This window comes from Sorex araneus, chromosome 6 (assembly GCF_027595985.1).
Source record: "Sorex araneus isolate mSorAra2 chromosome 6, mSorAra2.pri, whole genome shotgun sequence".
Lineage (NCBI taxonomy): Eukaryota > Metazoa > Chordata > Mammalia > Eulipotyphla > Soricidae > Sorex > Sorex araneus.
In genome coordinates, this window is record NC_073307.1 from 120,923,062 (window position 1) to 120,995,150 (window position 72,089).

General features: G+C 39.4%; 2 protein-coding genes across 2 annotated transcripts; both read right to left on the bottom strand.

Moving 5' to 3' along the window:
* Positions 1-17,985: 17,985 nt before the first annotated feature.
* LOC129405945 (mas-related G-protein coupled receptor member X1-like) lies at positions 17,986-28,427 on the bottom strand. The gene is made up of 5 exons (XM_055143665.1): positions 28,388-28,427; positions 26,841-26,910; positions 21,459-21,789; positions 18,236-18,890; positions 17,986-18,194 (listed from the first exon to the last, which is right to left on the bottom strand). Exons 1-5 carry the CDS (start codon positions 28,425-28,427, stop codon positions 17,986-17,988), a joined length of 1,305 nt encoding a protein of 434 aa, XP_054999640.1.
* Positions 28,428-28,920: 493 nt separating this feature from the next.
* LOC129405946 (mas-related G-protein coupled receptor member X1-like) lies at positions 28,921-29,922 on the bottom strand. The gene has a single exon (XM_055143666.1). It carries the CDS (start codon positions 29,920-29,922, stop codon positions 28,921-28,923), a length of 1,002 nt encoding a protein of 333 aa, XP_054999641.1.
* Between the last annotated feature and the right edge of the window lie 42,167 nt (positions 29,923-72,089).

Sequence of the window (72,089 nt, forward strand, 5' to 3'; positions counted from 1 at the left end):
ATAGGAAACCCTTATCTGATGTTGAATGCTCATATTGTCTCCCTCTTCATATAGCTTCTTTCAGTTTTAGCCCATGTTTCCTTAGTTGTACAGGAATGTTTGAGAATGGTGAGGTCTAATTTTTTTTGTTTGTTTATATTGTCGTGAGTACTAATTTATAAGCATTTATATTTGGTACAAGAGAGCAAATCACGGAGAAATAGTAAGTCTAGATCACTGACAACACATAGTATATTTATAAAACAGATGTAGAACCACCCCTCAAGGAAATGGATTGGAAATCATTTCTAGGGCTTCACATGCAACTTCTTTCATGTCATCTAGAATTGCCTTCTGATTATTATACATGAGAAATACAAACATGTCCTGAAAACACTCAAAGATTAATGTTAGTAGCAAATTTATTCTGTGTGAACACTATACAAAAACAGCCTTTTTACCTATATCTCTATCTATATAAACCATGAAAATAAATGGTGGTTAAGTTATAATATTCAGCTTTAAAAAGTAAGAATGTGGTATATGAAAGGCAATGATAAAATTCCTGAAAACTATGTCTACATTTTGATTGAGTTAGGCCACATGAGTATTTCCTGACATCTCCAGGGTCTCCTGAGGAGGGCTGCCTTGGCTTCCATCCTCCTCAAGAACATCCTGCAAAGCTCTCTGCAGAATTACTTTGAGGCTCCTTCTTTGCTACCTTCTTTGCTGCCTATAAGAGCCAACAAAGAAGTAAATGATGGGATTGGCACAGCTGTTGACACAGGTTAATACATCAGGCACTAGAATTAGTGTCAAGTGGTGTGTCAAATAAACAATTAGCACTTTGTTTAAGATAAAATAACTGATCCGCCAGGGCATGACATAGAGGAGGAAAACCAGCACTGTGAGCCCAATGGTCACATACAGCCTGGTCAGCTTCAATTTCCAGGAGCCATGCAGCAATCTGGTCAGCAGTACCAGCTTGGACCCAGACAGAAGCACAAAGCAGAAAACAGCAGCACCAGCTTGGACCCAGACAGAAGCACAAAGCAGAAAACCAGCCACATGGCAAGGCTTAAATAAATTAGTCCACTCAAATGCTTAAAAGAATCTCTGGACAAAAATTCATAGAACGTCATTTCCAGGATAGTTTGAAGCAGGGACAGTGCCCAGAGCAGGGCACACACGACAGGTGACATATGCCCTGGGCGGTGACAATGATACCAGATGGGCTTTAGGACAGACAAGCAGCTCTCAGTGCTAATAGCAGTGAGAATGTTCCGGCTTGCAATATATTGAAAGGTAAACGTGACAAAGAGAATTTGGAACAGGAAGGTGAAATCTTGTTTGGTATCTTTGACCAAAGTCATTATGGAGGATACCATGTGGGTGCATAGAGAGACAAAATCAGCTCCTGCCAAGTTGAGAATGTAGTCGGAGAAAGCATTCCTCTGCATGTGGAAAGCCAGGAGCCAGAGCACTACAGCATTTCCTGCCAGCCTCACCAGGGAAATGATGAATTCCAGAATGCCTGAGATCAGCAAAGCCATGTCAGGTGGTCTGTTAAAGTCCTCCCAGTCACTTGCATTCTGCAGTATGCTTTTAGTCACCCAAGATGCGGCAGTTACATCCATGCTCAGACGCTGCTGCTGGATTTCCTGGTAACACAAACAACGAAGAATTTTCAGTATGATCATGGATTCTCATGGCCATACAGGTACCTGAGACCAGAGAGAAGCAACTTAGATAGTTTAAGCAGTCCACACAACTTTGACAGGCTGTATTTGGACTCTCCCTAATCTTTCTGAGAAGCCTGGTAATTCTCTACTGAATCACAACTTTTCAAAAGTATGAAATGTTCTCAGGTCCTAATTTCCCCATTAGTTTCCTAGGCCATGTCCCATTGCACAGTGTCTGTGGATTAATATTCTGGGCAGGATGTCAAGGCAGCAGAGGGATCCTGAAGCCACCTTCTGCTCTGGGCCTTGTATTCTTCAGAGGCATAAAGTATGTGATGTGTCAGTGACTGAAAATGACCCAGTCACAGAAAACAGGATTCCAGCATATGAAGGAATATGACCCTGAAGCATGACCCTGTTAATCCCATATGTCAGCTCTCTGAAAACAGCGAGCTCTTACTCATTAGTTTGTCCCAATGCCTCCATTTGTCAAGGTCACAATGGGTCATTAGGATCACTTGTATCACTTGTAGTCCCATTGATCTTCGATTTGCTCGAGTGGGCACCAGTAACATCTCCATTTGTCCCTGTCAAGAGCCAGAGTAGCCCAATGATACCTGCTTGCTCCAGGAACAGAAAGAGCCTCAAATCATTCACTAAGAGATTTGACGAAAAAATCTGACCATCTAGTTGGTAGGCAGCCACAAGGTCTTCCTACATCCTGTGGAATCCAGCCCTAGTCCAATGGTAGTCTCTGAATCACATTACATGACTGGCCCATCTGATTTTTGATGCCTTGGCAAACGAGAGAGCATCCCTGATTTTTGACCGTCGACGGAGATCAGAACTCTGGATTCCTTCTCTCACTTGAGTGAGACATGATATTCCCAGCATAGCTCTTTCGATTCCTCTTTGGGATACCCTAATAGCATTCTGATCCTTCTTGCGTAGGGCCCAGGTCTCTGAGGCATATGTTAGTGCAGGAAGAACGGTGGAATCGAAAAGATGTGCCCAGAGTCGAAGGTTATTCTTTCTCTAACCACCTCTTTGACGCTCTTGAAGGCATTCCATGCCGCTCTCTTCCTCCTATGCAGTTCTGGCACCAAGTCATTCCTCATGTTGATTTCTCGACCCAGGTACACATAGATGCTGCATTCGGAGACAGGGATGAATGGAGTTGTTACTGGTGTTTGCTTGAGCAAGTAGATGAGCAACGGAAGAAAAGTGAAGTGAAGCTTTTATTAAGTCTATTTGTTCTCTGTCCATCTCCTTCAGAGGAGTGCCTATTTATTTTCTATTCAGATTTTTAGGTAGGGCTTTTGATTATATTCTGTTGTAATCTATATGCTTTATATATCTCATAGGAAAACTTTATCTGATGTTGTTGATTGTATATACTTTCTCCCTTTTCATTTAGTTTCTATTAGTTTTCGCCCATGTTTCCTAAGATTTACAGTAATATCTGAGTTTTATGAGCTCCATTTTTTATTTTTTTATTCTATTGCATTAAAAACTAATTTTCAATAATTAGTATTTGATTGAAGAGAAAAATCTCATAGAGAAATAGTGAGTCCAGATTACTGACAGTACACAGAGATGTATAAGACAAATATAGAACCATATATCTAGAAAATGAATTGAAAATTATTCCTAGAGTTTCATGTGTAACTTCTTTCCTATTACCCAGAGTTACTTTCTGATTATTCTATGTGAGAAATACAAACATGTCATGAAAACACTCAAAGATTAATGGCAACGGCAAATTTATTCAGTGTGAACACTGTACAGAAATACAAAAGTAACCTTTTTTCCTATATTAGAGGGCATGAAGATAAATGGTGGATCAGTTATAATATTCAGCTTTAAAGGATGAGTATCTGAAATTCAGTAAAAAATTTCTGAAAAATATATGTAAATTTTGATTGAGTTAGGTCACATGAGTATTTTCTGACATCTCCAGAGTCTCCTGAGGAGGGCTGCCTTGGCTTCCATCCTCCTCAGGATCATCCTGCAAAGCTCTCTGCAGAATTACTTTGAGGCTCCTTCTTTGCTGTCTTCTCTGATGTTTAAAAGAGCCAACATAGAAGTAGATGATGGGATTGGCACAGCTGTTGACACAGGTTAATAAATATATCACTTCACGTACTATAAAGTTGTTCCTGTCAGAAAGAGTTGGCATCCAGTGTAAGAGAACACGACCGATTACCCAGGGCATGCCACAGAGGAGGAAGACCAGCACTGTGCGCCCGATGGTCACTTACAGCCTGGTCAGCTTTATCTTCCAAGTGCCACACAACAATCTAATCAGCAGCACTAGGCTGTACCCAAACTGAAGCCCAAAGGAGAAAACCGGCCATGTGACAATGGTGAATTGATTTAAAGCACACAAATATCTACTAGGATATCTAAACCATAAGCCACAGAACACCAAATCCAGGTTGATCAGGAGCAGGGCCAGGGCCCAGAGCAAGCTACACATGACAGATGACATGTGTTTTGGACGGTGGCAATGATACCAGATGGGCTTTAGGACAGACAGACAACGCTCAGTACTAATGGCAGTGAGAATGCTCAGGCCTGCAACATACGATAAGAGAAATATTATAAAATTAACTTGGGACACCATGTTGGAGTTTAGTCCGGTATATCCCATATGACATAGTATGGAGGATACCATGTGGGTGGATAGACAGGCAAAATCAGCTACTGCCAAGTTGAGGATGTAGACTGAGAAAGCATTCCTCTGCATGCGGAAAGCCAGGAGCCAGAGCACCACAGCATTTCTTGCCAGCCCCACCAGGGAAATGTTGAGTTTCATAATGCCTGAGATCAGCCAAGTTATTTTACGTGTTCTCAAAAAGTCCTCCCTGTAATTCTCATACTTCAGTGTATTTTCAGTCACACAAGGTGTGACAGTTACATCCATGCTCAGATACTCTCTGCTGGTGTTCCTGGAAACACAAATGAGAAAGAATTTTCAGAATTATCACAGATCCTCATGCCCACACTGGTACCTGAGACCAGAGAGAAGCAACTTAGACAGTTTAATCAGCCCACACGGCTTTCACATGCTTTATTTAGACTCTTCCTGATCTTTCTAAAATGCCTGGGATTTTTCTACTGAATCACAACTTTTCACAAACATGAAAGGTTTTCAGGTCCTAATTTTCCCACTAGTTTCCTAGGCCGTGTCCCATTGCACATTCAAAATGAATGTGAAATGAATAAAAATGTTAAGTAAATACTATCATTTCTGTACAGAGAAAAAAAATAGAAGCACAAAGGTGATTGTTCGGTACCTGATTGCATGCACATAATTGTTGTGTGCTGTTCTGAATATCCAGGTCCAAGTCAGTTGCTTTTCCTTATCCAACTGTACAGATTCACTTTTAGAAAGAAATGGCTCCTACTTAAAGAGAAAGGAGTGAAAGATACCAGTAACTCTTCTACAGATTGGGGGAATCTATTAATTTTGGTTTTTATCTACAGCTTGGATTATGCAATTTCAAATGTTAAAGATATTTTGTTAATAATACTGAGAAAGTGCTTACAATTTAAAATTTGTCCAATTTTTCATTGATTTGCTTGAGAATGCACCAGTAACGTCTCCATTTTGAGACTTGTGGTTAATGTTTTTGGCATATAGAATAGAGCAGGGTAGCTTGCCAGGCTCTGTCATGCGGGATACTACTGAGAGTATATAATAATATAATATAATACTCTCAGTAGTATCCCGCATGGCAGAACGGATGGAGGAATTAAGCCCTGGTCGGCCTCCTTCAAGTCAAATGCCCTACCTGCTTTGCTACAATTTAAAATGAATTAAATTTTTTTCTTCTTTGATAATAATGTTACTGTCAGCTTTGATGTATAAAACTTTCAAGCACCCCACATACACTGTGGTCTCATTTCTCTCCATGATTTTTCCATTGACTGAACTTTCCCACTTTTCACTCCCTTTTCTCCTTAGCATCATAGACTTTCTACTGAAGTCTAGTTCTCATTTCCTGTTAGTCCGGGACATTTGTTATTCCCTGACAGTATTTCTTTATATGAGACAGATTACTCTATACATATCTTTCTCCTAACTTCACTTACAATAAGATCCATCCACATAGCAAGCAATTAATTGACTTTTTTTTTGTAGCCTCCCAAGAGCAATGTTCAAAAGCACAAGACCCTTGCTGGTAGGAAAAGACTACCATTGTTACCAAGCAGAAGACTCAATAGAGGATAACCTCCCCTGAGCAACTCCCAGGATGAAAGGAGGACTTCTTTTCTTTTCTTTTTTTATTGAATCACCATGAGATACAGCTACAAAGCTTTCATGTTTAAGTCTAAGTCATTCACTGATCAAACACCCATCCCTCCACCAGTGCACATTTTCAACCACCAATGAGGAGGACTTATTTTACTAAAAATATAAAGAAGCCATCAAATCTCTCTTGGATTTTGCACTCTTGGTGGCCTGAATGAGAAGAAAAGTACAGACATATTTCCATCCATCAGGTCACATGTCCTATTCACTCATGGCACTAAACACAAATGTCAGCTGTAACAAGTGCTTGTCTTTCGTGTCTCAAGAAAAAAATCTTAGACATATAAACCTTCCTCATGTGTGTTGTTGTTTATAATAATGCTCATTATTAGATTCTCCTTGTGTAACACTATTCACTTGACTACTTATTGAGATAGCCTTATTAACACACAGGAAGAAAAGTTAAGAATAAATGACTTGGGATGTGCATAGGTCAACATAGAAGCTGATTCAGGAGCCATGCTGAAGGAATTCCAGGTTTTCTGCCACATTATTTAAAACGAGAGGAGTTTCCATCAAATGTCTCCAAAAGGAGAAGTTCCTGAGGAAGAATCAATGTCGCTAGACTGCAGTTACCCACTATTTCCATTCTTCTTAGAAATATTATTGAGGTTGTGGGAACAGGGTTGCTGGATTCTGACTGGTACCAAGCAACTGTGCCCTGTCATCTTTGGGCACATGCTTTGAGGGGTGCATAAATAAGGCACTGACTCTTTGCATTCTGCCTTTCTTTTCTTTCCCTGGCTGGTTGCTACCTATGACAGAACAGTAAACAGTGTCAGCACATTAAAACAATTTTTTTAAAGGGAAATCACAAAAATGGGAGAGTCATAGTTCCTCAAACTCAGGTCAGTTTTAGATATTGTAGTTCATTTAAACCACAGTTGCTATTCTTTTTTCCAAAAAAAATCATGAGCATGAAATAATTCAAAATATCTTATCACCATATTTTCTACTAAATATCAGATTATACTGAAAGTGATTTATTATAGTAGTGAGAAATCATTCCAAAGAAGTTATACCGGTAAAGATATGACAACCTACATGTAAAGCAAGCAAGTCAATGGAATATGGTTATGCATTCAGGAGAAATATCTCTGTGCCTCACAGATGGGTTCTCATTTCCTCTGACTCTGGTGCATCCAGAAAATGAAACATGAAAAGTGGTAGGACAGTAATTTGAAATTCTTTCTCCCAGCCAGATTGTGAGTTTACAGTGACACAGGTAGACAGTGCTACCAGTTGGACTATCTCACTGCCTCCTGACTTTCTGTCTATTCTTGGTGCACTCACGTGGCTCCCAGTTTTAGGTTCATGGATGTACCTTAACACAAAAAGACAGTAGTGTCTCTGGAAATAAGTGATAAACTTACCTGCTTTGCATTCTTCCTTTTGATGGCAAGCTGACTCCTGTTGACAGCAAGAGTCTGTAGAGATTCACCTTTGTTTTGAATTCTTCTCTGCCCCACAAAAGACCCCTTTGAGGAGTGGAAGTTGGTGAGAAGGAGGCTTAGCAGATTTCCCAGGTTCTTCTGTGAGTTGCTGTTCAGAGACCCGCTGTCAAATGTGAGCACAATGTCTTTGGTGTCATGACCACTCTGGGGATGTGTCATTAGATCTAACCCCTATCTCAGCTGTATTTCTCCACTGAAGTAAATACCCTGCTAGTGGTTCTTGTGGATTGTCTCACTGATAGCTCTGTGCCTGAACAGCACATAGAGCAATGTCAGTTGAGTCTGTGAAGATTTTTAATTAGGTATAAATTGAAAATTCCTTATCTTTGATTCAAACTCTACCTGGCTCATTTAAATTTTGTGTTATTATGGCAATAAATAGGTAACTTATACTTTGCGTACAATTGGCCACAGAAGTCTATGAACTTATATAAAGTCTACTGACCTCATGTCCAGCAGAATCAGTTTGGTTCATCTTTGCATGTAAATTTTTTGGTTATGATTGTTAATTTGAATAACATTTATATTTCTTTTTCCTTGTCTGTTTGAACAAGAATGATTTTTATTCACATATAGGATTTTAAGGCAAGGCATAGATTTTTAGATTTGTAATTAAACTTAGTGGTTAGTAATGTACTCTCTAGAAAATTTCAATAATATGCAAAATAAACCAAGTATGTACAATTAGAAACAGTGAAAAGTCACCATTTTTAATTATTTATGTGAAGTGTTAAATTACTCACAATTATATTTTTCCCCTGAAGAACAAAAATGCAAAACTTTTATTTTTCAGCTGTTATGACAGTGAAGGTTGAAACATCCTCTCACCTTTGTGACAGAAGGAAAATTTGACAAATAGGCAAGGAGGGCCATTTAATATTTGTGCAATGACATATAAATATCATACATTTTCTTCCCTTACCTTCTTAAACAGTAATTAATTTACAGTGATGTTTGTGCATGTACCGAATACATAATACAGAGTTTACACATATTGAATTATTTGTCCTATTATCACCAAAAGTCAAGCTGTCCAATTCACTGAATCAATGGCAATGTATATGAACAACTAGCACCTATGTAGCTGTATAAAAATTGTAATATATTGATTTGGAATGGTTTCTGAGTTAATACTCTACTTTGTTAAAAAGTGTGTGAATCAGGCAAATAAGAAGTTGATAACCTCAACATAAAATAAATCTCATAAAACTCAGTACCAAAAAGACATCCTGCCCAAATCCAAAGTAGAAGAGCAGAATAGACTTCTTCAAAGAGTACCTACCCATTACTAGGAGGCATCTTCATCATCATCATCATCATCATCATCATCATCATCATCATCATCATCATCCTGTTGATCTTCAAATTTCTCGAGAGGTCTCAGTAATGTCTCCATTCATCCTAGCCCTGAGATTTTAGAAGCCTCTCTCTACTTGCCCTTTTCAATGGTGCTGCATTGGAGGCTCTTTCATGGTTGGGGGAATGAGACCCATCATTGTTACTGGTTTTGGCATATGAATACACCACGGGGAGCTTGCCAAGCTCTCTCTCCTGCGGTCAGGAAACTCTTGGTAGCTTGCCAGGTTCTCTGAGAGGGAGAACTAGGCTATAAATAGGAGCTCAGTTTAAATTCGTGTTCCACATCTATAAATACATAATATAATAACCTCACCATCACCTCACACTGAGAAGATAGTATATATCACAAAGATTAGAAATATCAAGGCTTCATAAATGTGTCATATAAAGGGAATTATTGCACAGTGTTCATGGACTTAAAATTGGACATCTATCTTTATAGATAATGTAATCATTTTTATAATATAGAAATAATCTATGTGTCAAAATACAGAAGTGAGGATAATGATCTTTTGGTGATTCTGAACCATGTATTTGTATGTGAAGTGCTGCGTATTTGTACCTGCTTTTCTATTTCCCCTATAGCCTTTTTATATTTTACTATAGAGCAATATTCTTTGTTTAAACGCAGAAACACCAATAATGCTATGCTCCTAATATTTGGGAGTTGATTGACTCTGAAATATATCTACTACTTGGAATTGGCCATAATTACTTGACTCAGGCTTCAGCTACTGTAGTTCCTTAACACCCCAAAAGGATGTACCGCTGTAGGACTGGGATGTGCCCAGGGTGAGTGGTAAAGCTCTCCAAGCATCCACATGGGACAGTCTAGAAAACAAAAATGCATGGTCTTGATGCAAGCTGTTTTGAGTTAAGAGACAGGGGAAGGTCAAGCTGAGTTGGCCTGAGGAGACTGAGTCTAGGATTTATGGTGATAGTATTTTTGCTCTCAGATCCCAGAGAACTGAGTGTTAGGATTTTTGTCTCTTACTGTGTTTTTTTCCAAATAACTGCAAGTATTGATAACATATACAACTAGAAGGAAAGGTAAAAGCAATGTACATGTCCCTGGGAGACAGAGTATCTCCTTGCATGTTAGTCTCTCCCAAAGAAAATTTTCTATTTTTTATTTATATAAATGAACTATGTAAATTTCCCGATGTCTTACTTATGTAAATGATCAATCACACCTAAGTCCTTCACCTCAACTTCCCTCAGATTTTCTATTAGTATGCTAGAAGCTCTGATTAAATGGGCCATTTTCACCACTAGGATGTGGTCCCCTGTCTCTCTGACTCTCTACTGTGGAGGCCTGGAGAGGACGGGAGGCGGCTCTGGGCGCTGAATGCAGGTGTCGTCCCAGCAGCACCTGCACGTTATTCTGTGAACTCACATGCACCCAACATCTGAAGGGGCTTGAGGTAGGCTGTCCACACTTTCACTCATCATCTCAGGGAATTCTTGCAAGGCCCTCAGGTTGTTGCTACGGTGAGGTCAAACAAAGTAGCACCAACTATCACAGACAAGACAGACATAAATGGAAAACGTTAACAGGGCAAACATCAATATCTTTCAGAATACAAAATATTTCAGAATCCTGTGGATTTCTTTGGAAGTCCACAGGGTGGTTAGACCAGCACACTGTGAGCCTGATGGTCAGATAGAGTCTGGTCAGCTCTTTGTTTTATGTTTATCTTTATTTTTTTAAATTTTATTCTTTTATTGAATCACCATGTGGAAAGTAACAAAGCTTTCAGGTTTGAGTCTCAGTTATACAATGCTCAAATCTTTTTTTTCTAACAAGACAAAATCTTTAGTTTAGTTAGAAATGTACTTAAGTGAAAACTTTATGTGAATAGCTAAGTAAATTCATTTTTGTTTTCCTGCATTGTTGTGTTCAGGTTTTCTAAGCAAATCCTTACCTAGTGCTTTATTTTATTTTTTATTTTTATTTTTTAATTAGTGAATCACCCTGAGGGTACAGTTACATATTTATACGTTTTTGTGCTTTTGTTTCCTTTATACAATTTTCGAGAACCCATCCCTCCACCAGTGACCATTCTCCACCACCAATGAAACCAGTATCCCTACCACCCCCTAATCCCACCCCCCACCCCACACTTTCTCTGTGGCAGGGCATTCCCTTTTGTTCTCTCTCTCCTTTTGGTTGTTGAGGCTTGCAAGAGGGGTATTGGGCAGCCTACGTGTTCAATCTATAGTCTACTTTCAGCACGCATCTCCCATCCTGAGCGGGTTCTCCAACCACATTTTACTTGGTGTTCCCTTCTCTATCTGAGCTACCTTATTCCCCCAGCATGTGAGGCCATCTTCCGAGCTATGGAGCCAACCTCCTGGTGCATATTTTTACTATTCTTGGATGTTAGTCTCCTATTCTGTTATTTTATATTGCACAGATGAACACAGTCTTTCTATGTCTGTCTCTCTCCTTCTGACTCATTTCACTTAACAAGATACTTTCCATGTTGATCCACTTATATGCAAAGGTCATGACTTCATCTTTTCTAACAGCTGCATAGAATTCCATTGTATAGATGTACCAAAGTTTCTTTAACCAGTCATCTGTTCTCGGGCACTCAGGTTTTTCCCAGATCATGGCTATTGTAAACAGTGTTGCGATGTACAGAGAAAACCCCAGAAACTACCTTCTGTGAGCATGCTAAAGACTTCTCTGCCTTTGTCACTATATCTCATTTGCATATTCTCCATTGATCATGCATCTAGGAGGAAATATCTCTGGGATCAATGATGAATTCCCATTTCCTCTGACTCTGGTGCTTTCAGGAAAATGAGACGTGAAAAAACTGTGAGGACAGCCATTTGAAGTACTGTCTCCCTGCCAGGCTATGAGTTTGTAGGGACACAGGTAGGCACAGAGCCTGGCAAAAACCCTACACACTGTACTTTCTCCCTTGCCCCTGAACATCTGTCTTGTGCACACATGTAACTCCCAGTTTGAGGTTCATGTATGTGCCTTAGGACAAAAACACGGCAGTGGCTTTGGAAGTAAACTTGATAAAACTTACTCTGTGTTCTTCTTTTAAACTGCAAGCTGACTTCTGTAGACTGGAAGAGTGTATAGAGATTCTGCTTTGTTTTGAACCCTTCTCTATGCCCTGCAAAAGAACTCTTGGAAGTAGTGGAAGTTGGTGGGGAAGGTTGGCTTCTGAAGTTTCCCACAATTTCCTGTGAGTTATTGTTCAGAGACCTGCTGTCAAAGGAGACCACATGACTTTGGTGTCATGAGCACTCTTTGGAAGGCTTAAAGTTAGATCTGAGGAAACCTCCATCTCAGTCTGTGCATCTCCACCTCTCATGTTATGCTTCCCTGCCAGTGGTTCTTGTGGATTCTCTCACTGACAATCATGTGCCAAGGCAGCAACAAAGTAATGGGAGTTGGCTGTGAAGATTTACAATTAGCAAAAAGTGCACATTATTTATCTGAGATTCCGTCTCTCTCTGAGTTGTTAAATTTTGCATTATCATGACAAGTCATGTATTTTCTATATAATTTTCCTTTTAATGCAACAGTAACATGTGTCATCTCATATGTAATGGACTGGTCCTTATTACATAATTTGCAGTTTGGTTCACTTTTGCTTCTAAGTTCTTTTGCTATGATTTCTTATGATTTAAATAACATATTCTTGTTTTTGTTTGCTACTAGAACCAGGGAGTCATTTTCATTCATGTATAGGATCTTAATGTATGGCAGGAGATTTTGAATATTTCAGATATTTCATTACATTTAATTTTAAATATTGTACGAATATTCTCAAGAAAAGTCGAATAATATGCAAAACAAACCAAGTGTGGGCAGCAGAAATGGTGCAAAAATCCCAATTTTTAATGATTTAAATTTACATTAAAATCACTCACGTATACATATTCACTGAGATAAAAGTGCAGAACATATCTTCATGAGCTATGGTAACAACGTGGGTGAAGGTATTCCCAGACTTTTTGATGGAAGTGAAATTTCACAGAATCAGCAAGCAGGGCCATTTCAAATATTTATTATGATATGTCAATGTCATATATTTTTCTTCATTTTTTGATGTAGTATTTCTTTACGGAGATGCTCGCACGTGTGCCAAATAAATAATACAAAGTTCAACATCTAGAAATATTTGTAGTATTATCAAGAAAGGAAAATGTGTCCAACACACTGAATAAATTGCAATCCATAATAACTCCAGTCCAACTATGTGAAAAATTATAATACATTGATTTGGAATGGTTTCTAATAAATTCTCTACTTAGTTAAAAGTGTGTCAACCATACAAATAAGTTGATAAACAAAAGGTGTACAAATCTTATAAAACTCAATATAAAAAGCACATTGAGTCCAATCCCAAATTTGAAGAGTTGAATAGAGTCTTTCAAAGAGTAATAACAATTTTCGAAAAAAACAGAAAATAGTTCTTTTTGTTTATTCTTTATTCATATACTTTTTAATTTTTCAAATTGTATTTTCATAATACTGCTCATGAAAATTTTTTACATTTGACCTTCCAATAACAGTCCCACCACTATTTGTACTTCCCAACACCATTATTTCGAATTTTCTCACCAACATTCAGCCTGCCCCAAAGGCAGATCTTAAATAATGTATTTTGTAGTGCTTGCTATGAATAATCCTCAGAACATGATCCAAAAATGTTTCCTTATACAAAAGAGTGTGAAAATTGTTTTATTTCAATTTGGAGTCATTTAACAAACTCTAGTATAAGAAATTACTAACAATGTTTTAGAGGTTAAGCCTCTGTGCAATATATATGTATATATGTATGTATATATACATTGTATATATTATGTATTATATAAAATATATGTATATGTATGCATATATATCCATGCTTGATCAAGATTGGTTGCCTTCAACTTTGCAAACCGTCAAATGTGGTGTGCTACTCTTGGCATATCAGTGGCTTAGAAAATTAGATGTTGCTTCAGAAGTTCTAAAATTTTAAGTAGAGTGATGTAGCTGGAATAAAGTTTTTAATTGGATGACTACTTTGGCATCCAGGAGCATCTCTGCAGCTTGTTGTTGTCTTCTGATATTTATTTGTGAGTCTCTGGGTCAAGGCCATTAATGACCTTATATGGCACCAGAGGCAGTTCCTGGGAATGAATGCCAGCCTCTGGGAAGAATCAGGAGATAGGGAAAAGTTGCCCATTCTCAACTCCATGAGAGTCTGTGAATTTCAGTCACAAAACCCTCATACCTGGGTTTCTCAGCAGATTCATTCTTATGTGTGAGGAGCTTGTCCTGAGCCTGTGTAGATTGGCTGTGAGCATGGAGGTAATAGGGTTCTAGAGGTTTATGGCTGTTGGGGATCTCTTGGGGAAGATATTGGACTCATCTACCCTTCTCTGATTTGTCCTGGATGAACTCAGCCTGGTGTGGGTCATTGAGGCAACTCTGCAGCTTGTTGCTCTCTTCCAAATTTATTTGTGAGATTCTGGATCATGATTCTTAATGAGCTTATTTGATGCCAGAGGTAATTAGGGGGTGTTGTTCCTTTTTTACCTGGGAAGCTCAAGTTACTGTGTGACTCATATAGTTCTAAGAGCAAGAAGAATAAAGAAGATGTATCTTTGACTTTAAGAGATCGCACAAAAGTTGTAATCAAAAAGTGGTTAAGACGATGAAGAACTTCTGGTCTGGGCACATCTTTACAAGTCCACCGTTCTTCCTGCACTAACAGACGCCTCAGAGACCTGGACCCTTTGAAAATAGGATGAGAATGCTATTTGGGTGTCCGAAAGAGGTATCAAAGAACAAAGCTTGGAGTATGACATTTCAGTCAAGTGAGAGAAGGAATCCAGAGTTCCGACCTCTGTCAACCATCAAGAATCAGGGATGATGCCTTGTTTGCCACGGCATCAAAATATCAGATGGGCCGTACTCATAATGCAATTTAGATATGACCGCTGGACTAGAATTGTTACTGACTGAATTCCATGGGATGTCAAAAGAATCCTTGGCCACCCACCTAAGAGATGTTCAGACTTTTTTGTCAAGACCCTGAATGAATGGTTTGAGGCTCTTCATGTTCCTGGAGCAAGCAAAAGCCATTGGGCTACACTAGCATGTGACGGGGATGAATGGAGATGTTACTGGTGTTTGCTTGAGCAAGTCAATGAGCAACGGAAGACAAGTAAAGTGAAGCTTGTATTAAGTCGATTTCTCCTCTGTCCATCTCTTTCAGAAGAGTGCTGATTTATTTTCTATTTAGATTTTTAGATAGGGCTTTTTATTATGTTCTGTTGTAATCTATATGCTTTACATATCTCATTGGAAACCTTTATCTGATGTTGTTGAATTCAAATACTTTCTCCTTTTCATTTAAGTTCTATTAGTTTTTGCCCATGTTTCCTATGATTTACAGTAATGTTTGAATTTTATGAGCTCCATTTTGTATTTTTTTATTCTGTTATCTTAGATACTAATTTTCAAGAATTAGTGTTTGATTGAAGACAAAAAATTCATGGAGAAATAATAAGTCCAGATCTCTGACAGCACACAGAGATATATAAGATATATATAGTAAAGTTGCAACCTATAAAATCAATACCAAAAAGTCCATGGCTTTCCTTTATACAAATAATGAGAGAAAAGAAAGCGACATGATAAAAGCAATTCCGTTCACAATTGTGCCTCAAAAAATCAAGTACCTTGGAATGAGTTTAACTAAGGAGATAAAGGACTTGTATAATGAAAACTACAAAACGCTACATCAGGAAATAAAAGAGGACACGAGGAAATGGAAAGATATCCCCTGCTCATGGATTGGAAAAATTAATATTGTCAAAATGGCAATTCTCCCCAAAGCATTGTACAAATTCAATGAGATCCCTATAGGGATACCATTGTCATTCTTCAAAGAAATGGAGCAAGTCCTCCTGAAATTCATATGGAACAATAAGCCCCCACGAATAGCTACAGCAATTCTTGGGAAAAAGAAAATGGGAGGAATCAAACTCCTCAACTTCCAACTTTACTACAAAGCGGTAGTCATTAAAACAGCATGGTACTGGAACAAAGGCAGAGCTGCAGACCAATGTAACAGGGTTGAATATTCTGACACATCCCCCCAAATATATGATCATCTAATCTTTGATAAGGGAACAAGAAATGTGAAGTGGAGCAAGAAAATCATGTTTAACAAATTGTGCTGGCAAAACTGGACAGCTACATGCAAAAAAAAATGGGCTTAGACCTCCACCTATCACCATGTACAAAAGTCAGATCAAAATGAATTAAAGACCTCAACATCAAACCAGAATCCCTAAGGTACATTGAAGACAAGGTCGGCAAAACCCTCCACGACATTGAAGCCAATGGTATCTTCCAAGCTGACATGCCACTGGCCAAGCAAATGAAAACAGAGATAAATAAATGGGACTATCTCAAACTAAAAAGCTTCTGCACCTCAAGAGAAACAGTGACCAAAGTACAAAGACTATATACAGAATGGGAAAGGATATTTACGCAGTACCCATCCGATAAAGGGTTGATATCAAGGATATACAATGCACTGGTTGAACTCCACAAGAAGAAAACTGTCAAACCGATCAAAAAATGGGGTGATTAAATGAACAGAAAATTTTCCTAAGAAGAAATCTGAATGGCTGAGAGGCACATGAGAAAATATTCAACATCGCTAATCACCAGGGAGATGCTGATCAAAACAACAATGAGATATTATCTCACACCACAGAGACTGGCCCACATCCCAAAAAACAAAAGCAACCCATGTTGGCGTGGATATGGGGAGAAAGGGACTCTCCTTCACTGCTGGTGGGAATGCCGACTCGTTCAGCTCTTTTGGAAAACAATATGGTCGATACTTAAAAAATTAGAAATTGAGCTTCCATTTGACCCAGCAATGCCACTGCTGGGAATATATCCCTGAGAAGCAAAAAGGTATAGTAGATATGACATCTGCATTTCTATGTTCATTGTACCACTGTTTACAATAGCCACAATCTGGAAAAAACTCGAGTGCCCAAAAACAGGTGACTGACTGGAAAACTCTGGTACATCTACACAATGAAATACTATGTAGCTATCAGAAAACATGAATTCATGAAATTTTCATATAAGTGGATCAACATGGAAAGTTGAGTGAAATGAGTCAGAAAGAAAGAGACAGACATAGAAAGATTGCACTCATCTGTGGAATATAGAGTAGGAGACTAACACCCAAGAATAGTAGAAATAAGTACCAGGAGGTTGACTCCATGGCTTGGAAGCTGACCTCACATTCTGGGGAGAGGACAACTCAGATAGAGAAGGGAATACCAAGTAAAATGTGGTTGGGGGCCATGTGGGGGAAGGGTGATGCTTGCTGGACATAGACTAGAGACTGAACACAATGGCCACTCAACACCTTTATTGCAAACCACAGCACCTAATTAGAGAGAGAACAAAAGGGAATACCCTGCCACAGTGGCAGGGTGGGGTGGGGAGAGATGGGATTGGGGAGGGTGGGAGCTATGCTGGGTTTATTTGTGGTGGAGAATGGGCACTGGTGAAAGAATGGGTTCTCGAACTTTGTATTAGGGAAACATGAGCACAAAAATGTATAAATCTGTAATTGTACCCTCACGGTGATTCACTAATTAAAAGTAATTTAATTTAAAAAAGAAAGCCAGTATGGAGGTTTTTCTGAGAAATAAATACAGAGAGTAGGAGAAATAGAACAGTGAGTAGAGTTATTTCCTTTATATGAGGGAAACATGAGCACAAAAATGTATAAATCTGTAATTGTACCATCATGGTGATTCATTAATTAAAAAATGAATAAATTTTAAAAATTTTAAAAAGATATATATATATATATAGAACCACCCATCTAGAAAATGAATTGAAAATTATTCCTAGTTTCATGTTTAACTTCTTTCCTATTATCCAGAGTTACTTTCTAATTATTCTATGTGAGAAATACAAACATGTCATGAAAACACTAGAAGATTAATGGTAACAGCAAATTTATTCTGTGTGAACACTGTATAGACATACAAAAGTAGCCTTTTTACCTATATAGAGAGAGCATGAAGATAAATGGTGGATCAGTTATAATATTCAGCTTTTAAGGGTGAGAATAGAGTATCTGAAATGCAATAAAAAATTTCTGAAAACTATATCTACATTTTGATTGAGTTAGACCACATGAGTATTTCCTGACATCTCCAGGGTCTCCTGAGGAGGGCTGCCTTGGCTTCCATCCTCCTCAGGAACATCCTGCAAAACTCTCTGCAAAACTACTTTGAAGCTCCTTCTTTGCTGTCTTCTCTGCTGTCTAAAAGAGCCAACAAAGAAGTAAATGATGGGATTGGCAGAGCTGTTGACACAGGTTAATAAACGTAGCACTTTATATGCTATAATGTTGTTCCTGTCAGAAAAAGTTGGCATCCAGTATAAGAGAACCTGACCTTTCCCCAGGGCAGGGCATAGAGGAGGAAGACCAGCAGTGTCAGCGCAATGGTCATGTACAGCCTGGTCAGCTTCATCTTCCGGGAGCCACACAACAATCTAATCAGCAGCACCAGGCTGGACCCAAACAGAAGCCCAAAGGAGAAAATAGGCCATGTGACAATGCTGAAACCAGTTAACATACAAAAATATTCATTAGTATATCCAAACCATAAGCCACAGAACACCAAATCCAGGATGATCAGGAGCAGAGCCAGGGCCCGGAGCAAGACACACATGACAGATGACATGTGTTTTAGACGGTGGCAACGATACCAGATGGGCTTTAGGACAGACAGACAATGCTCAGTACTAATGGCAGTGAGAATGCTCAGGCCCACATGATACGGAAAGACAAACATTATAATACAAACTTGGAACACATTGTGGGAGTCTAGTCTGCTATATCCCACAACAGCTAATATGGAGAATATCATGTGGATGGATAGAAAGACAAAATCAGCTCCTGCCAAGTTGAGGATGTAGACGGAGAAAGCATTCCTCTGCATGCGGAAAGCCAGGAGCCAGAGAACCACAGCATTTCCTGCCAGTCCCACAAGGGAAATGATAATTTTCACAAGGCTAAATATCAGCTACTCCATGTGAAATGGTCTTCCAAAACCACCAAGTCACTTGTATTCTGCAGTGTGCTTTCAGTCACCCAAGGTGTGGCAGTTACATCCATACTCAGATATTCTTTGCTGGTGTTCCTGGAAACACAAATGAGAAAGAATTTTCAGTATGGTCATGGGTTCTCATGGTCCTATGGGTACTTGAGAGTAGAGAGAAGTAACTTAGATATTTGAAGCAGTCCACAAAACTTTGACATCCTATATTTGGACTCTGCCTGATCTTTTTGATTGAAGCCTGGGATGTCTCTACTGAATCACAGCTTTTCACAAATATGAACTGTTCTAAGGTCCTGATTTTTCCACTAGTTTCCTAGGCCATGTCCCATTGCACATTCAAAAGGAATGTGAAATGAAAGAAAATGTTAAGTAAATACTATCATTTCCTTATGGAGAAAGAAAAAGGAAGCACAAAGAGTGTGAGTGGTCAGTACCTGATTGCATGCATACAATTGGTGTAGTGATATTCTGAATATCCAGGTCTGAGTCAGTTGCTTTTCCTTTTCTAACTGTTCAGATCCACTTGTAGAATGAAATGCATCCTACTTAAAGAGAAGGGAGTTAAAGATGCCAGTAACTCTTCTAAAGATTGGGGGAATCTATAAATTTAGGATTTTATGCACAGCTTGGATTATACAATTTCAAATGTTAAAGATATTTTGTTAAAAATACTGAGAAAGTGTTTACAATTTAAAATTCATCTGATTGCTCATCAATTTGCTCGAGCAGGCACCAGTAATGTATCCATTGTGAGACTTGTTGTTAATGTTTTTGGCATATTGAGTAGACCAGGGTAGCTTGCCAGGCTCTGCCGTGCAGGTAGAATCCACTTGGTAGCTTGCCGGACTCTCCTACAGGGACAGATGAATTGAACCCAGGTTGGCCTCATGGAAGGCAAATGCCCTACCTGATGTGCTACAGTTTAAAATAAATTATAAAAAATTCGTCTTTGATAATAATGTTACTGTCAGGTTTGATGTATAAAACTTTCTAGTACCCCACATGCACTGTGTTCTCACTTTTCTCGATCATTTTTCCAGTGTCCCAACTCCTTCATTTTTAACTCCCTTATCTCCTCAGCATCATACACTTTCTACTGAAGTCCAGTTCTGTTAGTCTGGGACATTTGTTATACCCTGACACTATTTATTTATATGAGACAAATTATACATGTCTTTCTCCTAACTTCACTTACAGTAAGATCCATCCATATAGCAAGCAATTAATTGATGTTTTTTGTTGCCTCCCAAGAGAAACATTTGAAGGCACAAGACCCTTGCTACTAGGAAAAGACAACCATGTTCCACCAAGCAGAAGACTCAATAGTAAGAGGATATCCTCCCCTGAGCAACTCCCACAGTGAAAGGAGGACTTATTTTTTTCATTTTTATTGAATCACCATGAGGTACAGCTACAAAGCTTTCATGTTTAAGTTTCAGTCATACAGTGATCAAACACCCATCCCCCCACCAGTGCACATTTTCAACCACCAATGAGGAGGACTTATTTTACTAGAAATAATAAAGAAGCCATCAAATCTCTCTTGGATTTTGCACTCTTGGTGGCCTGAATGAGAAGAAGTAAAGTACAGACATATTTCCATCAGGGCACATGTCCTATTCACTCATGTCACTAAACACAAATGTCAGCTGTAATAAGTGCTTGTCTTTTGTGTTTCAAGAAAAAAATCTTAGACACACACCTTCCTCATGTTTGTTTTGCTTTATATTAATGCTCATTATTAAATTCTCCTTCTGTAATTCTTCTTATGTAATTCACATGTAATTATGTAATTTACTCCTTATGTAATTTACCTCCTTATTTAAGTCAACAGTTCACTTCACTACTTATTGGTATAGACTTATTAACAGACGGAAGAAAAGTTAAGGATAATAAATGACTTGGGATCCAGGTAGGTCAACATAGAAGCTGATGCAGGAGCCATACCGAAGGAATTCCAGTTTTTCTGCCACATTATTTATAATGAGAGGAGTTTCCATTAAGTATCTCTAAAAGGGGAAGATCCTGAAGAAGAATTGGTATTGGTAGATTTCAGTTATCCACTATTTTTATTATTCTCAGAAATATTATTGAGGTTATGGGAACAGGGTTGCCAGATTCTGTCTGGTACCAAGCAACTGGGCCCTGTCATCATTGGGCACCTGCTTTGAGGGGTGCAAAAGTAAGGCATTGACTCTTTGCATTCTGCCTTTCTTTTCTTTCCCTTGCTGGTTGCTACATGTCACAGAACACTATATAGTGTCAACACATTAAAACTATTTTTAAAGGAAAATCACAAAAATGGGAGAGGCATGGGTCTTCAAACTCAGGTCAGTTTTAGATATTGTAGTTCATTTAAACCACAGTTGCTATTCTTTCTTTCAAAATAAAAATCATGAGCATGAAATAATTCAAAATATCTGCTTATCACCATATTTTGAAAGTGATTTATTATAATAGTGAGAAATCATTCCAAAGAAGTTATACAGGTGAAGATATGACAACCTAAAAGTAAATAAGTCAAAAAATTACCTGCTTTGCATTCTTCCTTTTGATGGCAAGCTGAGTCCGGTTGACGGGAAGAGTCTGTAGAGATTCACCTCTGTTTTGAACCCTTCTCTGCCCCACAAAAGAACCCTCAGAGGAGTGGAAGTTGGTGAGAAGGACACTTACAAGATTTCTCAGGTTCTTCTGTGAGTTGCTGTTTAGAGACCTGCTGTCAAATGTGAGCACAATGTCTTTGGTGTCATGACCACTCTGGGGATATGTCATTAGATCTAACCCCTGTCTCAGCCTGTATTTCTCCACAAAGTAAATGTCCCTCTTGCGGTTCTTGTGGATTGTCTCACTGATAGCTCTGTGCCTGAACAGCACACAGAGCAATGTCAGTTGAGTCTGTGAAGATTTTCAATTAGATATAAATTGCACATTATTTCTTTTAGACTCAAACTCTACCTGGCTCATTTAAATTTTGTGTTATTATGGCAATAAATAGGTACCTTCTACTTTCCTTACAATTGGCCACAGAAGTCTATAAACTTATATAAAGTCTACTGATCTCATGTCCAGCAGAAGCAGTTTGGTTCATCTTTGCATGTAAATTCTTTTGCTATGATTGTTAATTTGAATAACATTTATATTTCTTTTTTCTTATCAGTTTGAACCAGAACGATTTTTATTCACATATAAGATTTTAAGGTAAGGCATAGAGTTTTTTAGATTTGTAATTAAACTTAGCTGTTAGTAATATACTCTCAAGAAATTTTCAATAATAAGCAAAATAATATCCACATGTATCACTTATTTCTATTCATGTAATGGCTTCATAAGCATGAAGAAGATAAATGTTAATGAGAATAAATGACTTTCCTGAGATTCAGGTTTGCAAGCTTCGGCCCTGATCCTGGCTCTATGCCTATATAATGTTTACTGTTTTCTGCCACATATCAGGAGAGGAGCTCCCATCAAATATCTCTGAAAGGGGTTATTTCTGAGGAAGTATCAGGGTTGTAGAGGCTGCAGTTTCTCACTATTTGCAATCTCCTCAGAACTATATTTTTCTGAGGTTTGGGAACAGGGTTTCCTGATTCTGGATTATATCAGGTAATTGGGCCCTCTCATGATTTGACGCCTGCTCTGAGGAGGGCAGATAAGGCACTGAGACATGACCTCTGTCTATCTTTACTTCCAATGGGCTAACTGCTACATGCCAGAGAGGACCAAGTAGTATTAATGCAATTAAAGTAGTGTTAATGCAATTCTTTTGATATTTTTACAGGGAAGTTCATGATGGAAGGCAAGTGGCATGTCATGTTTCAAGTCAGTTTTCATTATTTTAGTTCATTTAAAACACATTTGTTATTCTATGTTCTAAAATCAAAATAACGAACACAAAGTAATTCTAAATATCTGCCTATCACCATATCTTAGAATAAATTTCAGGTTATGCTGGCAATGAGTTATCATGAAATTCAGACATCATTCCAAAGAAGATATACTGATGGAGATATGATAATCAGAAGAGGAAAGCAAACAATTTGATGGAATGTAGTGAATAAGAGATTTATCACCCAGAGAAAGTCCCAGAAACTAGCTTCTGTGAGCATGCTAAAGACTTCTCTGCCTTTGTCACTATATATCATTTGCATATTCTCCATTGATTATGCATCTAGTAGGAAATATCTCTGGGATAAATGAATTCCATTTCCCAATTGCACAATTCCCATTGCACAATTCCCATTGCACAATTCTGGTGTATCCCACCAGAATGCACCCATTTCTGGTGCAGTCAGGAAAATGATACATGAAAAAAATGTGAGGACAGCCATTTGAAGTACTTTCTCCCTGCCAGGCTATGAGTTAGCAGGGACACAGAGTAGTCAGAGAGCCTGGCAAAATCCCTACACACTGTGCTTTCTCCCTTGCCCCTGAACATCTGTCTTGTTGCACACATGTGACTCCCAGTTTGAGGTTCATGTATATGCCTTAGGACAAAAACACAGCAGTGGCTTTGGAAGTAAACTTGATAAACTTACTTTGCGTTCTTCTTTTAGGTTGTAAGCTTCCTTCTGTTGACTGAAAGAGTCTATAGATATTCTCCTTTGTTTTGAACCCTTCTCTGTCCCCTGCAGAAGAACACTTGGGAGGAGTGGAAGTTGGTGGGGAAGGTTGGCTTCTGAAGTTTCCCACAATTTCCTGTGACTTCCTGTTCAGAGACCTGCTGTCATAGGAGACCACATGTCTTTGGTGTCATGAGCACTCTGGGGATGGCTTAAAGTTAGGTCTGAAGAAACCTCCATCTCAGTCTCTGCATCTCCATCCCCACGTGGTATAAGAATCCTGCTAGTGGTTCTTGTGTATTCACTCCCTGACACTCATGTGCCAGGGCAGCAACAAAGTAATGGGAGATGGCTGTGAAGGCTTACAATTAGCAATGAAGTGTACATTATTTATCTGAGATTCAGTCTGTCTCTGAGTTGTTAAATTTTGTGTTATCATGACAAGAAGTCATGTATTTTCTTTACAATATTCCTTTGAATTCAACATTGCCGTTTGTCATCATATGTAATATACTGGTCTCTATTACATAATTTGCAGTTTGGTTCAGTTTGCTTCTAAATTCTTTTGCTATCTTTCCTTACTTAAATAACATATTCTTGTTTTTGTTTGCCACTAGAACCAGGGAATCATTTTAATTCATGTATAAGAACTAAAGTACGGCAGGAGATTTTGAATTTTTCAGATTTGTAATTACATTGAATTTTAAATATTGTACGAATATTCTCAAGGAAAGTTGAATAATATGCAAAACAAACCAAGTGTGGGCACCAGAAATGGTGTACAAATCTCAATTTTTAATGATTTAAATATAAATTAAAATCACTCACGTATATATATTCACTGAGATTAAAAGTGCAGAACATATCTTCATCAGCTATGGTAACACCATGAGAGAAGGTGTTCTCAGACGTTTTTGATGAAAGTGAAATTTCACAGAATCAGCAAGCAGGGCCATTTAAAATATTTATAATGATATATCAATGTCATACATTTTCCACCCTTCTTTTGATATAGTAGTTTATTTACAGAGATGCATGTGCCCGTACCAAATAAATAATACAAAGTTCACCCACATAGAAATATTTGTAGTATTATCACCAAAGGTAAATGTGTCCAACACACTGAATAAATTGCAATCCATAATAACAGTAAGCTCCAGTCCAGCTGTGTGAAAAATTATAATGCATTGATTTGGAATGGTTACTAAGTAAATTCTCTATTTATTTAAAAGTGTGTCAACCATACAAATAAGAAGTTGATAAACAAAAGGTGTACAAATTTTATAAAACTCAATATAAAAAGCACATTGAGTCCAATCCCAAATGTGAAGAGTTGAATAGACTCTTTTATAATAACAATTTTCGAAAAAACAGAAAATAGTTGTTTGTTTATTTTTTATTCATATATTTTTTAGTTTTTTAAATTGTATTTTCATAACGTTGTTCACAAAAATTTTTTCATTCGATATCCCAACAACAGTCCCACCACTATTTGTACTTCCCAACACCATTATTTTGAATTTTCTGACCAACATTCAGCCTGCCCCAAAGGCAGATCTGAAATAATGTATTTTGTAATGCTTGCTATGAATACTCCTCAGAACATGATCCAAAAATGTTTCCTTATACAAAAGAGTGTGAAAATTGTTATATCTCAATTTGGAGTCATTAAACTAACAATTGTACAATAAATTACTAACAAGGTTTTAGAGGTTGAAACTCTGTGCAACATATATGTATATATGTATGTATATATACATTGTATATAATATGTATGATATATATATAATATATGTATATATGCATATATATCGATGCTTGATCAAGATTGGTTGCCTTCAACTTTACAAACCATCAAATGTGGTCTGCTACTCTTGGCATATCAGTGGCTTAGAATATTAGATGTTGCTCCAGAAATTCTAAAATTTTAAGTAGATTGATGTAGCTGGAATAAAGTTTTTAATTGGATGACTATTTTGGCATCCAGCAGCATCTCTGAAACTTGTTGTTTTCTTCTGATATTTATTTGAGTCTCTGGGTCATGGCCATTAATGACCTTATATGGCACAAGAAGCAGTTCCTGGGCATGACTGACAGGCTCTGGGAAGAATCAGGAGATGGGGAAATTTTGCCCATCATCAACTCCATGAGAGTCTGAGGATTTCAGTCACAAAACCCTCATACCTGGGTTTCTCAGCAGATTCATTCTTATGTGTGAGGAGCTTGTCCTGAGCCTGTGTAGATTGGCTGTGAACATTGCTGCAATTGGGTTCTAGAGGTTTATGGCTGTTGGGGATCTCTTGGGGCAGATGGTGGACTCACAGCCCTTTTCTGAGGTGTCCTGGATGAATTCAGCCTGGTGTGGGTCATTGAGGCTTCCTTCTGCAGCTTGTTGCTCTCTTCCAAGATTTATTTGTGAGATTCTGGATCATGATCCCAAATGAGATTATTTGATGCCAGAGGTAATTAGGGGGTGTTGTTCCTTTTTTACCTGGGAAGCTCAAGTTACTGTGTGGCTCATGTAGTTCTAAGAGCAAGAAGAATGAAGATGTATCTTTGACTTCAAGAGATACTATAAAAGTTGTGATTGGAACAATGTTCACTGTCACTGTCATCCCATTGCTCATTGATTTGCTCAAGCGGGCACCAGTAACAACTCCACTGTGAGACTTGTTGTTCTTGTTTTTGGCATATCGAATACTCCACAGCTAGCTTGCCGGGCTCTCTGGGACAGGTGGAGGAATTGAACCCGAGTTGGCTGCATGCAAGGCAAACGCCCTAACATTGTGATATTGCTCCAGCCTTAAAACAATGGTATTGGACAAAAACCCACACAGAGACCAGAAATATATTTAGATGCAATGTGAGCAACTAACTTTTCTTACTTTGTTTTTAAATTATATTTCATTAGATATTGTGGTACTGTGATATACATAGTTATTTCTATTAGAGTTTGAGGCATGTAATGTTTCAATGCAATCCACCATCAGTGCTGACTTTCCTTTGTTGATGTCTCTAGGTGTCTTCCCAACCTCCAGTCTGCCTTTGACAGGCACACTTCTAAATTTGATTATCGAAGTTTTGAATTTATACTTATATTATGGAACCAACCATACTATATATCCCATTCTATACTAAGAATATGATCAAAGCCCCTGAACCTTACTCTTGTTTCCTCCCCTCCCTCTAGACTTATCACCTTCACTTTTCCCTTTCCTATCCTTGTCATTTCTACATTCAGAAGTCAAGGGTAGTCTGTGTATTCCTGATGTGAGACCAGGCATTTCCTCCTCTTATTATTCTATGAACCACAGATAAGTGATATAATCTCATATTTGTCCCCTTTGTGACTTACTTCATTTGCATGATATTCTCCAGTTCTATGCAAGTGGTGGAAAAATGCATAATTTCCTTAATTCTTGAAGCTGCAATGTATAAGTTGCATTTATAATATATTAATATATCATATTTTCATTATTCATTCATCTGTTATTGGACAACTAGGTTGATTTCATACTCACGATATTATAACTCTAACCCAAAGGTAACTTATATTTACTTCTCTGAGAACTCTCCAAACTGTTTTATTTAAGGATTGGATTAGTTGTATTAGAGAGTAGACAGGCTGGAGAGATAGTGCAGCGGGTAAGGTTTTTGGCTGCAAGCAGCTGACCCCGGTTCGATTCCTCCACCACTCTTGGAAAGCCCGGCAAGATATTGAGAGTATCTTGCCTGCAAAGCTGAGCCTGGCAAGCTACCTATGGCGTATTCGATATGCCAAAAACAATAACAACAAGTCTCACGATGGAGAGGTTACTGGTGCCACCTCGAGCAAATTGATGAGCAATGGGATGACAGTGATGGTGACAGTGACAGACACCAGACACCAACAGGGACACTTTTTAGTGTAGTTTTATTTTGTTTTTTGTTTTGATGTGTGCTAATATGACTGGTCTCAAATGACAGATCATTGTTGTCTCAGTTGTATTTCCCTGATTATAAGTGATGATAAGCTTTTTTGTTGTTGTTCATGAGAAACGAACTAGTTCCTGATGTTCCATTTTCTCTCAACGGAATAAACATCTCAGAATGCAGAAGTTATGTGTACCTCGATGGAGAATTCAACATGACAAATGACTTGGCGCCAGAACTGTGCAGGAGGAAGAGAGCAGCATGGAACGCCTTCAAGAGAGTTGAAGATGTGGTTAAGAAAACCAAGAACATCTGGCTCTGGGCACATCTTTACAAGTCCACTGTTTTCCTGCACTAACAGACGCCTCACAGACCTGGGCCTTATGAAAGCAGGATGAGAATGCTATCTGTATATCCCAAAATGGAATTAAAGAGCTATGCTTGGAGTATCACATTTCACTCAAGTGAGAGAAGGCATCCAGAGTTCCGACCACTGTCAACCATCAAGAATCAGGGACGCTGCCTCATTTGCCAAGGCTTAAAAAATATCAGATGGGCCGGGCTCATAATGTATTTTAGAGATGACCACTGGAAAATAGCCTTTACTGACTGGATTCCACTGGACGTCAACAAAACTCCTGGCCACCCACCTATGAGATGTTCAGACTTTTTCATCAAGACTCTGAATATTCAGGTTTGAGGCTCTTCGTGTTCCTGGAGAGAGCAAAAGCCATTGAGCTACACTAGCATGTGACAGGGATTAATGGAGATGTTACTGGTGTTTGCTTGAGCAAGTCGATGAGCAATGGAAGAAAAGTGAAGTGAAGGTTTTATTAATTCTATTTGTCCTCTGTCCATCTCCTTCAGAGGAGTGCCTATTTATTTTATATTCAGATATTTAGGTAGGGCTTTTCATTATATTCTGTTGTAATCTATATGCTTTATATATATCATAGGAAACCTTTATCTGATGTTGTTGATTGCATATACTTTCTCCCTTGTCACTTAGTTTCAAGTAGTTTTTGCCCATGTTTCCTATGATTTACAGTAATGTCTGAGTTTTATGAGCTCCATTTTGTATTTTTTATTCTGTTGCATTAAACACTAATTTTCAATAATTAGTATTTGATTGAAAAGAAAAAACTTACAGAGAAATAGTAAATCCAGATTATTGACAGTGCACAGAGATGTATAAGGCAAATATAGAACCACCCATCTAGAAAATGAATTGAAAATTATTCCTAGAGTTTCATGTGTAACTTCTTTCATATTACTCAGAGTTACTTTCTGATTTTTCTATGTGAGAAATACAAACATATCATGAAAACACTCAAAGATTAATGGTAACGGCAAATTTATTCAGTGTGAACACTACAGAAATAAAAAAATAGACTTTTTTCCTATATTAGAGAGCATGAAGATAAATGGTGGATCAGTTATAATATTCAGCTTTAAAGGGTGATAATATAGTAACTGAAATTCAATAAAAAAATTCCGAAAAATATATCTAAATTTTAATTGAGTTAGGTCACATGAGTATTTCCTGACATCTCCAGGGTCTCAAGAGGAGGGCTGCCTTGGCTTCCACCCTCCTCAGGAACATCTTGCAAAGCTCTCTGCAGAACTACTTTGAGGCTCCTTCTTTGCTGTCTTCTCTGCTGCCTATAAGAGCCAACAAAGAAGTAGATAATGGGATTGGCACAGCTATTGACACAGGTTAATAAATCTATCACTTCATGAACTATAATGTAGTTCATGTAAGAAATAGTTGGCATCCAGTATAAGAGAACATAACCGATTACCCAGGGCAGGCCACAGAGGAGGAAGACCAGCACTGTGAGCCCGATGGTCATGTACAGCCTGGTCAGCTTTATCTTCCAGGAGCCACACAACAATCTAATCAGCAGCACTAGGCTGGTCCCAAACAGAAGCCCAAAGGAGAGAAACGGCCATGTGATAATGCTGTAAGCAGTTAAACCACAAAAATATCCATTATGATATCCAAACCATAAGGCACAGAACCCAACATTTAGGATGATCAGGAGCAGGGCCAGGGCCCAGATCAAGGCACACACGACAGATGACATGTGTTTTGGACGGTGGCAACGATACCAGATGGGCTTTAGGACAGACAGACAACGCTCAGTACTAATGGCACTGAGAATGCTCAGGCCTGCAATATATGAAAAGAGAAACATTATAAAATTAACATTGGACACCATGTTGGAGTATAGTCCGGTATATTTCATAAGACGTAGTGTGGAGGATACCATGTGGGTGGATAGACAGACAAAATCAGCTCCGGCCAAGTTGAGGATGTAGACGGAGAAAGCATTCCTCTGCATGTGGAAAGCCAGGAGGAGCCAGAGCACCACAGCATTTCCTGTCAGCCCCACCAGGGAAATGATGAATTCCACAATGCCTGAGATCAGCCAAGTTATATTCCGTGTTCTCTCAAAGTCCTCCCTGTAATTCTCATACTGCAGTGTATTTTCAGTCACCCAAGGTGTGACAGTTACATCCATGCTCAGATACTCTCTGCTGGTGTTCCTGGAAACACAAATGAGAAAGAATTTTCAGTATTATCATGGACTCTCATGGTACTAATGGTACCTGAGAGCAGAGAGAAGCAACTTAGACATTTAAAGCAGTCCACACAGCTTTGACATCCTATATTTGGACTCTGCCTGATCTTTCTGATTAAAGCCTGGGATGTCTCTACTGAATCCCAATTTTTCACAAACATGAACTGTTCTAAGGTCCTGATTTTCCCATTAATTTCCTAGGCCATGTCCCATTGCACATTCAAAAGGAATGTGAAATGAATGAAAATGTTAAGTAAATACTACCATTTCTGTACAGAGAAAAGAAAATAGAAGCACAAAGGGTGTGATTGGTTGGTACCTGATTGCATGCATGTAATTGGTGTAGTGCTGTTTTGAATAGCCAAGTCTGAGTCCGTTGCTTTTCCTTTCTCAATTGTCCAGATCCACTTGTAGAATGAAATGGCTCCTACTTAAATAGAAGGGAGTGAAAGATGCCAGTTACTCTCCTACAGATTGAGGGAATCTATTAATTTAGAATTTTATCTACAGCTTGGATTATACAATTTCAAATGTTAAAGATATTTTGTTAAAAATACTGAGAAAGTTTTTACAATTTAAAATTCGTCTAATTCTTCATTGATTTGCTTGAGAAAGCACCAGTATCGTCTCCATTTTGAAACTTGTGGTTAATGTTTTTGGCATATTGAATAGAGCAGGGTAGCTTGGCAGGCTCTGCCATGCAGGCAGGATACTCTCAGTAGCTTGCCAGGATCTCTGACAGGGACGGAGGAATCAAGCCCAGGTCGGCCTCCTGCAAGCAAATGCCCTACCTGCTGTGCTACAATTTAAAATAAATTAAAAAATTTTCTTTTTTGATAATAATGTTACTGTCAGGTTTGATGTATAAAACTTTCAAGCACCTCACATGTACTATGGACTCATTTCTCTCCATCAGTTTTCCATTGTCTGAACTCCTCCATTTTTTACTTCCTTATCTCCTCAGCATCATACACTTTCTACTGAAGTCCATTTCTCATCTTCTGATAGTCTGGGACATTTGTTATTCTCTGACATAATTTCTTTATATGAGACAGATTACTCTATACATATATTTCTCCTAACTTCACTTACAATATGATCCATCCACACAGTAAGTATTATTTGAATTTTTTGTAGCCTCCCAAGAGCAATGTTCAAAGTCACAAGACCCTTGATACTAGGAAAAGACTACCATTGTTACCAAGCAGAAGACTCAATAGTAAGAGGATATCCTCCCCTGAGCAACTCCCAGGATGAAAGGAGGACTTCTTTCTTTTCTGTTTTTTATTGAATCACCATGAGGTACAGCTACAAAGCTTTCATGTTTAAGTCTAAGTCATACAGTGATCAAACACCCATCCCTCCAACAGTGCACATTTTCAACCACCAATGAGGAGGACTTATTTTACTAGAAATGATAAAGAAGCCATCAAATCTCTCTTGGGTTTTCACTCTTGGTGGCCTGAATGAGAAGAAGTAAATTACAGACATATTTCCATCCATCAGGGCACATGTCCTATTCACTCATGGCACGGAACACAAATGTCAGCCATAATAAGTGCTTGTCTTTCGTGTCTCAAGAAAAAATCTTAGACACATAAACCTTCTTCATGCTTGTTTTGGTTTATAAAATGCTCATTATTAAATTCTCCTCATGTAACACTATTCACCTTGACTACTTATTGGGATAGCCTTATTAACACACAGGAAGAAAAGTTAAGGATAATAAATGACTTGGGATATGGTAGGTCAACATAGAAGCTGATGAAGGAGCCATGCCGAAGGAATTCCAGGTTTTCTGCCACATCATTTACAATGAGAGAAGTTTCCATCAAATGTCTCTAAAGGGGGAAGTTCCTGAAGAAGAATCCTTGTTGATAGACTACAGTTACCTACTATTTCCATTCTTCTCAGAAATATTATTGAGGTTGTGGGAACAGGGTTGCCGGATTCTGGCTGGTACCAAGCAACTGGGCCCTGTCATCATTGGGCACCTGCTTTGAGGGATGCGTAAGTAAGGCACTGACTCTGCATTCTCCCTTTCTTTTCTTTCCCTGGCTGGTTGTTACATGTCACAGAACACTAAAGAGTCTTAGCATATTAAAAAAGTTGTTTTAAAGAGAAATACACAAAAATGGGAGAAGCATGGGTCCTCAAACTCAGGTCAGTTTTAGATATTGTAGTTCATTTAAACCACAGTTGCTGTTCTTTCATCCAAAATAAAAATCATGAGCATGAAATAATTCAAAATATCTGCTTATCACCATATTTTTTAATATCAGATTATACTGAAAATGATTTATTATATTAGTGAGAAATTATTCCAAAGAAGTTATACAGGTGAAGATATGACAACCTAAATGTAAAGCAAACAACTCAATGGAATATGGTTATGCATCCAGGGAGAAATATCTCTGTGCCTCACAGAGGGATTCTCATTTCCTCTCACTCTGGTGCACCAGAAACATGAGACGTGAGAAAATCTCAGGACAGTCATTTGAAATACTTTCTCCCTGCCAGACTGTGAGTTTACAGTGGCACAGGTAGGCAGTGAGCAAGACAAACATTCTACCTGCTGGACTACTCACTGCCTCCTGACTTTCTGTCTACTCTTGGTGCATGCACGTGGCTCCCAGTTTGAGATTCATGGATGTGCCTTAAGACAAAAGGACATCAATGGCTCTGGAAATAAGTGATAAACTTACCTGCTTTGCATTCTTCCTTTTGATGGCAAGCTGACTCCTGTTGACAGCAAGAGTCTGTAAAAATTCACCTTGTTTTGAATCCTTCTCTACCCCACAAAAGACCCCTCAGAAGGAGTGGAAGTTGGTGAGAAGGAGGCTTACCAGATTTCCCAGGTTCTTCTGTGAGTTGCTGTTCAGAGACCTGCTTTCAAATGTGAGCACAATGTCTTTGGTGTCATGACCACTCTGGGGATGTGTCATTAGATCTAACCCCTATCTCAGCTGTATTTTTCCACTGAAGTACACGTCCCTGCTAGTGGTTCTTGTGGATTGTCTCACTGACAGTTCTGTGCCTGAGCAGCACACAGAGCAATGTCAGTTGAGTCTGTGAAGATTTTCAATTAGATATACAGTGCACATTTCTTATCTGAGACTCAAACCCTACCCAGCTCATTTAAATTTTGTCTTATTATGCCAATTAATAGGTAGCTTCTACTTTTCTTACAATTGGCCACAAAAGAATATCAACTCATATAAAATCTACTGATCCCATGTCCAGCAGAAGCAGTTTTGTTCATCTTTGCATGTAAATTATTTTGCTATGATTGTTGATTTGAATAACATTTTTATTTCTTTTTTCTTGTCAGTTTGAACCAGAATGATTTTTATTCACATATAAGATTTTAAGGTAAGGGAAGAAGTATAGAGTTTTTTAGATTTGTAATTAAATTTAGTTGTTAGTAATATACTCTCAAGAAAATTTCAATAATAAGCAAAATAAACCAAATATGAACAATTAGAAACAGTGCAAAGTCGCCACTTTCAATGACTTGAATGTAAATTTAAATTTCTCACAATTATATTTTTTCCCCCTGAAGAATAAAAATGCAAAACATTTCTTTGTCAGCTGTGGTGACACTGTGGGTTGAAACATTCTCACATTTTTTTTTTTGTTTTTGGGTCACACCCGGCGATGCACAGGGGTTACTCCTGGCTCTTCACTCAGGAATTACCCCTGGCAGTGCTCAGGGGACTATATGTGATGCTGGGATTCAAACCTGGGTCGCCCATGTGCAAGGCAAACGCCCTACCCGCTATGCTATCGTTCCAGCCCCTCTCTCACATTTTTGATAGGCGGAAAATTTGACAAATTGGCAAGGAGGGCCATTTAAAATTTGTATAATGATATGTAAATATCATACATTTTCTTCCCTTGATTCCTTATGCAGTAATTGATTTACACTGATGTTTGTGCACATGAAAAATACATAATACAGAGTTTAAACATATAGAATTCTTTGTTGTATTATCACCGAAATTCAAAGTGTCCAATACACAATGGCAATGTATATGAACAACTAGCACCTCTGTAGCTGTATAAAAATTGATATCCATTGATTTGGAATGGTTTTTGAGTTAATATTCTTCTTTGTTAAAAGTGTGTGAATCATGCACATAAGGAGTTGATAAACTCAACATCAAAAAAAATCTCATAAAACTCAGTACCAAAAAGACATCCCACCCAAACCCAAAATAGAAGAGCTGAATAGACTTCTTCAAAGAGTACCTACCCTTTACTAGTAGGCATAGTAGACAATAAACTCTTCTTCACTTTTATTTGGAAGTTCAAAGTCAAAGGAGGACTTGTTGTGGGTAAGCAGAGGTAAAGGAGATGACTTGCATAAAGAGGAGCTCAGTTTAATTTTGTGTTCCACTCTATAAATACATAATATAAATAACCTCATTACCACCTCACACTGAGAAGGCAATATGCATCACAAAGATTAGAAACATCAAGGCTTCATAAATATGTCATAGAAAGGAAATTACTGTACAGTGTTGGTGGACTTTAAATTGTCCCTTTATCTTTATCTATAATGTAGAAATAATCTAGTTGTCGAACAACAGAAGTGAGGATAATGAACTTGTGGTACATACATTATATATACACATTTTATTCCACTATTATATATACATTGCATTCTACTATATATTATAAATAGTATCTATTATTTATGAATAGTATTCACCATGATCATATATACATGATGAAATATTATTCATGAAGCTACAAGTTACAATAAAATTATGCAATTAATTTTAAGTAGACAATTTATTGTAAGCAGACAGCCATGCTCAAGGCCCCTCTCCACATGTTCAGATGAGCCTCACTCATGAAGATACTGGCAGAGGAACCCAGGTATGTGGGACCTGGGGCTGAGACCTCCAAGCCTGCTCAGATTGGGACTGGGCTTCTTCCGCCCAGATTTCCCATTTTCCAGTAGCTAGGCGGTCACACCCAGGGACTGCCCTGGTGTGCCATGTAATCCCATCAACGGCCAACATCCAGAAACTTAAAAGCAAGCACCTGGAAGAGAGCAATGTAGAGAGACTCTTGCCAGTGAGCCTGACTATCTTCCCCGGGGTCCCTCGAAGAGGATGGGCTCCAGCTTCCCTCCCCGCCCTGAGCACAACTTCCAGTTGCAGAAGACCTCCAGAGCCTAGCCATAGCCATGCTCAAAGCCCTCTCCATGAGTTTGGGCAAGCCTCACTCATGAAGGTACTGGCAGAGGAACCCAGGTGTGTGGGACCCGGGGCTAAGACCTCGAAGCCCTCTCAGATTGGGACTGGGCCTCTTCTGCCCAGATTTCCCATTTTACAGTAGCTAGGCATTCACAGCCAGGGACTGCCCCCGGCGCCACCGTGTGATCCCATCAACGGCCAACATCCAGAGACTTTAAAGCAAGCTCCTGGAAGTGCATGGCCTCGATATCTTACAGTCTACTTCTTTCTCTGGGAGAAATTGGCAAGCTACTGAGAGTTTCCTGCTCACATGGGAGAGCCTCACAAGCTCCCCATGATGTATTCATATGCCCAAACCAGTGACAATGCTGGGTCTCATTCCCATGACCCTGAAAGAGCCTCCAATGCGACATCGTTGGGAAGGATCAGTAGAGAGAAGCTTCTAAAATCTCAGGGCTAGGACGAATGGAGACGTTACTGAGACCACTCATGACATTCGACGATCAACGGGAAGATGATGATGATTGCAAGTAGGGTGGAACCAAAGAAATTCTTGATTAGTGAAGTAAGCAAGAAAAACAAGGAAAATACATGATGTTCCTCAAAAGTGGGAGAAATCCTGGCTACCAGATTTAGCACTACTCATCTTAAGATGATGTGAATATTCCTGGGTCAGGTCATGTGTGATAGGCTGCCAACACACTTGAATAGGCTCAAGTGTGTCTTACCTTCTCACAAGAAGCTTTTCAGAGTCCCAGAACTGTGAAATGAAGCAAATCTCTCAAATTTATAAGAACCAAGTTGGCTGTGGAAGCAACATCTATGTATCGAAGCAGAGGCTCTGTATCATAAAAGCTGTGTATACCTGTTGGATATTAACCCCAAGTGTTTTAGGCTTCATCAGTGAATTTCCCCTTTTCCTCCTCCCAGAGAAGCTTCCCATGCTCTTGTTAGCATCCCTAATTTAGTTATAGTTTATCATAACCTTTCCTTTGTATTTTATCTCATTGTCACAGTTCACCAAGTCAATCTTGATTACTTATACGCCAAAATTTTTGGTAATTCTAAACCTCGGATTTGTATAGGAAGTTCTGTGTGTTTGTATCTGCTTTTCTATTTCCCCTAATGCTTTTTTACATTTAACTATATTTTACTATACAGCAATGTTCTTTGTTTAAACACAGAAAGACCAATAATGCTATGCTCCTAATATTTGGGAGTTGATTGACTCTGAAATATATCTACTCCTCGGAATTGGCCATAATTACTTGACTCAGGCTTCAGCTACTGTAGTTCCTAACACCCCAAAAGGATGTACCACTGTGGAACTGGGATGGACCCAGGGTGAGTGGTAAAGCAATCCAAGCATCAAAATGCGAAATGCGACTGTCTAGAAAACAAAAATGCATGGTCTTGATGCAAGCTGTTTTGAGTTAAGAGACAGGGGAAGGTCAAGCTGAGCTGCCTGAGGAGACTTAGTCTGGGATTTATGGTGATAGCCTTTTTTTGCTCTCAGAGCCCAGAGAACTGAGTGTTGGGATCTTTGTCTCTTGCTGTGTTTATCCAAATAACTGCAAGTATTGATAACATATACAACTAGAGGGAAAATAATGTAGCTGTCCCTGGGAGACAGAGTGTCTCCTTGCACATTAATCTCCCCCAAAGAAAATTTCTTTTGTTTTATCTATTTAAGTGATCTATGTAAATTTTCAGATGTCTTATCTATGTAAATGATCAATCACACCTAAGTCCTTTACCTCAACTTCCTTCAGATGTTCTATAAGTATGCTAGCAGCTCTACATTAAATGGTCCATTTTCACCACCAGGATGTGGTCTCCAGTCTTTCTATCTCTCTGCTGTGGAGGCCTGGGGAGGATGGGAGGCGACTCTGGGCCACTGAATGCAAGAGTAGTCCCAGCAGCACCTGCACATTATTCTGTGTACTCACATGCATCCCAACATCTGAAGGGGCTTGGGGAAGGCTGTCTACACTTTCACTCTGTCATTTCAGGGAATTCTTGCAAGGCCCTCAGGTTGTGGCTACTGTGAGGTCAAACAAAGTAGCTAAACACAGATGAGATGCACCAACCATCACAGACAAGACAAACATAAATGGAAAAAGTTAACAGGGCAAATATCAATATCTTTCAGAATACAAATTATTTCACAAGCCAATGTATTTCCTGGGGAGTTCCAGGGTGATTAGACCAGCACACTGTGAGCCTGATGGTCAGATAGATCCTGGTCTGCTCTTTGTCCTGAGATCCAGTCATCAATCTGAGCAGTAGGGCCAGAGAAGATGCACCAAGAAGTAAAAAATAAAAATATTGAATATCCAGCAGTGATGGACCCTTTTCATCATTATTTTTAAAATGGAAGACACGGCCCTTCCCTTCTAGGACACTCGGCAGCAGGGTCAAGACCTGAACAGGACATGTATGTCATTCACATGTGTTTCAGAAGGTAACAGCAGCACATTGTGGGGCACATGGCCGTTCAGCCCTCAGTGCGGATAGCTTGGATGTTTGGGCCTGAGACTTCGGTGAGTGCAAACACATGCTGAAAATCCGGGAATGTATGTGTAGATGGAGTGGAAGGAGTTGATGAGCCTTGACTGAGGCTTTGGAAGGAGTAGGAGAGATTAGAATACATTGCATTGAGGTTACAGAGAAAGTATTCCTCCATCTGTGAAACTCCAGGAAATATTTCCTGCTGTTCAACTAGGACAATAGCAGCATCAGCATCAGTCCAGTATCAGCATCTGTATGTGAAGAAGTTCATGGATGGCAGGGTTAGTTCTATGGATCATTGTGAGTTCAGTCTTCCAGGCTGTGGTGGGTGAATCCATGTTAAAAAATTCTCAACTTATGCCTCTTAGATGAGAAGTTAAGGCACGAACATATGCTATCTGACCACCAATACTCATGGCCACCCCACTACTAGGAACTTACTAATTATTTTTTTCAGAGCAAAGAAATAGAGCCTTGAAGATATTATACATCTTACTAAAATTTAGTTGTGGTTTAACACACACTCAAACCTAAGCCTCTCTAGTTTATAAATTGCAGATTTCATTTCTGCTACATGGATATCATATTACAGTACCAATGACAATTTTTAAGTAAACTTAAACTAGATCTAAGATTGTTTAATTTTTTAACAAAAAGCTAAATTTCTGTGTGACCAATGTAGCTGTGAGGGCAAGAAAAAGAAAAGCAGATACATTATAAAACTTTACAGTACAAAGGTAGTAATTAAGACATGCTGACTTTCCTTCATCAATGAACCTAGGTGTTGTCCCAACCCCTTGTCTGCCATTTTGATGGGCACATTTCTAAATTTTATTGGTAAAGTTTTGATTTCATACTTAGAGTTTTGTTGGCTCTGAAATATAAATATATACATAATACATCTCATCTCTACACTACCATTGTACTCAAAGCTCCTGAACCTTGCTCCTGTAACTTCTCCTTCCACTAGACTTAGCTTTTCCATATCTTTTTTTTCCTGTCGTCATTTCTATATTCAGTGGTTGTGGTGGTCTGGGTATCATCATTAAGAGTACAAATATTCTCTACTCCTATTATTCTTATATAGACCAAAGATAAGTGATTTAATCTGGTATTTTTCCTTCTATGGTTCACTTCACTTACACAATATTCTTCAGTTCTACCCAACTTCCATTTAAAAAATGCATAAAACTGTCATGTCTAAGTTGTGCATATAACGTATCTTATTTTGATTATTCATTTCTCTATTTGGACACCTGGGTTTATTACACATCCTAATTATTGTGCTGAGAGTTGCTATGAATAATGGTGGCATATGTCCTCTTGAATGAACGGTTTTGTCCTGGCAATAGATAGACACCAATACATGGAATTGTTGGATACTATGGTAACTCTCTCTCTCTCTCTATTTACTTTAGGTAACATTTAATGGTTCTCAGGGCTTGGGGACTTGGGCGAACATACAGGATACCTGGAATAGAACCTGAATTGGCTGCATGCCAGGCAAGCTCCCTACTCACTATACTTCTACCCCATGCTAACTCTATATTTAATTCTCTGAGAAACCTGCACATTGTTTTTCATAGGCTTGCACCAGCAGATACCACAAATGAGAATTCATTTTTTAACCAGATACCCACAGAGTTTCCAGTTTGTTTCATTTTGGTTTTTGTTTTTGATGTCTTTTAGTCACACTGGTTTCAGATGATATCTCATTGTCATCTTCATTTGTATTTACCTGATAGTAAGTGAAGATCAACAGTTTTTCATTCTCTACTTACCATCAGTCTACCTCAGAAAAGTGCCTTATCTAAATATCTTTTCTATCTGCTTTTGTATAGGGCTTTTTAATTGTCTTATGTTCTAATCTCTGTACACTATTTATCTCAGATATGAATTCTTTATCTGATGTGTGGATTGCAAATATTTTTCTCCTATTCTGTTGGTATCTTTTCATTTTAGCTCATGTTTCCTTAGCTGTGCAGAAGTGTTAGAGTTTGATGAAGTCCCAGGTAGGCATTAAATCTCTCCTTGTTCTTGAGGCCTTGGTGGTCTGGTGAGAAGAGGGAAAGTACAAACACATTTAGCTATATTAGGGTGATGACCTGTTCATTCATGTCACTGAAAAGTAATGTCACTTGTGATAAGTCTTTGTCTTTGTCTTCTCCTGAAAAAAACTTAGAAATAGGAACGCAAAAACTGTTGGTTGTAGCATTTAATTTGCATCATTGTAATATCCACACATATCACTTATTTCTATTCATGTATTTGTCTCATAAGTATGAAGAAGATAAATGTTAATAAGAATAAATGACATTCCTGATATTCAGGTTGGCCAGCTTAGGCCCAGAGCCTGGTTCTATGTCTATATAATTGTCACTGTTTTCTGCCACATAATTTATCAGTAGAGGAACTCCCATCAAATATCTCTAAAAGGGGCAGTTTCTGAGGAAGAATCAGGGTTGTAGAGACTGCAGTTACCCACTATTTATATTTGTCTCCAAACTATTTTTTCCGAAGTTTTGTGACAGGGTTTCCTGATTCTGGACTTGGGTAATTGGGCTCTGTCATGATTGGACACGTGCTCTGAGGAGGGCAGAAAAGGACCTGAGTCATGATCTCTGTCTTTCTTTTCTTCCAATGGGTAAATAATGTGATCCAGAGAAGACCATTTAGGGTTAATGCAATTTTGTTGCTGTTGTTACAGGGAAACGCACAATGGAAGGCACATGGCCTGTCTTTTCACAGGTTGGTTTTAGTTATTATAGTTCATTGAAACCACATTTGTTATTCTATGTTCTAAAATCAAAATAATGAATATGAAATAATTCTAAATATCTGCTTATCATATCTTCAAATAAAAATCAGATTATACTGCCAAGGAGTTATCATAATAGTGAGAAATCTTTCCAAAACAGTTATATAGATGGAGATATGACAATCAAAAGATTAAAGGAAGCAACTTGATGGAATGTAGTGAATAAGAGATCTATCACCCAGAGAAAGCCCCAGAAACTACCTCCCGTGAGCATGCTAAAAATTTCTCTGCCTTTGTCACTATATCTCATTTGCATATTCTCCATTGATTACGAATCCAGGAGAAATATCTCTTTGCTGAATGACGGATTCCCATTTCCTCTGACTCAGTTGCATTCAGGAAAATGAGAAGTGAAAAAACTGTGAGGACAGCCATTTGAAATACTTTCACCCTGCCAGGCTGTGAGTTTGCAGAGACATAGGTAGGCAGTGAGTCAGGCAAAGACCCTACCTACTCTACTTTCTCACTGGCCCCTGAATTTTGGTCTTGCTGATCTCATGTGGCTGCCAGTTTGAGTACCATGGATGTGCCCTAGGACAAAAACACAGCAGTGGCTTTGGAAATAAACTTGATAAACTTACTTCCTTTGTGTTCTTCTTTTAGGTGGGAATCTGACTTCTGTTGCCAGGAAGAGTGTCTAGAGATTCACCTTTGTTTTGAACCTTTCTCTGTCCCCTGCAGAAGAACACTTGGAAGGAGTGGAAGTCAGTGGGGAAGATTGGCTTATTAAGTTTCCCACAATTTCCTTTGAGTTCTTGTACAGAGACGTGCTGTCCAATGAGGCCACAATGTCTTTGGTGTCATGAGCACTCTGAGACTGTGTCTCAGAGTTAGAGCTGATGATACCTCTCTCTCAGTCTGTACCCCATGTGGTACACTTCCCTGCTAGTGGTTCTTGTGGATTCTCTGACAGTCATGTACCAGTGCAGCAACAAAGCAATGGGAGTTGGCTCTTCGAAGATTTGTAATTAGTAATAAAGTGCACATTCCTTATCTGAGATTCATTCTCTCTCCAAGTTGTTAAATTTTGCATTATCATGGCAACAAGTCATGCATTTTATTTACAATTCTTCTTTTAATTTGCAACAGAAGTTTGTCATCTTATATGTAATCTGCTGATCCTAATTTCAAAGTTTGTAGTTTGGTTCACTTTTGCATCTAAATTGTTTTGCTATGATTTCTGATTTGAATAACATATACTTCTTTTTTTGCCACTTGAACTGGGGAATCATTTTCATTCATATATAAGATCTAAGTGCATGGCAGGAGATTTTCATCTTTTCAGATTTGGAATTAAATTTAATTTAAAATATTGTACTAATACTCTCAAGGGAAATTGAATAATAATCAAAACACCAAGTGTGGGCACCAGAAATGGTGCAAAATGTCAATTTTTAAGATTTACCTGTATATTAAAGTTAATCATATATACATATTCTCTGAGATAAAAGTGCAGAACATATCTTGGTAACACTGTGATAACACTGTGGGATAGGCAGTCTCAGACATTTTTGATGGAAGTGAAATTTGATAGAATCAGCAAGAAAGGTCATTTAAAATATTTATAATGATATATTTCACGGCTGGGATGAATGGATACGTTACTGGTGCCTGCTCAAGTAAATCGATGTACAACGGGATGACAGTGATACAGTAATAATGATATATCAATATCATACATTTTCCACCTTTTAAAAAATTTTTTTATTAGTTTATTTTTAATTAGAGAGTCATCGTGAGGGTACAGTTGCAGATCCATACATCTTTGTGCTCATGTTTCCCCCATACAAAGTTCGATAACCCATCCCTTCACCAGTGCCCATTCTTCACCACCAGTAAACCCAACATCCCTACCCCCCTCCCCAGTCCCATCTCCCCCGACCCCACCCTGCCACTATGGCAGGGTATTCACTTTTGTTCTCTCTCTCTGATTAGGTGTTGTGGTTTGCAATGAAGGTGTTGTGTGGCCATTGTGTTCACTCTCTAGTCTGTATTCAGCCCGCATCACCCTTCCCCCACATGACCTCCGACCACATTTTACTTGGTGGTACCTTCCCTGAGTTACCCAGAATGAGAGACCAGCCTCCAAGCCATGGAGACAACCTCCTGGTACTTATTTCTACTATTCTTGGGTGTTAGTCTTATAGTCTATTATTCTATATTCCACAGATGAGTGCAATCTTTCTATATCTGTCTCTCTCTTTCTGACTCATTTTACTTAGCATGATACTTTCCATGCTGATCCACTTATATGCAAACGTCATGACCTCATTTTTTCTAACAGCTGCATAGTATTCCATTGTATAGATGTACCAGAGTTTCTTCAACCAGTCATCTGTTCTAGGGCACTCGGGTTTTTTCCAGATTCTGGCTATTGTAAACAGTGCTGCGGTGAACATATAAGTGCATATGTCACCTCGACTATACTTTTTGGTTTTTCTGGGATATATTCCCAGCAGTGGTATTGCTGGGTCAAATGGGAGCTCAACCTCTAGTTTTTTGAGAATCGTCCATATTGTTTTCCAAAAGGGCTGAACTAGCCGGCATTCCCACCAGCAGTGTAGAAGGGTCCCTTTCTCCCCACATCCTCTCCAACAGCGGTTGCTTTTGTTCTTTTGGATGTGTGCTAGTCTCTGTGGTGGGAGGTGGTATCTCGTGGTTGTTTTGATCTGCATCTCTCTGATGATTAGTGATGTAGAGCACTTTTTCTTGTGCCTTTTGGCCATTCGTATCTCTTCCTTGGTAAAGTTTCTGTTCATTTCTTCGCTCCATTTTTTGATGGGGTTGGATGTTTTCTTCTTGTAGAGTTCAACCAGTGCTTTATATACCATTGATATTAACCCCTTATCTGATGGGTATTGTGTAAATATCCTTTCCCATTCTGTAGATAGTCTTTGTATTCTGGTCACTGTATCTTTTGCGGTGCAGAAGCTTTTTAGTTTAATGTAGTCCCATTTGTTGATCTCTGTTTTTACTAGATTGCTTAGTTCCCTGTCATCTTTGAAGATACCTTTATCTTCAATATCGTAGAGGGTTTTGCCTACCTTGTCTTCAATGTACCTTATGGTTTGTGGTCTAATGTTGAGGTCTTTAACCCATTTTGATCTGACTTTTGTGCTTGGTGTCAGGTCGAGTTCTAAGCCCATTTTTTTGCATGTGGTTGTCCAGTTGTGCCAGCACCATTTGTTAAAGAGGCTTTCCTTGCTCCACTTCACATCTCTTGCTCCTTTATCAAAGATTAGATGATCATACATTTGAGGTTGTGTGTGGGGATATTCCACCCTGTTCCATTGGTCTGCAGCTCTGCCTTTGTTCCAGTACCATGCTGTTTTAATTGTTACCGCTTTGTAGTACAGTTTAAGGTTGGGGAGGGTGATGCCTCCCATCATCTTTTCCCCAAGAATTGTTTTAGCTATCCATGGGCGTTTATTGTTCCATATAAATTTCAGGATTGCTTGCTCCGTTTCTTTGAAGAATGCCATGGGTATCCCTATAGGGATCACGTTAAATCTGTATAATGCTTTGGGGAGTATTGCCATTTTGACAATGTTTATTCTCCCTATCCATGAGCAGGGGATATGTTTCCATTTCCTCATGTCCTCTTTTATTTCATAGAGTAGCGTTTTATAGTTTTCTTTGTAGAAGTCCTTTACTTCTTTAGTTAAGCTGATTCCAAGGTATTTGATTTTCTGGGGCACAATTGTGAATGGGATTGCTTTTTTCATATCCCTTTTCCTCTGTCTCATTGTTTGCATATAGGAAGGCCATGGATTTTTGGGTATTGATTTTATAGCCTGCGACTTTACTGTATAGGTCAATTGTTTCTAAGAGTTTCTTACTAGAGCTTTTAGGTTTCTCTAGGTATAGCATCATATCGTCTGCGAATAGTGAGAGCTTGATTTCTTCATTTCCGATCTGAATCCCCTTAATATCTTTTTCTTGCCTGACGGCTATTGCTAATACTTCCAATACTATATTAAAGAGAAGTGGTGAGAGTGGGCATCCTTGTCTTGTCCCCGATCTTAGAGGGAAAGCCCTTAGTTTTTCTCCATTGATGATAATGCTTGCCCTAGGTTCGTGGTAGATGGCTTTGACTATCTTGAGAAAAGTTCCTCCAAAACCCATTTTGGTGAGATTTTTTATCATGAATGGGTGTTGGATCTTGTCAAATGCTTTCTCTGCATCTTTTGATATGATCATATGGTTTTTATCTTTACTTTTGTTGATGTGATGGATTATGTTGATTGATTTCCGAATGTTAAACCATCCTTGCATCCCCGGGATGAATCCCACTTGGTCATGGTGTATGATCTTTTTGATGAGTTGTTGGATTCTATTTGCCAGTATTTTGTTGACGATCTTTGCATCGGTGTTCATCAAGGATATTGGTCTATAGTTTTCTTTGTTAGTGGTGTCTTTGTTTGCTTTTGGTATTAGGGAGATATGTGCCTCGTAGAAACTGTTCGGAAGGGTTCCTGTCTTTGCAATTTCCTGGAAAAGCTTGAGGAGAACTGGCAACAAGTCTTCTTTAAATGTTTGGAAGAATTCGCCAGTGAATCCGTCTGGACCTGGGCTTTTGTTTTTGGGGAGACTTTTGATTACAGTTTCGATTTCCTTGGTATTTATGGGCCTATTGAGGTATTTCACGTCTTCTTGGCTCAGTCTTGGAAGATTGTAGGAGTCAAGGAATTCATCCATTTCTTTTAGGTTCTCTTGTTTCGTGGCATACAGACTTTCAAAGTAGTCTCTGATGATCCTTTGAATCTCCTTGGTTTCTGTTGTGATGTCCCCCTTTTCATTTCTGATTCGGTTTATTAGGGTTTTCTCTCTTTCTTTCTTTGTGAGTCTTGCTAGCGGTTTATCAATCTTATTTATTTTCTCGAAGAACCAGCTCTTTGTTTCATTGATCTTATGGATTGTTTTTCAGGTTTCCATATCGTTAATTTCTGCTCTAAGTTTTATTATTTCTTTCCTTCGATCTGGTTTGGGTTCCTTTTGCTGGTCCTCTTCTAAGATCTTGAGCTGCGAAGTCAAGCTATCTATATAGGCCCTTTCTTCCTTTCTGAGGAAGGCTTGAAGAGCTATAAATTTTCCCCTTAACACAGCTTTAGCTGCGTCCCATAGGTTCTGGTAGCTTGTGTCTTCATTCTCATTTGTTTAGAGGTATCTCTTAATTTCTTCCTTGATTTCCTCCATGACCCACTCATTGTTCAATAGTGTGTTGTTTAATTTCCAAGTGTTTGATTTGGTTCTCCGCGTCTGTGCATGATTAACTTCCATCTTTAGTGCATCATGGTCTGAAAAGATAGTTGATACAATTTCTATCTTCCCAATTCTATTAAGGTATAATTTGTGGCCCAGAACATAGTCTATTTTGGAAAATGTTCCGTATGGGCTGGAAAAGAATGTGTATTCTTTCTTTTGGGGGTATATAGCCCTGTATAGGTCTATTAGCCCTGTCTCCTCCATTTCTTCCATCAGGGCCATCTTTTCCTAGCTGAGTGTTGTTCTTGTCGATCTATCCAGAGGTGATAGGGCAGTGTTGAAATCTCCAACTACTATCCTGGTGCTAGTTATGTCCTCTTTAAATTCTGTTAGGAGTTCTTTTAAGTATTTAGCTGGTCGTTCATTAGGTGCGTATACGTTTAGGAGTGTGATTTCTTCCTGTTGTATATATCCCTTGGTGAATATAAAATGACCTTTGCTTTCCCTTCTGATCTTTTTCAGCCTGAAATCTATGCTATCGGATACTAGTATGGCCACCCCCGCCTTTTTTTTTGCGGGGCTGTTTGCTTGCAGGATTGTTTTCCATCCTTTGATTTTGAGTCTGTGTTTGTTCTGACTATTCAGATGTGTTTCTTGTAGGCAGCAGAAAGTTGGGTTTAGTTTCCGAATCCATTTTGCCACTCTGTGCCTCTTGATTGGTGCATTTAGCCCGTTAACATTAAGAGAAATTATTGTCATGGGATTTTGTGCCATTTTTCTGTAGGGTTTGTTGTTCTTATAGGTCTTTTTCCTTGTCTTATAGTAGCCCTTTGAGTCCTTCTTTTAAATTTGGTCTTGAGTCTATGAAGTTCCTGAGCTGTTGCTTGTCCGTGAAATAGTGTATGGCTCCTTCAAGTTTAACTGAGAGTTTAGCCGGGTAGAGTATTCTTGGTGAGGCATTCATTTCATTGAGTTTTTTCACTATATCCTACCATTGTCTTCGGGCTTGGAGGGTTTCTTCTGATAGGTCTGCTGTGAATCTAAGTGGTGCGCCTTTGTATATGATCTCCTTCTTTGATCTTACTGCTTGCAGTATTGTGTCTCTATCCATAGCATCCATCATTCTGACTATGATATGCCTTGGGTATTTTCTATTTGGGTCCCTTTTAGCTGGCACCCTTCGGACTCCTTGTATCTGGATGTCCGCATTCTCTAGCTCTGGGAATTTTTTAGCAATGATGTCTTTAATGGTGTTTTTTTTCATTGGGATTGGTTTTGTGTGGTTCCGGCACCCCCATGATTCTTATGTTGTTTCTCCTGAGGTCATCCCCTAGGACTCTAACTCGCTCTAGAGCCATTTTGAGGTCTTTTGCCATTATTTGTTGTTGCCTATATGCTTTGTGCAGCTCATCTTCTAGCTCACTGATTCTGTCTTCGGCTGTAGTCATTCTACTATTGAGGGCTCCTACGGAGTTTTTAATTTCATCTACTGATTCTTTTAGTTGTGTGACTTCTGTTCGTAGCTTTGAAATTTCTGCTCTCATTTCTTCCTGGATTATCTTGGTGGAGCGTTCCAACGCTGCATCCATATCCTCCCTTAATTTATTGGATGTTCGTTCCATAGTTTCTTTGAGTTCGTGAACCATCCTCACAATTTCCTCTCTGAATTCTTTAACTGAGAGGAGGATGTATTTCTGGGAGGTCGCTGCTGAGGTTAGTGAGATATTTTCTTGGCTCTCTCCTGGTGGTGGGGATTTTCTCTGTTTCTTCATGTTGTTATGGGCTTTACTATCTGGAGCTCTCGTTAGCTTGGGAGGAACCTCAACTGAAGATTTTGGGCCTATGCTCCTTTGACAAAGGACTTTTGTGTGCAAGTTGATGTGTTCATTGACAATTTTCGTGAAGTTAGGATAGGCTGAGTTAGTTGAGTATTAACATATAGTAACTAAGATGGTCAGGGAGTTCTTTGGAGGAATGAATTCTATCAATTGTGGCCAAAGGACAATGCATGGAGTGTTGAAAAAAATAACAGCGGCTGCCGCTCTGGAAAGAGGCCACGCCCACTTTAGGCCACGCCCCCTAAGATGAGGACACGCCCCTAACCAGCGGAGTGGGGATTGGTCAGGATCCGAGGGCGGCGGCGGAAAGGTGCCAGGCGGGGGCTTTAGGACAAGCCCCAAGCCGAGGCGGGCAGGGGGCGGGGAGGGGGCTTCTCTGCGCTGAGGCAGGCTCTCCAAGGGATTGCCTATTTACCTACAGGGTGGAGATTGGTCAGGATCCGACGGCAGAAAGCTTCCTCCTTTTTTTGATGTAGCTTATTTACTGAGATGCTTTTGCCTATGCTAACTACATAATACAAAGTTTACATATGTAGAAATATTTGTAGTATTATCACCAGAAGTAAATGTGTCCAACACACTGAATAAATTTCAATGCATCTGAACAATCAGCTCCTGTGTAGCTGTATAAAAAATTGTAATATATTAATTAGAATGGTTTCTAATTTAATACTCTACTTTGTTAAAAGTGCACGAAATATACACATAAGGAATTGACAACCGAAAGGTCTAAAACTCTCATAAAACTCAAGGTCAAAAACACAGGAGTCTTATCTCAACTTTGAAGAGTTGAATAGATTGTTTCAAAGATCACTAACAATTAAGAAAAAAAATGAAAATAGTTCTGTTTGTTTCCTTTTATTATTTATTTTTATTTTTATTTTTTTATTTTTAATTGCATTTTTATAATACCCAGGAGGAAGAGAGCAGAGTGGAACGCCTTCAAGAGCGTCAAAGAAGTGTTTAAGAGGACAAAGAACCTCTGGTTCTGGGCACATCTTTTCAACTCCATCGTTCTTCCTGCACTAATATATGCCTCAGAGGCCTGGGCCGTATGAAAACAGGAGGAGAACGCTATTCGGGTATCCCAAAGAGGAATCAAAAGAGTTATGCCTGGAGTGTCACGTTTCACTAAAGAGAAAGAAGAAATCTGGAGTTCCAAGCTCCGTTTGACGGTCAGGAATCAGGGACGCTGTCTCATTTGCCAAGGCGTCAAAAATCAAATGGGCCAGACACGTATTGCGATTCAGAGACGACCACTGGACAAGAGCTGCTACTGGATTCCTCTGGATGTCAAAAGACCGTGTGGCCACCAACCAATGAGATGGTCAAACTCATTCATCATAACCCTGAATGAAGTGTTTGAGGCTCTTTGTGTTCCTGAAGTGAGCAGATATCATTGGGCTACATTAGCATGTGACAGGGATGAATGAAGATGTTACTGGTACCCGCTCTAGCAAATCAAAGATCAACCAGATGACAAGTGATACAAGTGATTTCAGAGACCTATAGGTAAATCTTGAAAGAGATCACAAGCCACAATCCATCTCAGACCTACACATGGCTGATTAGACTAGGGAAAATTGCAGGGGGTCAGGATGAATTGGTAGCCCTCCCAAGCAGAGTCCTCAGCAACCACTTGCTTCCCCAATCCAAAATCGCTAGCATACCCCTAGCCTGAATCAACTGTCTGAGGAGGAACCTCACCAAGATATAATCAATTGTGCAGAGACAGGAGTGACCCCTGTGCATTGCTAGGTGTGACCGAAAAAGAGAAAAAAAAAGATAATCAGTTGAATATTCTGGTATTGATTTTGTGCCTAAAATCTCCAGGTTTTCTTGGTGTTGGTGTGGGCTACCTCCTTCTACTTCCATACTCATGGAAGCACTGGCATCACCCCATGAACCAACTTCAGCACCACCAGGTAAACTCTACAACTGGTCTTGCTTATGAGACCCCTAAATAAATCTTGAAAGAGATCAAAAGCCGCAGTTCAGTTCAGACTCATGCGTGGCTGAAAAGACCGGGGTAAATTGGAGTGGGTCGGGTTGACCTGTGCCTGCCCACGCTGTGCCCCCAGCAGTCACTTGCTTCCACAATCCAAAACTGTTGCCATACCCCTGATCTGACTCCATCATCTCAGGATGGACCTCACCAAGATACAATGTTGAAAATTCTGGTATGTGGGTTTTGTGACTGAAATCTCCAGGCTTTTTGAGGTCGGGATGGACTACAACAGGATGACAAGTGATACAATTGTATTTTCATAAAGTTGTTCACCATAATTTTTTACATTAAATATTCCAACACCAATTCCATCACTATTAGAAATTTCCACTACCATTATTTCGTATTTTCTCACCAACGTCCAGCCTGCCCCAGGCAGATCTGAAATAATTTATTATATATTGCTTGCTATGAATAACCCTCAAAACATGATGCTAAAAGTTTTCCTTAAAGAAAAGAGGATAGTGGCATACACCATACTATGAGGCGTGGGAAGGGGGGTGAGGGGGGAGAAAAGGAAAAGGAAAAAGGGAAAAAAAGAGAAAGAGTTAGTTATGTACTTGGGGCAGTGGGGCTACATATCTCTTCATTCTCAGCAATGGAAAACTAATTATCAAATGCTTCCTTGGTAGTAGAGCTGTCTTTTTTGGGGGGAAACTCCAACAACAATAGTGAGTTTTGTGTTGAAATATGGAACGCAATCAAGGTAAAGAGAAAACGAAGCGAAATTCATCAGTTATACAGTTGGGGGTGGGGGGTGGGGGCGGGGGGTATACTGGGGTTTTTGGTGGTGGAATATGGGCACTGGTGAAGGGATGGGTGTTTGAATATTGTGTAACTGAGACATAAACCTGAGAACTTTGTAACTTTCCACATGGTGATTCAATAAAAATTAAAAAAAAAAAAGAAAAGAGGATAAAATTGTTGCATCTCACCTTGGAGCCATCAAGCCCTTGTATATTGCACAGTGGTTAGGGGCTTTGCCTTGCACGCGGCTGACCCAGGTTCAATTCCTGCACCCCTCTCGGAAAGCACGGCGACCTACCAAGAGTATCTCGCCCACACAAGAACTCTGGTAAGCTACCCGTGGCATATTTGATAAGCCAAAAGACTGTAACAACAAGTCTCACAATGGAGATATTAAGGGTGCCCACTTGAGCAAATTGATGAGCAGCGGGATCACAGTGATACAGTGATAAGAAATTATTAACATGTTTTTTATAAATAAAGTCTTCTGTGTTTATATATGTAAATATACATATATGTATATTTACATACATATGTAAAAACCCTATATATTTATACAGATTTCATCAAAATTGGTAGCCTTCTACTTTACACACCATCAAATGTGGTGTGGTATTCTTGGTACATTAGTGGCTTAGAGAATTAGATGTTGCTTCAGAAATTTGAACGTTTTAAATGGGTAATACAGCTGGAGTTAAATTTTTAATTGGATGGTCACTTTGGGGTCTGGAAGCATCTCTACTGTTGTTCTCTTCTGATATTCATTTGTGAGTCTCTTGGTCAATGCCATTAATGACCTTACACGGCACCAAATGAAGTTCCTGGGTATGACTGCCAGGATTCCAGAAGAATAAGGAGATGGGGGAGGGTCACCCATTCCTGACTCCAGGATAGTCTGAGGATTTCAGTCACAAAATTCTCATACCTGGGTTTTCCAACAGATTCATTCTCATGCATGAGGGGCTTGTCCTGAGCCTGTGAAGATCAGCTTGTGAGCATTGCTTCAATTGGACTCTGGAGGCTTTTGGCTGCCAGGGCCCTCTTGAGGCAGATGGTGGGCTCAACAGGCACCTTCTGAGGTGTCCTGGATGAACTCAGCCTGGCGTGGGTCCTTGAGGCACCAGTATAGCTTGTTGTTTTCTTCTGAGATTTATTTGTGAGTATTTGGTCATGCCAATTAATGACCTTATATGGTGCCAGAGACAGTTAGTGGGTGTTGTTTCTTTTTTACATGAAAAGCTAAAGTTTCTGTGTGACCAACATAGTTCTGAGAGGAAGAAGAATAAGGAAGATTCACCATAATCTTTGACTTCAAGAAATAGTACAAAAGTAGAAATTTAAACAATAGTTTGGGAACAAAAACCCACATATAGACCAATGGGTTAAAATTAAGCCCCCCCAAATATATTTTTATACAGCCTGAACGGTCATGATCCCAGAGGCACAGAAACCAATCTCGGAACGCAGCAGCTGCTGCAGAAATGCTCCTGGAGTGTGAACTAAGCTATGGCCCTGTGCTGCCCTGGGAGGGGAAGGGTTTTTGTCCCTCAGCCTTTTTCCCTTTGTGACATCATGGTGACTGCCACCTTTCAGCGCCAATTGGATAGAGAGGTAGGAGCTTGCAGTGATGGGACAAGAGGGAAATCTTGCTATGGGAAGGGGGAACTGGCCCTGCTCTCTGCCCAGATGAGAACATGAGCTGCCGCCCATGAATGGCTCCTCTGCTCCTGAACAGCCATGATCCCAGAGGCACACAAACCAATCTTGGAATGCAGTGGCTGCTGACTAAATACCTCTGGACTTAATTACTAAAATAACAGAATTCCAAAACGCGTGACATCACATGCTCTTATCAACAATAGAAAGCAAATTATCTAATGATGCCTTTTCTGCAGGTCTGATTGTTGGGGGAAAATTCCAAATAATAGTAGTGGGTTTTCTGTCAAAAATTGAATGTAATCAAAGAAAAGAGAGAGTAAAGTGAAAATCATCTGTCACATAGGCGGGGACAGGAGGAGGTGGTGGTAGGAGGGTATACTGGGGTTCTTGGTGGTGGAACACATGAACTGGTGAAGGAATGGGTGTTTGATCATTGTATGACTGAGACTTAAACCTGAAAGCTTTGTAACTGTTCCCACAGCGATTCAATAAAAACAACAATAAAAATATTTTTTATGCAAATATGTTCATTCGCTTATTATATTTCATTAGATATTGTGGTACTGTGATATACATAGTTCTACTGAGCAGAGTGTCAGGCATGCAATGTTTCAATGCAACCCAGTAGCAGTGCTGACTTCCCTCTGCTGATATCCCCAGGTATTTCCCCAACCTTCAGTTTGCTATTTTTTTTAATTAATTAATTTTTTTAATTAGTGAATCACTGTCAGGGTACAGTTACAGATTTGTACATTTTCGTGCTCGTGTTTCCCTCATACAATATTGAAGAACCTATCCCTTCACCAGTGCCCATTCTCCACCACAAATAAACCCAGCATCCCTCCCACCCACCAATCCCATCTCCCCACACCCCACCCTGCCTCTGTGGCAGGGTATTCCCTTTTGTTCTCTCTCTCCAGTTGGGTGTTGTAGTTTTCAATAGGGGTGTTGAGTGGCTATTGTGTTCAGTCCCTAGTCTACTTTCAACACTCATCACCCTTCCCTCCACTGTGGCCTCCAACCGCATTTTACTTGGTGTTCCCTTCTCTATCTGAGCTGCCTTTTCCCCAGATGTGAGACCAGCTTCCAAGCCATGGAGTCAACCTCCTGGTACTTATTTCTACTATTCTTGGGTGTTACTCTCCTACTCTGTTATTTTATATTCCACAGGTAAGTGCAATCTTTCCATGTCTGTTTCTCTCTTCTGACTCATTTCACTTAACATGATACTTTCCATGTTGATCCACTTATATGAAAAGTTCATGACTTCATTTTTTCTAAAAGCTGCATATATTCCATTGTATAGATGTACCAAAGTTTTTTTAATCAGTCACCTGTTCTCAGGCACTCGGGTTTTTTCCAGATTCTGGCTATTGTAAACAGTGCTGCGATGAACATATGAGTGCAGATGTCATTTCGACTATACTTTTTTGCTTCTCTGGGATATTTTCCCAGCAGTGGTATTGCTGGGTCAAATGGGAGCTCAATTTCTAATTTTTTGAGAAGCGTTCATATTGTTTTCCAAAAGGGCTGAACCAGTCTGCATTCACACCAGCAGTGTAAAAGGGTCCATTTCTCCCCACATGCTTGTGCTTTTTTCTTTTGGATGTGTGCCAGTCTCTGTAGTGTGAGGTGGTATCTCATGGTTGTTTTGATCTGCATCTCTCTGATGATTAGTGATGTAGAGCACTTTTTCTTGTGCCTTTTGGCCATTGGTATCTCTTCCTTGGGAAAATTTCTCTTCATTTCTTCGCCCCATTTTCTGATGGGGTTGGATGTTTTCTTCTTATAGAGTTCACCAGTGTCTTATATACCCTTGATATCAACGCCTTATCAGATGGGTATTGGGTGAATATTCTTTCCCATTCTGTAGATTGTCTTTGTATTCTGGTCACTGTATCTTTTGCGGTGCAGAAGCTTTCTAGTTTAATGTAGTCCCATTTGTTTATCTCTGTTTCCACTTGGTTGGCCAGTTGCATGTCATTTTTGAAGATACCTTTATCTTCAATATCATGGAGGGTTTTGCCGACCTTAAATATCGTTATATCTTCTTATTGACTTATAAAAGTTCCATATATATTTCTTTGGTTAAGCTGATTCTGAGGTACTTGATTTTCTGGGGCATGATTGTGAATGGGATACCCATCAGATAAGGGGTTGATATCAAGGGATCGCTTTGAATCTGTATAATGTTTGGGGAGGGTATTGCCATTTTGACAATGTAGATTCTCCCTACCTATGAGCAGGGTATATATTTCCATTTCCTCATGTCCTCTTTTTATTTCATGGAGTAGTGGTTTATAGTTTTCTTTGTAGAGGTCTTTTATTTAAGAAATTAGAAAAACATATTTAAATAAATTTCTGGGATAGTTCAGAACTTTTTTAATAGGTAGACTAAATTTTTAATAGGTAGACTAAATTTTCCAAACTGACTTCCAAATTACCAATTTATACACCCACGAAAGACTGCATGATAATATATTTCTGCATCCTCATCAGCTTTAGTATTTTCCTTGTCTAAAATTAACCATTTTGAAATATATTTATATACCAGTAATTCATTGAGGCTTTAATTGATATTTCCTGTATGACTCATGATGTTGAGCAAATTTAAGCACGCTTATTTGAATATTTATTCAAATATGTTTTTCTAATTTCTTAAATATCGTTATATCTTCTTATTGGCTTATAAAAGTTCCATATATATTGAATATAAATTCTTAGTGAAGTATATATATGGCAACTATATGTTTTTTTAATTAAATTTATTTATTTTTAATTAATGAATCACCATAAGGGTACAGTTACGGATTTATACACATCTGTGCTTATGCTTCCCCCATACAAAGTTCGGGAACCCATCCCTTCACCAGTGCCCATACTCCACCACCAGTAAACCCAGCATCCCTCCCATCCTCCCCAATCCCATCTCCCCCCACCCCACCCTGTCACTGTGGCAGGGCATTCCCTTCTGTTCTCTCCCTCTAATTAGCTATTGTGGTTTGCAATAAAGGTGTTGAGTGGCCACTGTGCTCAGTCTCTAGCCCTCATTCAGCCCGCAACACCCTTCTCCCACATGGCCTTCCACTACATTATAGTTGGTGATCCCTTCTCTGAGTTGCCCTTTCCCCAGAATGTGAGGCCAGCCTCCTAGCCATGGAGTCAACCTCCTGGTAGTTGTTTCTACAATTCTTGGGTGTTAGTCTCCCACTCTGTTATTCTATATGTCATAGATGAGTGCAATCTTTCTATGTCTGTCTCTCTCTTTCTGACTCATTTCACTTAGCATGAAACTTTTCATGCCGATCCACTTAAATAAAAAATTTGTGCCCTCCTTTTTTCTAACAGCTGCATAGTATTCCATTGTATAGATGTACCAAGTTTCCTAAACCAGTCATCCATTCTAGGGCATTCGGGTTTTTTTCAGATTCTGGCTATTGTAAGCAGTGCTGCGATGAACATACATGTGCAGATGCCATTTCGATTATACTTTTTTGCCTCTCTGGGATATATTCCCAGCAGTGGTATTGCTGGGTCAAATAGGAGCTCAATTTCTAATTTTTTGAGAATCGTCCATATTGTTTTCCAGAAGGGCTGAACCAGTCGGCATTCCCACCAGCAGTGTAGAAGGGTCCCTTTCTCGCCACATCCTCTCCAACAGCGGTTGCTTTTGTTCTTTTGGATGTGCGCTAGTCTCTGTGGTGTGAGGTGGTATCTTGTGGTTGTTTTGATCTGCATCTCTCTGATGATTAGTGATGTAGAGCACTTTTTCATGTGCCTTTTGGCCATTCGTATTTCTTCTTTGGTAAAGTTTCTGTTCATTTCTTTGCCCCATTTTTTGATGGGGTTGAATGTTTTCTTCTTGTAGAGTTCAACCAGTGCTATATATACCATTGATATCAACCCCTTATCTGATGGGTATTGTGTAAATATCCGTTCCCATTCTGTGGATAGTCTTTGGATTCTGGTCACTGTATCTTTTGCGGTGCAGAAGCTTTTTAGTTTAATGTAGTCCCATTTGTTGATCTCTGTTTTTACTAGATTGCTTAGTTCTGTGTCACCTTTGAAGATACCTTTATCTTCAATATCGTGGAGGGTTTTGCCTACCTTGTCTTCAATGTACCTTATGGTTTGTGGTCTAATGTTGAGGTCTTTAATCCATTTTGATCTGACTTTTGTGCATGGTGTCAGGTCAAGGTCTACCCCCATTTTTTTGCATGTGGTTGTCCAGTTGTGCCAGCACCATTTGTTAAAGAGGCTTTCCTTGCTCCACTTCACATCTCTTGCTCCCTTATCAAAGATTAGATGATCATACATTTGGGGTTGTGTGTAAGGGTATTCCACCCTGTTCCATTGGTCTACGGCTCTGCCTTTGTTCCAGTACTATGCTGTTTTAATTGTTACTGCTTTGTAGTAAAGATTGAGGTTGGGGAGAGTGATGCCTCCCATCGTCTTTTTCCCAAGCTATCCTTGGACGTTTGTTGTTCCATATGAATTTTAAGATTGCTTGATCCATTTCTTTGAAGAATGTCATGAGTATACTTATAGGGATCACGCTGAATCTGCATAATGCTTTGGGGAGTATTGCCATTTTGACAACATTGATTCTCCCTATCCACGAGCAGGGTATATGTTTCCATTTCCTCATGTCCTCTTTGATTTCATGGAGTAGCATTTTGTAGTTTTCTTTGTAGAGGTCTTTTACTTCCTTGGTTAAGCTGATTCCGAGGTACTTGATTTTCTGGGGCACGATTGTGAATGGGATTGCCTTTTTTTATGTCCCTTTCCTCTGCCTCATTGTTTGCATATATGAAGGCCATGGATTTTTGGGTATTGATTTTGTAGCCTGCAACTTTACTGGATAAGTCTATTGTTTCTAAGAGTTTCTTAGTAGAGGTTTTAGGCTTCTCTAGATATAGTATCATATCATCTGCAAATAGTGAGAGTTTGATTTCTTCCTTTCCTATCTGGATGCCCTTAATCTCTTTTTCTTGTCTAATAGCTATCGCAAGTACTTCCAGTACTATATTGAAGAGGAGTGGGGAGAGTGGGCATCCTTGTCTTGTGACTGATCTCAGAGGAAAGGCCCTTAGTTTTTCCCCGTTGAGGATAATGCTTGCCGTAGGCTTGTGATAGATGGCTTCGACTATCTTGAGGAAAGTTCCTCCAAACCCCATTTTGGCGAGGGTTTTTATCATGAAAGGATGTTGGATCTTGTCAAATGCTTTCTCTGCATCTATTGATATGATCATATGGTTTTTATCTTTGCTTTTATTGATATGGTGGATTATGTTGATTGATTTCCGAATGTTAAACCATCCTTGCATCCCCGGGATGAATCCCACTTGGTCGTGATGTATGATCTTTTTGATGAGTTGTTGGATCCTATTTGCCAGTATTTTGTTGAGGATCTTCGCATCGGTGTTCATCAGGGATATTGGTCTGTAATTTTCTTTCTTAGTGGTGTCTTTGTTTGCTTTTGGTATTAGGGAGATGTGTGCTTCATAGAAACTGTTTGGGAGATTTCCTGTTTTTTCAATTTCCTGGAAAAGTTTGAGGAAAACAGGCAGCAGGTCTTTAAATGTTTGGAAGAATTCGCCAGTGAAACCATCTGGGCCTGGGCTTTTGTTTTTGGGGAGGTTTTTGATCACAGTTTCAATTTCCTTAACATTGATGGGTCTATTCAGGTATTCCAAGTCTTCTTTGTTCAGTCTTGGGAGATTGTAGGAATCGAGGAATCCATCCATTTCTTTTAGGTTCTCCTGTTTTGTGGCATATAGACTTTCGAAGTAGTCTCTAATGATCTTTTGAATCTCACTGGTTTCTGTTATGATGTCCCCCTTTTCATTTCTGATTCGATTTATTAGGGTTCTTTCTCTTTCTTTCTTTGTGAGTCTTGCTAGCGGTCTATCAATCTTGTTTATTTTCTCGAAGAACCAGCTCTTTGTTTCATTGATCTTTCGGATTGTCTTTTTGGTTTCCATGTCATTAATTTCTGCTCGAATTTTTATTATTTCTTTCCTTCGATCTGGTTTGGGTTCCTTTTTCTGGTCCTTTTCTAAGGTCTTGAGTCGTGAAGTCAGGCTGTCTATGTGGGCCCTTTCTTCCTTCCTGAGGAATGCTTGGAGAGCTATAAATTTTCCCCTTAACACGGCTTTAGCTGCGTCCCATAGGTTTTGGCAGCTCGTGTGTTCATTCTCATTTGTTTCTAAGTATTTTTTGATTTCTTCCTTGATTTCCTTCCTGACCCACTCATTGTTCAACATTGAATTGTTTAATTTCCAAGTGTTTGACTTGATTCTTTGTGTCAGTGAGTGGTTAGCTTCTATCTTCAGCCTATCGTGGTCTGAAAAGATGGTTGTTACAATTTCTATTTTTCCGATTCTATTGAGGTATCTTCTGGGGCCCAGTACATGGTCTATTTTAGAAAATGTTCCGTGTGCACGGGAAAAGAATGTGTATTCTTTCTTTTGGGGGTGTAAGGCCCTGTATAGGTCTATTAGGCCTCTCTCTTCCATTTCTTCTTTCAGAGTCAGTGTTTCCTTGTTGAGTTTTGTTCTTGTCGATCTATCTAGAGGCGATAAGGCCATATTGAAGTCTCCGACTACTATTGTGCTGTTAGTGGTGTCCTCTTTGAAGTCTGCTAGGAGTTGTTTTAAATATTTAGCTGGTCGCTCATTAGGTGCATATATGTTTAAGAGTGTGATTTCTTCCTGTTGTAAATTTCCCTTGATAAACAGAAAATGACCTTCGCTGTCCCTTTTAATCTTTTTCAACCTGAAATCTATGTTGTCGGATATTAGGATGGCCATTCCAGCTTTTTTAAGGGGGTTGTTTGCTTGCAGGATTGTTTTCCATCCTTTGACTTTGAGTCTATGTTTACTCTGTTTGTTCAGGTGTGTTTCTTGCAGGCAACAGAATGATGGGTTTAATTTCTGGATCCATTTTGCCACTCTGTGTCTCTTTATGGGTGCATTTAGGCTGTTGACATTGAGAGAGATTATTGTGATAGGATTTTGTGTCATATTTCTGTGGTATTTGTTGTTTTTATGTGGCTCCACCTTGTCTTACAGTAGCCCCTTTAGACCTTCTTTCAAGTTTGGTTTTGAGTCTATGAAGGACCTGAGCTGTTGTTTATCCGAGAAGTAGTGTATGGTTCCTTCGAGTTTGAGTGAGAGTTTAGCCGGATAAAGTATTCTTGGTGAGGCATTCATTTCGTTGAGTCTTTTCACTATGTCCCACCATTGTCTTCGGGCTCGGAGGGTTTCCTCTGACAGGTCTGCTGTAAATCTGAGGGGTGCTCCTTTGTATGTAATTTCCTTCTTTGACCTTGCCGCTTACAGAATTGTGTCTCTATCCATAGCATCCGTCATTCTGACTATGATATGCCTTGGAGTCTTTTTATTTGGGTCTCTTTTTGCTGGTACTCTTCGGACTCCTTGTATCTGGATGCCTGCCTTCTCCAGCTCTGGGAATTTCTTAGCAATGATGTCTTTGACTGTGTTTTTTTCATTGGGGTTACTTCCCTGTGGTTCTGGTACTGCAATGATTCTTATGTTGTTTCTCTTGAAGTCATCCCCCAGGGCTCTGATTCGCTCTATAGCCATTTTGAGGTCTTTGGCCATGATTTGTTGTTGTCTATAAGCTTTCTGCAGCTCATCTTCCAGTTCGCTGATTCTTTCTTCAGCTGTAGTCATTCTACTGTTGAGGGCATCTAGAGAGATTTTTAATTCGTCTACCGATTCCTTTATTTGTGTGACTTCCGTTCGTAGGTTTGAGATTTCTGTTCTCATTTCTTCCTGTATTTTCTTGGTGGACCGTTCCAGTGTTTCATTCATCTCCTCCCTTAGTTTATTGGATGTCTGTTCCATGGTTGCTTGGAGTAGGTCGACTCTCTTACAGATCTCCTCTCTGAATTGTTTATCTGAGAGGTCGTAGATGTGAGTAGCCCCCATTGATGTTTTTGGAATTTTTTCTTCTCCCTCTCTTGGTGGAGGGGATTTTTGCTGCTTCCTCATATTGTTACGGAAGTATAGAGTTGTAGCTTTGTAGTTATTTATTCCTTTTTCTTCTTGTGGAAAGAAGGTTTTCTGATCGTGCTAAACTTCCCTTATTAACTGACAGCTTTTATAGTGTCAGACTAAGCTAATGGCTATTTTGCGTGTTTGAGATCGCAAAAGTGAATTTTCAAAAAAATACAAGTACCGATTGAGCTGAGGTAACAAAGAATAACTGCGGCTGCTCTGAGAGGAGGCCACGCACACTTTTAGACCACGCCCACTAAGATACGGGACACGCCCCCAGTGTCTTCCTGCAAGGGCGGGCCACAGTTAGGGGGCCAGGTCAGGAGCTGGGGCACGGAGGACACGGGCTGGGGCGGCTGCAGGGTCTCAGGGAGTCCAGGTGGTGGGAAGCGGGGCTGGGAGGGCGTGGCCGAGTGTCTGGGTCGGTACCTGCGAGGGCGGGCCGCAGTTAGGGGGCCAGGTCAGGAGCCGGGGCGCGGAGGACACGGGCTGGGGCGGCTGGAGTCAGTTTGCTATTTTGATGGGCACATTTCTAAATTTGATTGTTGAAGTTTCGATTTCATACTTACTGTTAGGAGAAACATTCATGCTGTTTTCCATAGGGTAGAACTTGTTCAATGATCCATGGATGAGAATTCATTTTTCAATGAATCCCCAGCCACTGTCTACCTCCTTTAAAGAAGCACTTGTGTAGTTTTCTTCAGATGTTTGGATAGAGCGTTTGGATTATTTTTTGTTGTTAATCTGTGTGCTTTATATATCTAAAATAAGAAACTTTATCTGATGTTGTTGAATGCACACTTTTTTTTCCTGTTAATTTTGTGTCTACTAGTTTTAACCAATGTTTCCTTAGCTGTATAGAAATCTTTTAGTATGATGAGGCCCCATAGGTGTATTTTCGTTTCTGTTGTTTTGAGTTCTTGATCCATAAGAAATCGGGTTTGGCACAAGAGAGCAAAATATGGAAAACAGGAAGTCAGAGCACTGACACCATATAGTATCACTGTAGCACTGTCAACATCGATTTGCTCAAGTGAGCACCAGCAAAGTCTTCACTGTGAGACTTGTTACTCTTTTGGGCATATTGAATACACCATAGGTAGCTTGCCAGGCTCTGCTGTGTGGGCGGGATGCTCTTGGTAGCTTGCCAGGCTATCCAAGGGGGATGGAAGAATCGAACCTGGTTGGCCGTGTGCAACGCAAATGCCCTACTCGCTGTGCTATTGCTTCTTCCCAACACCATATAGTAGATGTAACAAACATATAGAACCACCCTTCTAGAAAAGACATTTGAAATTACTCCTAGAGTTCCATATGCCACTTCTTTCATATTAACTTGATTTCCCTTTTTGTTGTTCATCTGTGAGAAATACAAACATGTCCTAAAAACACTCAAAGACATATATTAGTAGCAAATTTATTCTGTGTGAACACTAGAGAAAAATAGACTATTTACCTAAATACACAGAACACAAAAGTAAATAGTGACTCAATTTTATAATGAAATACTATTCAGCTTTACAAACTGAAAAATGCCAGATATCTGAAATTGCAGTGACAAAATTTCTGAAAATTATGACTACATTGTGATTGAATTAGGACAAATGAGTATTTCCTGACATCTCCAGAGTCTCCTGAGGAGGGCTGCCTTGACTTCAATTCTCATCAGGAACATCCCGCAAAGTCCTCTGAAGAATTAATTTGTGTCTTCTTCTTTGCTGCCTTTTCTGCTGCCTATAGAGCAAACAAAGAAGTAAATAATGGAATTAGCACAGTTTTTGACACAAGTTAATATCTTTGTAACTAAAAAAGATTTTAAAGTGTACATCACTTGTCATCCCATAGATCCTCGATTTGCTCGAGCGGGTGCCAATAACATCTCCATTTGTCCCTGTTGAGTGCTAGTGTAGCCCAATGATATCTGCTTGCTCCAGGAACAGAAAGAGCCTCAAATCGTTCATTCAGGGTTTTGATGAAAAAGTCTGACCATCTCGTTGGTAGGCAGCCACGTGGTCTTGTGAGGTCCTATGGAATCCAGTCTGTAACAGCTCTTGTCCAGCAGTCATCTCTGAATCGCTTTACGTGTCTGGCCCATCTGATATTCAACACCTTGGCAAACGAGACAGCATTCCTGATTCTTGACTGTCGATGGAGGTCGGAACTCCAGATTCCTTCTCTCACTTGAGTGAAACATGATACTCCTAGTGTAGCTTTTTCAATTCCTCTTTGGGATACCCAAATATCGTTCTTATTCTGTTTTCGTAGGGCCCAGGTGTCTGAAGCGTATGTCAGTGCAGGAAGAACTGTGAAGTCAAAATGATGTGCCTGGAGCCGGAGGTTCTTTGTCCTCTTAACCACTTCTTCAATGCTCTTGAAGATGTTCCACACTGCTCTCTTACTCCTGCGCACTTCTGGCGCCAGGTCATTCCTTATGTTGAGTTCTTGACCCAGGTACACATAGCTGCTGCATTTGGAGATGTTTGTCCCATTGAGAGCAAATGAGAGGTCAGTTCCATTATTCATGAACGAACATCAGAAACGAATGGCAGTTCTTTTTTTATGAACATCCTTTTGCTGATATTCAGCTGCAGTCCGACCTTTCCACACTTGCAGTTGAAGTTGGCAACATTTGTGCCGCTTGGCTAATGTTTGGTCTTATGAGAACGATGTCATCAGCAAAGCAGAGGTGCTGTACTTGCCGACTGTATATCTTCACTCCCATTCTTTCCCATTCCATTTGTCACATGACATTCTTGAGGGTGGCACTGAAGAGTTTCGGTGAAATGGTATCACCCTGCCGAACCTCTCTCTTTATGTCAATGATCACTTCCTTGTAGAATATTCCATGCTTCTCTATTCCTCATGCACAGTCCAGGTGCCAGGAGAAATTAATTAACTTCCACAGATGTATATTAGGTTCTCCAAATACAAAGCCACTGAATTCCATTCTCAGAGTGCTAAGATCAGGGACAGGGATGAGAGCAAGGTTCACATGGCAGACGCCATGTGTTTTGAGTGGTGGCAGTGATACCAGATGGGCTGTAGGACAGACAGGCAGCGCTCAGTGCTAATGGCAGTGAGAATGCTTAGGCCTGCAACATAGGGAAAGACAAACATTATGAAGAAAAATTCGGAAATGGAGATGAAGTATAATTTGAAATTTCTCACAAAGCATTTTATGGAGTACAACATCTGGATAGATAGACAGACAAAATCAATTCCTGCCAAGTGGAGGATGTAGACTGAGAAAGCATTTATCTGCATGTAAAAACCCAGGAGCCAGAGCACCACAGCATTTCCTGCCAGCCCCACCAGGGAAGTGATAAATATCAGAAGGTCTGTTATGAAGAAGTCCATATGCATGTCACATGTTCTATCAAAGTCTATCCAGTCACTTTATTTTAATTTATTATTTGGTTCTTTAATTTGTTAAAACTTTATTGTATCATCATGCGATACAGATATAAATCTTCATGCCTTCTCCCCCAGCTCATGAGGCAGTCTGCATTGGAGCAATATTCCTAGTCCCGTCTTTAAGGACCTGATTTTCCCACTAGTTTCCTAGGCCGTGTCCCTTTGCACACTGGAGGGGAGTTTTCCTGGCAGGATGTAAGGGCAGCAGCCGGACTCTGAGCCCAGCCTTCTTCTGTTCTGGGCCTTCTGTTCTTCAGAAACACGAACTATGTGATATGTCAGTGAGTGAGAATGGCCCACTGACATTCAAAGAGGCCACAAGGAGTTGAAGGAATATGATCCACGAGTGCCTGGTCTGTTAGGGCTCATGGGCCAGTGATCTGGAAAGAGTAACCTCTAACTCATATTCATTAATGTGCCTAATGGCTAACATTTGCAGGGTGAAATGTTTTCCAACTAGAAGATGAAAGATGAGTGGGGAAAAGTTTGAAAGCAAGAAAACATTGAATCACATGCAAAAACTAAAAGCCATTAAATAGAACTATCACCAGAATGAGCATGCATAATAAGAAGTATCATTACTCCTCCAAATTTGGGAACTTAGTTTGTTTAAGTGTATTCATTACACATGCACAATGGTTACTTTTACCTTCTCTGAGTTCAAAAGTTAAAAGACCCTAGTGAGCATCTGCTAATATAAAGAATATGCTTGTGATGATACTTAAAAACTCACCCAATTTGTACTATTCTAGTACACAAAAGGGCACCTAAGCAACATATTGTGGTGAGAAAGTCAATTGGAAGCCCCAGGTGTTTCAGTGACAGGTACTGATTCCTTGCATACCATTGATATAGTGCTGTTCTGAAACTCCATGTTTGAATCAGATGCTTTTCCTTTTCCAATCCTACAGATGGACATGTAGAATGGAATGGCACCTAATAAAGGAGATGGGACGAAAAGATACTAGTAAGTCTTATTCCAGATCCTAGGAGAAATATAATGATGAGATTTTTTCTATAACCTGAATTGAACAATTTCAAAAGTTAAAAAAAAGTAAAAAAATAAGGAAAAGTTTTTAAAATTAAAAAAAATTATTTTTAGTGTTTTTAATTTACAGTACTGTTATTGTAAGGTTTTGTGCATAAAATATCCCAGTACCACACATCCCACTGTGATTCCACTTTCCATCGTCAGTGTCCCCATGTCCAATCCCCTCCATCTCTTTTCCTCCCTTATCTCCTCAGCATCAGGGGTTTCCTACTGGAGAACATTTCTCAGTTTTTGTTGGTCTTTGGCATTTGGTTCCCTGACATTATTTCTTTATATGAGACAGATTATTCTATATATGTCCTTCTCCTTCTAACTTCACTTACTCTAAGATCCATCCACATAGCAAGCAGAGAATTGAATGTCATATGAAGCCTCCCTAGAACAATGCTCAAAGGCACAAGTCCCTTGCTGCTAGGAAAAGACAACCACTGTTCTACAAAGCAGAATTGTCAAGTGGTTAGAAGGTATCCCCCTAGCCAGAGCAGTGAAAGGAGGACTCATTTTCCTAGAGATGATAAATAAACTACCAAATCCCTCTCGGTTTCTGCACTCTTGATGGCCTGATGAGAAGAAGTAAAGTACAAACATACAGGGCACATGTCCTATTCATTCATGTCACTGAACACCAATGTCAGTTGTGATAGGTGCTTGTCTAGTCTTTTTTCAAAAAAATGAATCACTGTGAGATACAGCTACAGACTTACAAACTTTCATGATTATGTTTAAGTCATACATAATCCTCCCCACACCCCTGCCTCTGTGACAGACACTTTCCTTTTACTTTCTCTCTTTTGGGGCATTATGATTTGCAATAAAGGTACTAAGTGGCCATCATGTTTAGTCCATAGTGTACTCTCAGCACGCATCTCCAATCCCGAGCGAGCCATCCAAATATCATTCACTAAGTGGTCCCTTCTCTATCCCAGCTGTCTCTTCCCCCAGCTTGTAAGGCCAACTTCCAAGCCTTGGAGTGATCCTACTGGTCCTTATCTCTACTATCCCTGGGTGCTGAATCTCCTATTCTGCTACTTTATATTCCCAAATGATTGCAGTCATTCTATGTCTGTCCCTCTCTCTGTGACTCATTTCACTTAGCATGATACTTCCATGTTGATCCACATGCAAATTTCATGATTTCATCTTTTTCTAACAGCTGCATAGTAGTATCCATTGTGTAGAGCTACATAATGGAGGCTTGTATTTTTTGTTTTGGGTTACACCCAGTGTTGCTCAGGGGTTACTCCTGATTCTGCATTGAGGAATTACTCCTAGATGTGCCTGGAGAACCATATAAGATGCCGGGGATTGAACCCAGGTTGGCTGCATGCAAGGCAAGTGCCCTACATGCTGTGCTATTCCTCTGGCCCTAAGGCTTGTTTTTTTGTCCCCTGAAAAAAACTTAGAAATCTGAACCTTCTTCATGTTTGTTGTCGTTTATAATAATGCTCACTATTATAAGCTTATGTAGTACTATTCACTTTGTCTATTTATTGCAATATTCTTATTAACACGGAAGAAAATAAATTAAGGACAATAAATGACTTGGGATCTGAGTAGGCCAACATAGACCCTGATCCAGGGGCCACGCCTTAGGAATTCTATGTTTTCTGCCACATTATTTATAGTGAGAGGACCTTCCATCAAATGTCTTTAAATGAGGCAGTTTCTGAGGAAGAATCAGGGTTATAGAGACTGCAATTACCCACTATTTTCATTCTGATCCGAAATACTATTGAGTGTGTGGAAACAGGTCTGCCTGAATCTGGATGGTAACAAGCAACTGGGCCCTGTCATCATTGGGCACCTGCTTTTAGGAGGGATGAATTAAGGAACCGACTCCTTGAGTTCTGCCTTTCTTTTCTTCCCCTGACTGGTTGCTAAATGTCACAGAGGACCACACAGTGTTAACACATTTTTTAAAAAATTTTTTACACAAAAATGGGAGAGGCATGTGTTCTCAAGACTCAGGTCACTTTTAGTAATTGCAATTCATTTAATTAATTAATTGCTGGGGCTAGAGTAGAGATAGCACAGCAAGTAGGGCATTTGACTTGCATGCCGCTGACCCAGGTTTGATTCCCAGCATCCCATATAGTCCCCCAAGCACTGTCAGGAATAATTTCTGAGTGCAGAGCCAGCAGTAACCCCTATGCATCGCCGGGTATGATTCAAAAAATCAAACACCAAAAAACCAAAACCAACCAACCAACCAAACAAACAAACAAACCACAATTGCTATTCTTTCTAACAAATTTAAAATCATAACCCCCCAATTTAAAAGTAAATATTTATAAATAATTATAAAAACCACTATATTTTCAAATAAAAATCAAATTATACTGGCAACAATGTACTTTGAGGTATTAGTCCAAAGAAATTCTACAATGTTGTTACGACAACAAAAAAGTGAAGCAAACAATTTGAGTGCTAAGCAAAGGAGATAGAATCTTTAGCCTTTATCACCAAATCTATTTGCATATTCTCCGTTGATTATGCATCTTCTTCATTGATTATGCATCCAGGAGGAAATATCTCTGTGCCTTAAAGACAGATTCCCATTTCCTCTGACACTGGTGCATCCAGGAAAATGAGAGTGAAAAAATTGTGAAGACAGTCATTTGAAATACTTTCTCCCTGACAGACTGTGAGTATGCAGTGAGCAAGGCAAACATCCTATCTGCTGGACTGTCTCACTTGCCCCTGAATTTCTGTCTTTTCTTGGTGCACTCAAGTGGCTCCTAGTTAGAGATTCATAGATGTGCCTTAGGAAAAAAGCACAGCTTGGCTTTGGAAATAAGCTCGATAAACTTATCTCCTTTGCATTCTTCCTTTAGATGGCAAGCTGACTTCTGTTGACAGGAAGAGTCTAGAGAGATTCACCTTGGTTTTGAACCCTTCTCTGTCACTGAAGAAGACTCCTCAGAAGGAGTGGAAGTTCGTGAGAAGAAGGCTTATCAAGTTTCACGTGAATATCTGTGGTTTCCTTTTCAAAGACCTGCTGTCCAATGAGACCACAATGTCTTTGGTGTCATGACCTCTCTGGCGATGTCTCAACATTAGATCTAATTAAACCTCTCTCTCAGTCTGTGCATCTCCACCCCCATGTGTTACACTTCCCTGCTAGTGGTTCTTGTGGATTCTCTCACTGACAGCCATGTGCCTGGGTAGCACACAGAGCAATGGGATTTGAATATGTGAAAATTAGAAATAAAGGACAATTTGCTTATCTGAGACTCAAACTATACTTGACTCTTTTAAATTTTGTGTTATTCTGGTAATAAGTCCTTTAAATTTCTATTTTCCTTATAAATGCTACAGAAGTATATCAACTCATAAAATCTACTGATCTCATTTCCAGAAGGAGTAGTTTTTTCACGTTTGCATCTAAATTCTTTTTCTATGATAACTGACTTGAATAAAATTTATATTTATTTTCATTTGTCAGTTGGAACTAGAGAATCATTTTTCTTCCCATATGAGATTTTAGGATATGGCAGGAAATTTAGAATTTTTGAGTTTTAATAAAATTTAATAGCACAAAGGTAGGGTGTTTGCTTTGCACATGGATGACCTGGATACGATTCCTCCGCCCCTCTCAGTGAGCCCAACAAGCTACTGAGAGTATCTTGCCCACAGAGCAGAGTCTGGCAAGCTACCAGTGGTGTATTCAATATGCCAAAAACAGTAACAACAAGTCTCAAGATGGAGATGTTACTGGTGTCTGTTAGAGCAAATCGATGAGCAATGGGATGACAGTGACAGTGACATTGAATAACAGCTAGTTGTCAATAATATGATAATGCTTTCAAGAAAATTGAATAATATGCAAAATAAACCAACTATGGACAATTAGAAACAATACAATGTCACAGTTTTCAATGACTTACTTGCTAATTTAAATTTTTTACAATTGTATTTTTTTCCACTAAAGAAAAAAAGTGCAAAATATTTCTTTGTTAGCCATGGTGACAGTGTGGGTTGAGACATTCTGTCACATTTTTGACAGAAGTAAAATTTTACTGAATCAGCAAAAAGGGTCATTTAAAATACGTATAAAGACATATAAATGTGTATCTATATATAATACATAACATGTATAAGTCTATACATGTATACATGCATACATGTATTTTACATGTATTAATATGTATAATGGCAGAGTGTCTCTTGCCCACCTGCCTGGCTGTCTTTCCCAGGGCCCCTCGGAGGGGATGGGCTCCAGCTTCCCTCCCCGCCCTGAGTAGAGCTCCTGGCGGCAGGAGACCACCGGAACCTAGCCACAGCCATGTTCAAGACCCCTCTCTACACGTTGAGACAAGTCTCACGCATGAAGATACCAGCAGAGGAACCCAGGAGTGTGTAATCCCATCAACGGCCAACATCCAGAGACTTAAAAGCAAGCTCCCAGAAGCGCGAGGCCGCTTATAACCTATTTCTCCCTCTGGGAGAAACTAGCAAGCTACTGAGAGTTTCCTGCCCACATGGGACAGCCTTGCAAGCTTCCCATGGTGTATTCATATGCTAAAGCCAGTAACAAGTTGGGTCTCATTCCCCTGACCCTGAAAGAGCCTCCAATGTGGCTTCATTGGGAAGGCCAAGTGGAAAGAGGCTTCTAAAATCTCAGGGATTTTGGAGAGGTTTCTGAGCCCGCTCGAGAAATCAACGATCAATGGGATTTCGTGATTTGTGTGATTCGTGAATATGCATAATAACATATAAATATAAAGACATAATCATAACACCTTTATCTGATGTTTAATGCACATATGTTTTCCTCTTCATTTAGTTTCTATTAGTTTTAGCCTATGTTTCCTAGCTGTACAGGAATATTTGAGATTGATGAGGTCTGATTTTTTTTTTGTTTGTTTCTATTGTCTTGAGTACTAATTTATAAGAATTAGTATTTTGTGAAAGAGAGCAACTCATGGATAAACAGTAAGTCCGAATCACATATAGCACACAGAGATGTATAAAACAGATAGAAATACCCTTCTCTCCAAAAAACATTGGAAATTTTTCCTAGAGTTTCACATGCAACTACTTTTATATTATCCAGATTTACCTCTCATAATTATATCTGAGAAACACAAACATGTCATGAAAACACTCAAAAATTAATTTTAATAACAAATTTATTCTGCATAAATACTATACAAAAATTGACTTTTTACCTATATGCATATATGTATATATAAACCATGAAAACAAATGATGGTTCAGTTATAATATTCAGCTGTAAAAAGTGAGAATGCAGTATCTGAAAGGCAATGGTAACATTTCTGAAAACTATGCCTACATTTTGATTGAGTTAGGTCACATGAATATTTCCTGACATCTCCAGGGTCTCCTGAGGAGGGCTGCCTTGACTTCCATCCCCCTCAGGAGCATCCTGCAAAGCTCTCTTCAGAATTACTTTGAGGCTCCTTCTTTGCTGTTTTCTATGATGCCTATAAGAACCAACAAAGAAGTAAATGATGGGATTGGCACAGCTGTTGAGAGAGATTAATACATCTGTCACTACAAGTACTTTAAAGCTGACTCTGAAAAAATCACTTAGCACCCAGTGTAAGAGAAAATAAGTGATTCCCCAGGGGAGGCCACAGAGGAGGAAGACCAGCACTGTGAGCCCGATAGTCACATACAGCCTGGTCAGCTTCCTCTTCTGGAGCCACACAGCGATCTGGTCAGCAGCACCAGGCTGGACCCGAACAGAAGCACAAAAGAGAAAGTCAGCCACATGGCAATGCTGAAATCAATTAGTCTATGCAAGTTCCGATCATATTCTCCAGGCAGAACACCACAGAACTCCATTTTCAGAATGGTCAGGAGAAGGGACAGTGCCCAGATCAGGGCACACATGAGAGATGACATGTGTTTTGGGCGGTGACAACGAAACCAGATGGGCTTTAGGACAGACAGGCAGCAGTCAGTGCTAGTGGCGGAGAGAATGCTCAGGCTTGCAATGTAGGGAAAGACAAATACTACCAAAAAAACTTGTAAGAATTCTATGGTGTCTAGTTTGCTATAATTGACTGAAGGCATTATGGAAGATACCACGTGGGTGCATAGACAGACAAAATCAGCTCCTGCCAAGTTGAGGATGTAGACAGAGAAAGCATTGCTCTACATGCGGAAAGTCAGGAGCCAGAGCACCACAGCATTTCCCGCCAGCCCCACCAGGGAAATGATGAATTCCACAATGCCTGAGATCAGCCAAGTTATTTTACGTGTTATCTCAAAGTCCTCCCAGTCACTCGCATACTGCAGTGTATTTTCAGTCACCCAAGGTGTGGCAGTTACATCCATGCTCAGATAGTCTCTGCTGGTGTTCCTGGAAACACAAATGAGAAAGAATTTTCAGAATGATCACAGATCCTCATGCCCACACTGGTACCTGAGATCAGAGAGAAGCAACTTAGACAGTTTAATCAGGCCACACAGCTTAGACATGCTTTATTTAGACTCTGCCTGATCTTTCTAAAATGCCTGGGATTTCTCTACTGAATCACAACTTTTCACAAACATGAAAGGTTTTCAGGTCCTAATTTTCCCACTAGTTTCCTAGGCCATCTCCCATTACACAGTTTCTGGAGGGGAGTTTTCCTTGCAAGATGTAGGGGCGGCAAGCAGGATTCTGATGCTTCATCTTCTGAAAGCCTGGGCTTTATGTTCTTCTGCTCTGGGCTTTCTGTTCTTCAGATATACAAACTATGTGTGATCTCAGTGACTGAAAATGACCCACTCACAGAAAACAGGACCTCAAGATATGAGGGAATATAAGGAATATGCTTTGGAAATAAGCTTGAAAAACTTACCTGATTTGGTGGCAAGCTGACTCCTGATGACAGGAAGAGTTTATACAGGTTCACCTTCGTTTTGAACCCTTGTCTGCCACACAGAAGACACCTTAGACAAAGTGAGAGTTGGTGAGAAGGAGGCTTATCAAGTTTAGCAGGAGCTCCTGTGAGTTCCTGTTCAGAGACCTGCTGTGAAATGAGAGCACAATGTCTTTGGTGTCATGACCACTCTGGGGATGTGACTTAACATTAGATTTGAGAAAACGTCTGTTTCTGTCTGTGCATCTCCACACCTATATGGTAATCCTCCTTGCAAATATTTCTACTGGATTGTCTCACTGACAGCCATGTACCTGGGCGGGAACAAAAAGCAATACAAGTTGGCTCTGTGAAGATTTATTATTAGGAATAAAACGCACTTTTCTCACCTGAGATTCATTCTCTATCTGGATCCTTTAAATTTTGTGTTATCGTGGCAATAAGTTATTTAGTTTCTATTTTTCCTTACAATTATTTACAGAAATATATCAACTTATATATAATCTGCTGATTCTATCTCCAGAGCAGTAGTTTGGTTCACTTTTGCATCTAAATTCATTTGCTATGATCACTGATTTGAAGAACGTGTATATTTCCTTTAATTTGTGAACTGAACCAGGAAATCAGTTTACTTCATAGAGAAGATTTTAGGGTATGGCAGGAAATTTAGAATTTTTTAGGTTGGGAATTAAATTTATTTGTGAATAATTTGCCAATAATTTCAAGTAAATTTAAATAATTTGCAAAATAAACCAAGTATGGACAACCAGAAATTATGCAAAATCACTG

Coding starts and splice junctions, on each gene's coding strand:
- LOC129405945 (XM_055143665.1), bottom strand. CDS start 28,427: ATGGGCAAAAACTACTTGAAACTAAGTGACAAGGGAGAAA. Junction 26,911..28,387: donor ACTAAGTGACAAGGGAGAAA/GTATATGCAATC, acceptor TATACATTGCAG/CTTCAAGAATTAAGGAAATT. Junction 18,195..18,235: donor CAGGTTCTCTTATACTGGAT/GCCAACTTTTTC, acceptor TAGCATATAAAG/TGCTACGTTTATTAACCTGT.
- LOC129405946 (XM_055143666.1), bottom strand. CDS start 29,922: ATGGATGTAACTGTCACACCTTGGGTGACTGAAAATACACTGCAGTAT.